The following is a 72089-nucleotide window of genomic DNA, read 5'->3' as shown; positions in this document are numbered from 1 at the left end:
GGGATTCCTTATAGGAGATCAATATTGTTTTTTCCCTTTTTCAGAAAAAAAGTGAGTCAATTGACATAAGTTCTTCAAATAATATCTAAATAAAAGTTATCAATGCGTATTACAAAATACCAAAGAATATACATATTTATATAAAAAAACTCATATCTATTTTACACACTATTAATTCACATAACGAAAGGAATGATTACCAAACAACTTATTCAACAGCAAACAATTAATAGATCACAATCCAGTACTCCCCAAAAGAACCCTAGGAAGTTATTTACATATCCTTCTCTCCATTAGTACCCTGTTCGCAGTGTGTAAATACCAAGTGATTATCAAACTCTTGATATTGAACAAGCTGGGAAGTACTCCATTGGTCAGCTTCCAAATTATTATCTTGAAGATGGTCTGTTCCACAGAATTTCATAATTCCCATGCTATGATCATCACTCCCATTGCAGCTTATCTTGCTTGGTGGGAAGAAACCGTCCCTGATCTCATCATCATGGTTTCCAGCTTCCAAGGATATTATTCTCTTTAATGGGTTAAGAAAGTTATTGCTGGAAGAAGAAACGTCGAAATACTGCGATTCCTTTACAATATTTGTATCATCTTCAAGGAAGCTGGAAGGGCAGGATGTCCCATTAATGCTGCGACTTGGGAAGCTTATGCAGCTTGAGGAGGTTGTATTATGCATGGAATTGGAAGGAATCGCCTGAGAGGCAAAGATGTATGGCAGCATCGGACAATCGTTGTATAAATAATTTCTGACTGCGGCAAACAGATTAGGGTTCATGTTCATAGAGCGTGGCTCTTCCAGTACTGGTTGAAAGTAGGGCGCTGTTGCAGGTTCATAACTTGGAGTAGCATTTCTATGGTCTTCCATAGTGTTCCTCAGCATCCCGCTCTTTTTCCTAACTCGGCATAGAACCCAATCATCTAGCTGTATAAATTAAGAACAATTAAAATGTTTTAACATAATGAAACCTTAAATTTCCTTGCTATCATGGATTAAAACTCCGAACATAACTAAGAGATAAGAAATACTGTGAGGCATACTTCGTGTTTCATTCTGTTTTTTTGTTTAAACTACTTACTCTCATTGACCCTTTTCGCTTGGCAGTCCAAGTCATGGAATCGTGCAATCTATACTCATGCATGATCCAATCTGTCTTAACTCCTTTGGGAGGACGACCTTTGTAGAAAACAAGTGCTTTCTTGACACCAATACTCTTTGTCCCGCACGAAGTAAGTATGGGTTTGTCTGTCCCTGTAGCCTTCCAATAACCTGAACCTGCTGCTCTATTAGGTCTCACTCCATTTGGATACTTCCTTTCTCTTGGTGTAAAGAAATACCATTCATCCTCTCCAAACAAAGCTTTCTCTGTCAAAAAGCAGAAAAAAAAAAATGGCATCCTTTATAAGTAACTTAGCATAAAACAAGCAAAGAAGAAAGTAAAAAGGAATACGATCAGATATATATCAGTGGTACTGCAAATAATACAGACTTGGAAGCTCCCATGGATTATACTTGTACAGATCTATTTCAGCTATGATAGAAGCTGGGATTGGGCTTGAAGTTACTTTGTTTCTCAAGTAGTGATGGATGAGCTCCTCATCAGAAGGGTGGAATCTGAATCCAGGAGGAAGCTGAATGTCTGAATGGGGGGGTTTCTCCTCCATGATGAATTAGGAGAAGTTGGTCGATCTTTGGAGATGGAGAAACCTAGGGGAATCAATGAACTTCCGGTATTATCGATCAAAATGGTTTGTAAGTTATAGAGCAGCACTGTGCATTGTTTATATATACGGTTAATATCTCTCTTCAGCCAGAAAGGGACATGAATAAATTATATGGTAATAAGATAGGATTGGATCTGCTAGCTGCTGGTAATTATTACATTAGGCGTGGTAAATGTTGGAAAAGCAACCTATACATGGGGTGGATTGGATCAGGGCAGTAATTATATTAGCTAGGCTAGCTGGGTTAAATGCATGAGATTTAGATCTCTTAAGAGTTTCTATTCGAGTTTTAAAATTTAGAGTGGAAGAGAGATAAACACATCAATAATTATTTGAATATTTAATTATGAATTTTTCTAAAAGTTATAAATGTCTTAAGATTCATTTTATATGTCTATCTCTCGTTCACTTTAAATCTTAAAATTCGGATAAAAGCTAAGGGGATCCAAATCCGATTGAATGAACGAGGGAAAGCAACCCATTTGTCTCATGTTGTAACTTTTTGGAGCCACACACAATGATCTTCAAGGAGCCGATCAGACAAGCAAAAACAGCAATTTCAGTTAAGAGGCAATATTATCTATGCATGCAGCATATATTGACTTCATATTCTATACTACTTAAATAGTTCATATTTAGCCTAGCAAAGAGTCATTCAAATCATGATAATACAATAATTTAAAGAAATAATAATCTTAAATTATAAAATTTTGAAAAAACTAAAATCAATGGCTTCCCAAATTTAACAAATCAAACGTATTATGGACTCTATAATATTAAAACAATCATCAAGATTTGTGTAGCTCGGAGAAAATTAAAATTGAAAATAAAGAATAAAACTTCTAAGTTATATATATATATATATATATATATATATATATATTAAGAAATGTAAAATAAAAAAGAGAAAGAAACACCATGATCATTACAATACACTCAAAAGCATATATATATAACTAACGTCTCCTCCTTAATTAATTGTTATAACCCCTGTCGATTATATTATATAATATAAAAGCCTGATTTTGACTGCATGGGGTCAAGCTTCTTTCATTTTTAGTTAAATATGTACGTGTGTATTAAGAATGCTTTTTTAATGGACATGAAATATTCCTCCCGCTAAGAGTATTGGTAATCAATGTTTTGAATATCGTACCGGACGTCGTACTGGTGAAGGCACTGGAACGAAATATTTCGATACCGGTATCATTTCGAAATAACGTTTCGGGATAGTTGATATATAAATAAATTATATATATAAATATATATAAAAATTATATTCCAAAATAATAGTCTATATATAAATAAATTATATATAAATACATATATATATAAATTATAAATAGTTTAGTCTGAATTTGGGGTTAAAAAATAAGCTTGTAGTTTGAAAAAACGAAAAAAAAATATAGGCCGAAATATAGGCCGGTACAGGCCGAAATTGAGGCCGGTACCGGCCGGTATTTTGGCCGGTACGGAACATGTATAGTACCTGTATCGGCCAGACGGCTAAACGAAAAATTTCAACCGTACCGGCCGATACGGTACGAAATTTAAAACACTGTTGGTAATGGCTTATAATGCATCTTCATATTTGTATAATATCTCTTCAAATTGATCTGCATTAGATTATGCATCTTTAAAATTTTGCATAACTATAAACAGTATTTTTTCAAATTGCAACCAAAACAAAGAAGCCAAAGAAGACCAAACGGGATTGATAATTGCTTATTTGAAGCATATCAAGAAAAAATCATTTGATAATTGTTTATTTGAAACATATCAAGAAAAAATAATTTTAAGAATAAAAATAAAAATAAAAATAAAAATTAATATTTAGTTCAAAGATGTATAATTAGAGTTTTTCTTGATATATAAAATCAATATCTAAAAGATATGATTTTGCACATACATATAGAAAAATCAATACTAGTACTCTAAGTACGTACCTTTCTTCAGGAATAAGTACCTAGCTTGTACAAACAAATTAATTAAGAGGCTCCTCTTTTGTAAATAGTGTATTTCATCCATTGTGGCAATATTCATAATTAGCGTTATTTTAGTGTGGAAAAAATATATATTTTTAAATAATAAAAAAAACTTTTAACAATAATTTTTGTTTTTTTGTTTCTTCAGCTTAAAAAGATTTTATAAGAGAAATAATAGTCGAGAGAGGCCGTGGTTATGGTTATGGTGTGGTGACCCGATCTCAGCCATAACTGTAGCACTGCATCATGGTTAGTTGGCTGTTCCAATAATGTGAAGAACCTTTTTCCATATGAATAATATTAATTTTTAGGGACGCAAAAAAACTCTTAATTATTAATATTTTTATTAAAAGAATGCTATGCATCAATCAATACTGTTCATTCCCACACTCTAGATCTATAGTTTTTTTTATAAAATGTGTGAGTATTTTTTATAAGGTGTGAGCATGTTTTTCATAAGGTGTGGCCGGGATCGTGAATAGTAGTTGATGATAAAAAATTTTCTTATTATTATTATTATGGATATATACTGATAGGCACAAGAATTATAATTTATGTAGACCCAAATTATAGTAGATCTCGAAATCAGTATATATCCATAATAATAATAATAACAAAAACTCAATCTTATATTATATAGTTTGTAGGAGAAGCGTACTTGGGTATATAAACGTCTATTCTTATCAACTTTTTTAAATTATCATGCCTCATTTGAATATATATATATATATATATATATGCGCAGACACACACACATGATACATATATACCATGTCTTCATCATGAAATGCTGCATAAACTCCAAAAAAAAGAACATGAAAAAACAAGGGAGATCAGGATGGGGGTGGGGGACACAATAAGGCCAACATGCTACCCAGGATTCCGCTGCATGTCGTTTACTCCTTGGAATGTCTTCTTTGACATCCTTCTTTGTCTCAGGGTACCATTTCAATACAACTCGACACGAGTGTATGCATTTTCCTAGATTTCCATATCCTCCAATTCCCAGCTGGTACGTACCATGTCATTTACAAGTAGTACGTACTTACTGCTTATCTCATACCACTGTGCTCAAAAAATTATAAGTTGTATATATATCCTATTTGTAGAAGATGATCAGTACTTCTGTTCCATGTAAATTGGGGTGTGAACATAGTACTTGTTGTAAATCCATTAGAACTATAATTATAATTAAAAAAAATTAGAAATTGTATTACATTCTACACGTGCGCGCGCTCGCACACACATATATGTGTGTGTGTATATATATATATATATATATATATATATATATATATATATATATATACACTATTTCTGTTTACTAAGACTGAAAAAGAAACAAATTAACTACTAGATGAAGGTAGATCAATCTTGTTCAAACCGAGGCTTCTGCTTCGTCTGGAATAGGGTAATGACTTCAAATCCAAGGAGGTTTTTTTGTTCTTTGTACAGACACAAACACAGAAAGAAACAAAGGGCTTCGTGTTAAGACATCCCATAATCTTATTAAAAACTTAAAACCAGCGATCGAGTTAATTCTTTGGAGCTAATTACAATGTCATATAAATTGCAAAGCTTCTTTTTGTCACCACTATTCGATTGTGTATGGGACTTAATTGACAACTTAACCAACCATAATCTTTCAACAAATCTTCCTCTCCATATATATGTATATATGTTGATATTTTACAATATCAAATCGAGGTGCTGCATGCACTCCCAATGGTCTTTCCTTTTAAAAGAACCCATTTCGTTAAGAATTTAAGCATTGAATAATCATATTTGAAAATCTTTATGCCACATAATATTTACATCACATAATTTGATTTGAAAGGTAAATTATAAAATTTGAATCTTACAAATCAAATTATGTCACGTGGATAGTGTGTGGTGTACGTAAAGATTTTTAAAGTACCACTCATCTAAAATAAGAAAAAAAATACAAATGAAAACCTTGAAAGAAACAATTTTTCTTTTACTTTGCATCACAATCAAAAAAAGTTTCAATAATTTACACTCTAAACTACAAATATATATATATATATATATAGATATATTCTAATTTGCACCAACAATTAAGATTTAGCCAATACGATAAACATGAAAATATTTGTTACAAATCCCAACCATTAATAAATTTGAATGAAGCTAGCTAGGATATATGCCAATTGAAGCTAGCCTAATAATGGTAGTTAAGAGTTCAAATCATAAGTACTTTTTTATAGTCTATTGGGTGCATGTATAGAAAAAGGGCTGATAGCTTTGTGAATCGAAGTTAATTTCCGAGAAGAAAATTACTATTTGGAAGGGATCTCCCCAGCTCATAGTGCGGTCGCCAAAATCAATCGAATAATATTGGTGCTATCTTGCCCCTACTACGCCATCCATTGAGGCCGTGACCGTGCATGCAGAGTGCGGGAAGTTCCCCCTAGTGTTCTCCCCACGTGGATGATATGTAGAAAGGTAAAGGGGTGAAAAAATAAATCGGTAAATCGGATCAGAACTAATGGGTTTGGTCTAGTACCAGGTTTGGTCTGGTACCTGTTTCATTTTTTTTAAAAATCGGTCAAAATCAGTCCGGTTCCCATTTTTTTTCGTAACACCGGATCAGTTTATATATATTTAAATTTTTATACTGTATAAAATATGTTTTATATGATTTTTTTATATTATATATAATTTATATATAATTATATATAAAATAATTTTGTATTATATGACAAATTACTCATTAATATAATATTAAATTTTAAAATCCTACATAAATAACTATATATTATCACTATATTATTATATACTCTAATATATATACTATATTATATATACTAAATAACAGACCGGAAAAACTAGACCAGAACCGGTAAAATTGAAAGTACCGTTAAGGATGTAACTCGTGCGATATCGGTTCTTCAAATCTCAAAACTGGTATATATCAGTTCGGTTTTAAAATATGTCAAAAAGGGGACCGAACTGGATTGGTTACACCCAGAGGAAGGTGATGTCTCCCTCGCCCTCTTGGCTCACTCTACTGAAGCCGCATGGGGAGATCCCCTGCCCAAAGCAGCCAAATGGCCGCCATTCTTGAAATAGTAGCTAGTTGAGATTTTGTCCATTCTGTCTGGTCGTGTTTGTATTCGTGACGTGTCAAGTTATGAAAATTTGATTATATGGGTCAACCCAAACCTGAGCGGTTAAGTTAAACATGTCAAACCCTAACCTAACTCATTTAAATAATGAGTCGTGTCGTGTCACCTATTTTGACCTATTTAATAATTAATTAGAAATAGATTAACAAGACACAACTTATTTCAACTCGTTTCATGTAAACATGTTGAACTAACATACATAACCTATCTCGCATGAGTAACATAATTTAACATAAAAATTAAAATCTATATTTATTATTAGTTACAATATCTAAAAAAATAATAAAACTACTTACTAACAAAGAATGTCAATATTTTTCAAGTTTTAACCTATAATAAAACTAATATTACAAACCCTACAATAACAAATGTGAGTATAGGTCAAGAATTATAATTTCAACAATAAAAACATAAGCATATTGAGAAATAATACCAATATTATAATCCAACAATAATAAAATTGTAATTTTGAAATAAAATCTAAACGGGTTATTGTGGGTTGATTCCGAGTTGAGTGGGTTGATCTAACCCAAATTCATTTATATCAAACTCAAACCCGTTAATTTCATTTCGTGTTCGTGTTGGATTCGTAAGTCGTATCACATATCGCCACCGCTAATCCCGGCTATTATCTTGTTTTATTTTTTATTTTAGTTAAAAATAAATTATTTTTGTTTTCTTTTTAAATTACCTTTATATATATATATATATACACACACATATATAGCTGTGTATTAGTACTGGTATATGACATTTTTTCTTCAAGTGAATTTGTAAAAATATATAGCAGATTTTGCAAGAACTAAGATGTAGCTAGTAAATTATCATGTATGTATTCCCAAAAAAGGAGTTAGCCCAATCTAATCAAACTGAGAACTGAACATTAATAATTTTAAAACACATGAGTATATATAAGAATATGCAGGAACGTTAATCTTTTCATCTGGATAGAATGAAACCATGCATGCATATTACTATCTAGCTGATAATTAATATTCAGGATCCTGAGGAACACTAGGAATCTGCATATATGCATGTGCCGACCGACAGCTCCAAGCCAATTTGTGGCCATGGCCAAGTTCAATATTAATTTTATATTAATAATATATATTAAAAGAAGGTAAAGTACTGTCACAATACTACTAGATGGTCTTTCCTACATTAATTAGATCGAGAGCATTTCTTCGTGGAAATAAATGATTTCTCACTAGGCTTGCTTCGTGGAAATAAACTACTAGAAATAGTCCCATAATAATGTCTAGTACTTAGTGGTCAGTTGCATCAAATAATAAGGTAGCCGACGACATCCAATGTAGTATTACTGCTGTTGTGCTACTCTTGTTGATGTAGCTTTATGCCGCGTACGTAGTCATTTATTTCAACGGGTAGTTCTAGTACTTCTTGATCATCTCCACAAGCTCCATTTGATTTAGATCAGATAAGAAGAATCGGAGCAATCAAAACACATTGGGCAACCGTCGGGGTTGGGTTTGCAAACTTTTGTAGCAGTTGAAGGCCATAAATGGTGGTTGCTGGATTTGGCAGAGTAGAGGCGGCCAATGAGTTGGACGGTACTGATCATGTGGTACTTACTGGCTTGTTGTCGACATTGAATTAAGGTGTTGGGATGTGATAATAGTACGGCCTGCTCAAACTCACATCCCTAGCTGTACATTTTTAACATGGTTATGTGTATTTTCATGTTGTTTTTTATTATCTAAGATTCATTCAAGGCATGTTTGCGTACTTAAAACCCCTCTAAGTCACGAGGGGCAGAGATTTTTCTGTCAAAGCTCATGTATTTATTCCCAAGCACACAGACATTTTCCACTATATAAACAATGATTTTCTAATTATTAATACTAAACATAGGGAACAAAACTCTTATCTCTAATTTTGAACTTTTTTATTAATAAACATGTACCATATATATTCCCAATACAAAAAATCCGAGATTTAGGAACGAAACTTTTTTGGGACAAAAAAAAAATACATATATATATATCATTCCAAAAAATGATTTTTTGGACAAAATTTAAATTTCTTCCAAAAAAATTCAATAGTTAAAATACTATTCGAACAATTATTTATCGTTCGCATGGTAATATTTAGAGACGAACGAAATAATTCGTCTCTAAAGAGTTTGCTCCAAAAGAAAATACGGGAATGGTTCTGTTTTTTTTTTTTTTTTGTTCGAACAAAAAATTGAATGCTTTCGAACTTAATTTTAGTGGTTCGAACAAAAAAACTACAACAGTTCTTGTTATTTTTTTCTCCAAAAATAATCATTCATATTATTGAGAGATTTGGTCGAAAATTTTATTTACGGTGATAAAAATCGTTTTCACAAAATAAAAATTAAAAAATAAAGCTTAGCACACATATATATCAAATTTGCACATGCCCGCCCAAAGACTAGCCATTCCCAAACCCTAAAATAAAACTTAACCTTATATTGATGAAGAATAGAGCAAAGTTAAAGGAGATAGTGATAGATGAGATGAGCTTCAAGCAACAAGACTGGAGATCATGCTATCAATTCGGTGAATTTGAATGTCTCATATTGACTACTTAATTAGCAGTAGTTGTATGGCCATTAGAAGTAGCTAGATGGTCAATCCTTGCATGAATATAAGAATCATTGGAATTTTAAATTTATTTCTTTGTTTTTATTTAATATACAACTTTATAGCTTTGTTTTTAGATTAATAATATTGGGACAATGGGCTTTTTACTAATATGAAAAAATATCTTATTGTCAATGATGGAATGAAAGAAATTACATTTGAACTTAAAAAATAAGCCATATGAATATTGTCTAAAACAACCGATCGAACGAAAAACATTTGTTCAAATGGTATTGTTATTGTTCAACTACGTATTAGGGACAAAAACTTCATCCAAAAAAATCCGTTCAAACACTTTACGGTTTTGACAAATTTCTTCCCAAAAACTTTTGGTACAAATCTCTTGGGACGAACTGAGGACGGAATTTTTCATTCCAAGATAAAATGGAAACTTTTTGGGATGAAAAATTTCATCCCTAAAAGGCAATTTTGTTGTATTATCCTAAATTGATATGTTGATCTTGAATTTTGTTTATAATGATAGTTGTATTAAATATAAAATAAATAATATAAATTACGAAAATAATATAATTAATAACACTATAATAGAAACCTTCTTTTGGGACGAAATTCTTCATCCCCAAAGATTAGGATTTCGTCCAAGAAGACAATTTGGAACGAAAATTTTTTGTCACAAATTCATCCCAAAAGAGTTGTCATGAAAGACATTCTCGAATGACAAAAAAAATTCATCCCACAAAATATCTTTTGGTATAAAATTTGTCCGACCAGTTAAAAAAATTCAAGACGAAAGCATTTCGTCCTTAAAAACCATTCGAACGATCATCTTTCATTCAAACACAGAATATTGTTCGAACTGTTATGATATGAAGGTGTAATTCGAACACTTTAGTCACGTTCGAATGGGTTGAGAAATGTTTGAAGGGGATGGTAGGTTGTTAGAATATTAAAGACATGCCCGAATAAGATTGGTTTGTGTTCGAATGTTGAGACTATATAAGGTTCAAAGGTATGCAGTTGTTGTTCAAGTTGGAATTTGATTTGTTTGAATAAGAAAGTTCTTAATTTGAATGAGGTTCGAATAAGGGTGATGGAACGTTCGAGTGATGTGAGCAAAAATGGTTTGGACATTTTACCTTTTCTTTCGAACATAAAAGGGTAACAATATTGCTGTTCAAATCAGAGTGATTAGCATTCGAATGCTTTGTTATACCCGTTTGGATGTGCATTCGAAGATATATGCGATTCGTTCAAATTCTGAAACCTTGTATGGTTCGAATAATTTATGTCACGGTTTGAACACTATTGTTGTCAAAATCCTCATCTTCGAATATAAGTGGGTTTGTCCAAATAAAACGTGTACATGTTTTTTGTTTGAATGATATGATGTTTAAATGACTTTTAATGATATTCTGGTTGAACACTGAATTATCTGTTCAAATGAAAACTAGTGTGAATAAATACTCGAATCCTTCCCTCCTCTCATACACATTGTTCAAACTTGAAATCCCTCTTTCTCACACCCATTTGAATACCAAACCGCCATTCACCATCGTCTTAGCCACCATCACTATCACTCAGCTTCCTAGCTGCCAAAATGTATGTTTTTCACCATTGTATTTAATATACCTTGTTTTTCAATGGGGTTCGAGTCCCGTCTGTGGATCCGAAATAAATGCATTATTGTCCAGCCACCATACATAGTGGATGGCTGTGTGAATGAGGGAGTGAGTTCACAAACTCACTGCCCTAAATATTTAGGAGAGAAAACCAATCAATCTTTAAGATTATCTTTAAGATTGACGGGTTTTAGTCTTGGGAACGAGTTGACTCAACAATTGATGTCTTCTTGAGTCCCTCGTTCAAATGTCTCCTCTAAACATTCAAACTCTTAGGCTATGTTTGGTTAGTGTGGTGATATCAGATCACCTCAGACTACCTCACTACTATTTATTATTTTTTTACTACTATTCACAGATCATCTGATATCACCTCAACATTCAAATGTGGCCTTATAGTTTTCAAACACTATTACTTAATGATCGAACACTAAATAGTAGAGTTCAAACTATTACTTAAGGTTGAAAATACGTTCGAATGTATGCTCTGTCCATTTGAACCATATATGTTCGTTCGGACCACATCATTCCCCACTATGGCTAATTATATTGTTCGAACGAGGTCATGTTTCGTTCAAACACCAACCCGAATACGTGTTCAAGAAGAACTTTTGTTCACATAGTGCTTGTTGTTCGAACGAAGAGTACATTAGTTCGAATAGAAACCCGAATAACTGTTCAAGTTATGTCTTGGTTTACATACTACTTGTTGTTTGAATAATGTTTAAGTTAGTTCGAACATCAACCCAAATATGTGTTTAACTTTTCCCTTTTTCACATACTACTTGTTGTTCGAATGAAGACTATATTTGTTCAAATAGATACTCAAATAAGTGTTCAAGTTACGTTTTGTTTACATGGTGTTTGTTGCTTGAAAACTAACCCAAATATGTGTTCAACTACGCACTTTTTCACATATTAATTGTTGTTCAAACAACATTTACATTCTTTCAAACAACAACTAGAATACCTAGTTTAAGTTACTTCTGGTTTACATATTACTTGTTCTAACGAAGTATATATTAGTTCGAACACGAACTCGAGTTTCAAGTTTAATACAGTTCGACTTATGCCTATTGTTCAAATGACATTCTTTTATGTTCGAACACAAATAAGAATACAAAATCTATTTAAAATTCCAATGTATCAAAATGCTTAGACTATTTATTGATCTTAACGACCTTTTTTTTTTAATTTGTAGATTTTATACATCATGTCTACTTCTGAATCGAAGTGTGCTAGTTCATCAGAGGGAATATCGTTGACTGCACTAAGAGGGCTATTAAGCTCAATGACTTAAACGACATCATTTGGGAGGGCAAGACCATTGAATCTATATTCACTGATAAGGAATGGGGTCCTATCTATAACCAGTTGGGGGTTGCCTATTCAGACCTGTAGTACGAGTTCCATAAGGGAGTTAGTGGGATAGGTGCCACAGATAAGGCATTCACCTCCACTATACGTCGGGTGATTATTACATTCTCAATTGAGTTCGGTGCATATCTTGCATTGGAAGCGGTTTAATAAAAGGATGGAACTGAGGAACTCATGGAGCAAATTGTCCCAGAGGACAAGTTTCCAATGAAGAGGTACGTCGATTTATGGTCGAGGTTACAACTTCTCCTTATCATGGCGACAAGCTCATCAAACAGGTTTTTGCACAACATCCTTTCAGATGTTGGCACTAATCTAGAGGAAGCATACGACGAATCTTAGCATCGATCGAACTAGATTCACATTGCGATTGGCGATAGGCTATCCCATTTATCTCCTCCTATATTACCTGTCCTGGATCAGAGATGAGTCTAAGTAATTGTCCACAAGTAGTCTACCATTTGCGCTGATGATTTCTAGACTACTTCTATCTGTGGGAGTGGGGGTCATTTCGTTTGAGTACTGGCAATCACAAATTGGCCCGATATATATTGTCACATTGGGAAAAAGCGCCGGCCACTTCCGTACTAGCCAGCAGTCAGAGACATACTACTACCACCACAATAGTTGGACATACAGATGAGATCGCCGATATTTTGTTCATAGAGGCCCGTGAGGCATTTACTAATATTGTGCTGACAGAGATTATGAAGCCCAGCCCAAAAACTATGCCCATAAGCCCAGCCCATCAAGCCCTAGGGTTAGGCCTTCTTCATTTTTCCTCTTTTATTCTTCTCTTCCTCTATTTGGAAGACCAAACCTACGCCCCCCTCTCTTCTTTGTCCCTCATGCTGTTGCCGCTCACCTCATCGGACATTAAGTAGCTCCGTGCGCCGCCAAAATTTGTTCTTCCATCGTCAGCAAGCTCTACAACCTCGTCCCCATTCGATTTCTCTCTCTCTCACACTCTCCTTCACCATGTCTGTCATCGATCTAGCAAGCTGTGGTCGTCGTCCACCACGCCTTGACCTCCACACCCCGTCGGTAAGCATCTACCGACTCCCTCTCCTTCACTACTCATTCGTATCTCACACTCTCTCCAAACACGAAAACCCACTTGGGAATGAAAACCCTAGTTGCATGCTACCACCCCGTCGTGTCACGCCCTTTCAACACCAGTGACGGTGAGCATTTCCCTATGAGCTCGCAGTTGCTGGTAAGTCATCCATCGTTATCTCTGTTCCTCAGTCCCTCCTTTAATTTTGCTTTCTCTCTAGCGATTTTCCCTCTGTTTCTCTCATAGCTCCTCCACTACCGATTGCCCACCGCCCAATGGTAGCCATGGCGGGCTCCCGATCTTGACCTTTATCCCTCAGTTCTCTTTTTTCTCTCTCTCAGATTCTCTCTACTCTCGTTCTGTCTCTTTCCTAGTGTTCCGCCATAGTCCACCGCTCTCAAGAGCTCATTGGTGGTCGTTCGACCCCCCTCCCCCAACCCCCACCCTTCTACTTAGCCTCTTCCCCCATCTCAAATCCACCCAACCTTAGCCAAGATCCCTATTCCACTTAGGGTTGCGCCACCTCCAGCCACCAAGCATCTCCCTTCCTCAACCCTTTATTCACGTCGGACCTATTACCCTTAAGTTTTTCCCATTAGTAGGTTCCCATTAATTTGTCCAGATCTGCCTTCGCCACTGTCGTTGCCATACTCTGCCCCTCCTAACGCGACCACTATAAGCCGTGTGTTAACTCTGTTTATATGTTAATGTTTAGATAGCGTTTAGAATTGACTAATTGTTTTTCCCTTTCACAGCGGCATGCGCATGCACACACTCACGGAATACCTTAGGCAGCATCATTCTTGATCATCCAAAAAATTTTCATTTCGCATTGTAAGTAAAATTTCGAATTGACCTTGGAAATACTTACAATGTAAATATTGGCCTTGTGTTTGCTGCAGTGTGAATGTAATGGTTAAGTGGCTGGGGGCCTAAGAAGTGTTGGGAAACAAAACTATAGTTGGTGTGGATTGCTGACTTAGGGCTAAGTGGAGCGTTGAGAATCGCGTGTAGTTGTGGAAAACCTAATTCTTTGAAACTATAAAAAATTGTGAAATCTGTGTGTTGTTTGTTGTATTGTATGATGCCATGTTATCAAATAATTGTCTTCTGCATAATTGCATGTTTATTATTTTATCTGTCATATTATTGTGCTCTATGGTACTAGTGTCGTGAATTGGAAAACTGAGTTTTTGTGTCAAAGGATTAAAGGTTGTAATTTTTGCAGGTGTGTGCGTATCACGACTCCAAACCAAGATGAAGCATTATCTCGGTAGAGCTCTTCTGGTCACAATAGGCTCAATTGAGATGGTAACGCTCTCGGTACGACTCCATGGCTTCTCTGCTAGCGGAGGTTAGAGGATGTCTGGTCACGTACACGCTAGACGTGGAGTTAGGCATCGTTCGTTATGAAGTCACACGCACGGTCGTTACCTGTGGTATGACGAAGGGAGACAGAGTGTGCGGATGGTCCCTAGGGGAGATCATGGTGCGTACCATAATAAAATGAATGCTTTCTAAATAGAAATGTGATTTTGGCGTTAGTGGTTTCTCTGTAAAATTTTTGGGTAATGAAAAATAGAACTTTTGTAAAATCCCTTTCATGTTGGCTATGTGTTTGTATATTTGTCTATGTTAGTATTTTTGGATGTCAATTATGTGATTTTCTTGCTGAGATTGTGAAATCTCACTCTAGCGTTTCCACCTACAGTTCCGTTTCACAAGACCGTAAACTTTATTATAGAGTACGAATATGGTTATGGAGGACCGACCCACCTAAGGAGTGACGACATGGGAATTTTTCCTTTGAAGTTTGATTAGACTTTATGTTATTTATCTAGCCGGATGACTGTATTAACTATATGGAGGATTTCTTTGTTGGGATTGTATATAATTTTTTGGTACTTAGCTTTTGGACTGTCTTTTTTTATTTCCGCTGCTTTTATAACTGCACAAATTTATTGCATGCATGCACAATTGCACAATGCGTTGGGGATGGGTGACCCGATTGGCCAGCACTCTGGCGTCGCAACTCTTGCTAGATCACGCGTGGGGGTCGATGGTGCCATAGAGATACGTGTTGTTATTGCTGATATTCTATCAATGTGGCAATTTCGGTTGTAAGTTCGAATGGAATCTATGAGTTCGACAATATGTTCGCATTCGAACAATATTATTTACATTCGAACGACAAAATTCCTGTTCAAACAGTTCAATACTTTACACCCAAAATATATGCAATTCTCCTGCAAAAATGTCCATTCGTATTATTATTATACATTCGAATAGGAATTTATGTTAGTTCGAACGGTCGACCATCAGTAACAATAAATTTGTTTGGGGACGATAGATTTTCATATCAAATTCTTCCATTTGAACGTCATGTCTCTTGTTCGAACGATAATCAGACTGCTAGGACATTCTAGGATGAACGAAGAATTTCATCCCTAAAAGTGACATTTTGGATGAAATTAAATTCATCCTAAATTTCTTTCACTCCAAAAGGTCAAATTTATTGTAGCGTAATTTATTTATTACACATTCACCACCTGAATCAGTCTGTTGTTGATCATGTCGATCTTGCTGACATGACATTAATTCTCTCTTCTCTATTTCACAATTCACAATCCTATCTCATTCATATCGTGTGATTAAAAAAAATTTGTCATGGGCACAGTTGGAATTCACATATGAATATACATCCATAAATAATTTATTTAATATATATATATATGCCTATATATATAGTTTGAAGATCTAAATAACATGAAAAAAATTAATTTAGCATTAAATTTTTTTAATCATCAATCAAATCATGCAATTCAATACTCTTTTGTTAAATAATTCCGTGCAAGACCAATTAAGCAATTGACATAATAAACAAAGAGGATCGATGTGCCTTCTAGGGTTTTGATCTCTATGTCTATCGGGGAGGCAGATCATGGGAATGATCTTCAACTCCATGAATGGATCGATGCAAAGGATGTCCTTATCTGGTCGGACATACACATATATAATATATATAATAAAGTAGATCATCATTCTCTTTCCGCACTAGCTGAGAATTAAGGTAATTTTGATCTATGGAACTAACACTTGGGGTTTCGTGCATGTATTTATTGTAAGCTTGGGTGCACATGTTTGTGTAATAGAGATAGCTAGCATTGGATACTGAATTGGGATGAGGAAGCATCAATTGCTTGGTGGGAAGCTCCGAGTGCATGGAGCCAAAACAGTTGAATTATCTAATTATACGTAATTATAATATTTTATTTCCTTGTACATATATAGTTTCATCAATTATATATTGTGTTGATCATGAGAGCAAAAGCTAACTAGCTATCTATAGCTAGCAGATCATCTGCAAGCTCAAAGTCAGCTAGTTGGATATAGACATGGATCGTGCATGGTAAATAATAATTAATGAGACATTACACGTTGCTCCCTTCTAATTGCATGCAGCATGCATGAAAAATGCGAGAATGTCATATGCATATAAGATTGTGCGTATTTTTGTGTCCTGTCTTTGTCTCTCTCTCTCTCTATAGGATGGCAACAAGATGATTGTAAAGAAGTTTTTATGAGTGCTTTTGGGTATGCATGCATGCAGCAGGACAAGATGATGCAGCTAGGCATGGTTCATGACTTGCCCCCGACTCTTTAGACTCATGTTTACATAAACACCATATATATCCATGTTGTTCAGAGATTAATAAATAGAAAAGAATGCAGGCCAGGCATAGATTAGCTAATAAAATAGCATATATATATATCATTACAAGAAAATTGCTTATTTGCGATTAGTTATTTCCAGCGAAATGACTATTTTCAATTAAAATGAGTCTGTTTTCGTCGTAAAAAAATGATCACCAATACCATTTTTCTTGTAGTGTATATATATATATATATATATATATATATCATATATAGAACATTGTAGTATTAGGGTGCTACATGGCCGCTCCAATAATGTAGATATATATATATATATCTATAAATTGTTGTCTTGATTAATTGATAATTAGTCTTTTTACAAGTCCACATATTGATAGCCAATTCTAGGCTATTATTTCAATTACTATTTTTTTTTCTTATCAATTGCTAACTAAAGATTGGGTTTTTATTTTTGGCGTATTTGAGAACTGATCTTTAGTATAAGGGAAAACCTTCAAATCGGTCGGGTGTGTATTTTGCTTTTACACCCACCAATGAAAACCCAACACGTAGTATATCCAAGGTAATTACGGAGGGTCGGCATATGAAGTAACCCTCTCCCTTTTCCCTTCTCCCCTCTCTCTTTCCTCTTCTCCCCCCCCCCCCCCCCCCCCCCACGCCCTGCCCGGGCGGCACCTGAGGGCCCTTTCTTCTCCCCTGAAGTGATTTTTGTCTTCTCTCCTGAAGCTCTTCTTCTCCCCTGAAGCCATTTTCGTCTTAGTATCTCTCCACTTATCTCTCGAAGTCTTTTTCTCTCTGATTCAAAGCCCTTCTTCTCTGATTCGAATGCCTATTAAACCCATCTTCATTGTTGCAGGTAGTAGCAAAAGGCCTTCTCTGAGTCGTATTTGCTTCCCCATCCTTGGCGTAACCAACATACCCTATTGCCAATCACTTGTCCTTTCATAGTTGGTGAACCCTGAAAATATACTTTCATTCGTAACATAAAACTTTCTGTACCATGAGCATGTTGATCTATATATTAGACTAACGCCAAAAGTTAAAGGTCTGTGTAAGAGTTATTCTATTTGCCAAAAACCAGTATATGTATAAGACAAGTAGTGAAAGGATCCTAAATATCAATTTAGACAGTATATTGATGAGGGAGAGAGTAGGTCACGGGGTGGGAGAGAGGTTGAGAGGAAAGATGGAGAGAAAGAGAGCGACGAAGGATAGGGGACGAGTAGAATTGTAGAAGAAACATAATCACATGTGTATGAGTCTATATTGTAATTTGTTGCATTTCCTACGTGGCAACTTGTGATTTGTTGGTGTAAATTGAAGCAAATCACCCGACCGGCCTCAAGTAGCTCTCTTAGTACAAATATTGCATGGCTAGAAATCTCTGTTGTGCATTAATGCAATTTCCCGCTCCATCAACCAGTAGTCAAAGAAATGCAATAATAGAAGTAGAGCTTGAGCATGCTGCATGCATGTACCGGGCCAGGTGGATCACTTGCAATCTCACCAAATGCATGCACCAATATTATTTGTACATAAGCACGTGACCACTTTTTTCCAAGTTGAAACAACTCAAAATTGTAAAAGAAAATATAGCTTATAATTTTAAGGTTTATGGTTTAAGTAATAAGTTTTACTGTTAAAAATTTATTTATTGTTTGGTAATCATATATTTAAATTAAGTGTTTTCAAACAGTTATGTTTCTTTGTAAACAAATTAAAAAAATATTTTCTGAGATAGAAATGATGGTTATTTGATTTTTTAAAGAGTATGACGATATCCATGAAAGTTTAAAAGTTGTATAGATATTTTCGCTCATTGACAATTAAAAAATACTTTAATATGTAATACTCAATTAATAATTTAAATGTTTCATTAAAGTGTTTTTAAGGCTATTTATGCCATTGTTATGACTCCTAACGCAATTCCAAACAGATATTAAGCTGGCCTGTATCCCAGTACAACAATAATATTGAAGGTAAAGTATTGATTAGGGATACCGATGCGGCCTAATGTAAGTGGGTTAATTTCATGATTGGAATTTGTGTTGTAGATATATTTCACAAAAACACTTTCCTCCTTTTCCTTTGATCAATTAATTGGAAATTAAGACATGCAAGGCTTCGATTTTGTTGCCAATGCATGTTTGCTGATAAATTAAAATAAATTGATCACATGGGAGATATATTAATTTGTACTAATTCCATTAACCATACTATATATATATATATAAAAATATATATAATGATCGAAAGCATGCATGCTAATTATTTATTTGGTCCAAAGGTTTGCTTAATTTGTTAAATATATATGAAGTACTACGCGTACTGACATATAAGTACTGCACCTGTTCCTTGAATTTAGAACAAAAAATATTGGGGACCTACAAATAAAAAATCAAAATTTATACTCTTTTATAAGTACTGCGTAATCACGTGGGGATCCCACTTTATATACTACTGTAGCATGCAGTATCATGCATATTTTAGACAGACCATTAATTATTTTAAAAATTATCTTTAAAAAAATATTTTAAAAATTAAAAAGGAACCTGTTTTCTATTCATGGTTGGATTGTTTTTGTCCGTTGGCCCTTTTGCTTTGGATTTTAAAATGTTGCTGATTAATTCATGAATAATCAGTTACCATTAATTTTTTTTATTGTGATTTTTTCGAATTTTTCTGTCCAAATTAAAGACTTATAATTATAAGTCCTATCTTCTTCAATTGGACGAAAGTGCTTGGATGCCAAAATCTATTTGCAGCGCAATTTTGTGCTTTTGCGGCGATAAACTGCTATATGTGTAGTGATGTGATAAGTCTTTTTTTTTTTTTTTTTTATTTGCAGTTCGTAATTAAATTACAATTTACATTGAAGATCATAACACAATGAATAATTATATAATTCATCTCAATTTATAATTTAAGAATATTGCTATCGATCAAGGTTTTAAATAATTTTCAACTTTAATACTTTCTATAATTGGAAAGAGTACTGGTATTTTAAAATCTGATCTATATCACATGCATAATATTGTTTATGTGGTATAATTTAATTTTAAAGATAAATTTTAGAATTTGAATTTTATAAAATAAATATTATTATTTAAATGATGTAAATAGTATGTTCTAGACACCAAACTAAGAATAGAATATATAACCAATTCAAAAAGATTTAGATATAATATGTAAATAGCCTGGTACCGATATATAATTTTCAGATCGAAAAATGATATTTACAGTAATGGAGTGCGTAATTAAGCATCATATAATTTTTATGAAAAAAGTTATTAAATATGAGATACACATTAAAAAAATATAATAGACCGATAAACTCATTTTCAAAACGAGTGTATCACTTATACACTCCAAAATACTCTTTTGGGACCATGCTATAATTTAGAAATAGATCTGTGCATATAGACTGTGTTGCCTGTTGAAGACATATGAAAGCGTAACATCTCTTATCCGGCCATGTGGTCCAGGCTCCAAAGTACTCCAATGAGTCCAGACACGAAACAAGCTTACAGATCAGGAGCAGTAGAGTCCAGACACTACTAGCCATGAGCCATCCGATCGATGGTGTTCTAATTAACAAATACGTGTATATACAAAATCGTATAACCATCATTGCAATGGAGATGTATCACTGCCACAAACGTACTCATACTTTTGTGGGATGATGATCAATGGTGGGTGGTGCTGCATGCAGAAACAGTCTTATTTTGGGTCCCACCTGAGTCGACAGAGGTATCACGGACGGTCCTATCGATACTACTGTCTCGTGAAACACAACTCAGCTTCCTCTCACTGTGTCTGTTGCTGCTGCTTCTGCTCTCTCTCTCTCTTTCTCTCTCACCCTCCTTGGACCTCTAGCTAGCTGATCCACAACATGCTAAATAGGAAGGCAGAACTTTAATTATGGCTAAATCATTTGTGCCCGATCGAAGGTTGTAAAGGCAATTGTCTTTACCATTTTTCACCAATATTTTCTTATTGTCCAGCCTGTTAATAAAACCATCCCTTCGTTTAGTCTTTTTTACATGCACAAACCCTCGGTCTCTGTTTTCCTTTTCTATAAAATAATGTTATCGATGCTTGCAGATATTCGATGGACTGTTTTTATAAACATAATTATTGGAGTATGAGCTAAAAAATGCTACAAAAAGACACAAAATCCTACACATTCTAGCAGAAAAGAGCTACCTCACTGTCTTGCACACACTTCTACAACAGAGAGAGAGAGAGAGTGTTTGTGTGGTGGCCCATCTAAACCTGTGGCTGACCGACTTTGAGGATACGAGCAGATAAAAGAGAGACTATGCATAAGAGAGACTACGACTGCGAAGATAGTGAACCGAGATAGAATATAAGATGAGATATTCTCTTTAGCCATCATGGTATTTGGTGTTTTCTATTCGAGATCAAACAAACAAAGCAAGTAATCCAGATCTCTTTCAGAAGAGTCCGCGGGGCTGTAGCATTTTTTTCTCCTTTTTTGTGGAGGCCAGGTTGTTAGATTCAAGCTTAAGTTGGGATTTCTTTTTCTTGTCTTTTGGCAGAATCCGAGCGTCAAAGGATTTGAGTATTGCCAAAGATTTCTTTCTATGTTCGGGAAACCCTTAATGTTTTCTTGTCCAGTACTGCAAGCGAGGTCTTAAGCAGTTTAGCTTTAGAAAGCTAGTTTTTTTGCTTTAACTAATTTCCATATAAGCCGTAGAATTCACACCCAAATGATGTCTGGTGACTCTTTTTCATTACCCTCTGCAATCGGAGCGTTTGCTCAAGAACAAACCACAAACCCTAACCCTAAACCCGATCCTAATAATCCAGCTGTCAAGAAGAAGAGAAATCTACCAGGAACACCTGGTAAGGCATGCTTATAATGTTTTCTTTCTCTTTTATTGACTTTCTTCTGTTGTTATTATTATTATTATTGATTAAATATTAGAGTTCATTTATAGTTTTACTTTTCTTCTTAACAGATCCAGATGCCGAGGTTATAGCTCTTTCACCGAAGACTCTCATGGCAACGAACAGATTCATCTGCGAAATATGCAATAAAGGCTTCCAGAGGGATCAGAATCTACAACTTCACCGAAGGGGTCACAACCTTCCATGGAAGCTCAAGCAAAGGACCAACAAAGAGCTCCGGAAGAAGGTTTATATTTGTCCGGTAAAGGCCTGCGTCCACCACGATCCTTTGAGAGCTCTCGGGGACCTCACCGGCATAAAGAAACATTACAGCAGGAAACATGGCGAAAAAAAATGGAAGTGTGAGAAGTGTTCCAAGAAATACGCAGTTCAATCAGACTGGAAAGCTCATTCGAAGACCTGTGGAACTAGGGAGTACAAGTGCGACTGTGGAACCCTTTTTTCCAGGTATTCTTCACCATTCTCTCGTTTTCTTCCTTTCTTTCTGACTCTTGAATAATGGATATGTTGTAGTAGAAATAAATGCTCACGTAGAGTATTTCATGACTTTGGGAACAAATTAAATGCAAACTGACTAGAAAAAAGAAAAAAATCGATCGAATTTAATACGACCCTATGATAATTAGGTAATGATGAATGGTGGGGTTTGCTTTGATTTGAACAGGAAGGATAGCTTCATCACCCACAGAGCATTTTGTGATGCCTTAGCTGATGAGAGTGCAAGGTTTACTTCACTTTCTGCTACCAATTTGAATTTCAGAAATGATTCACTGAATGAGATTGCGGTAGATCCTCAACGGGGTTTGCCTCATGGATTGTCGGTCAGTGGAGTTCAAGATGGTGGTGGAATGGCCCCCTTTTTCCCGGGGTTTCCACCAAGTTTCAACAGCATGGCCATTGGCAGCTCTCTTGGCATGGATCATCAGAAGCCCAGATTATCACTTTGGCTTAACCAGGCAAATTCTCAGTTTAATCCTAATGAAATGTTGGCTAATCCTCATCTATACGCATCCTCAAGTAATTCTACTGGTTTTCCTGAAATAGTGCAAGCGACGTCGGCCAATCTCTTTGGTTCATCTTCAATGGCAAACTTCGGAAACTTCAGTCAGTTTCAAGGGACGTTTGACAAGAGTGTTCCGAGTTCAGCGAACGCAACACTTTCTTTAACAGCACCACCTCAAGAAATGAAAGAGGAGGGAGGGAACAAAGGAAATTTGGTGGAAACCCTATCCCCACTTTACTCAGATAGCCTAAATAAACAATCAAAGCCGGCTTCACCCTTGTCCGCCACTGCACTTTTGCAGAAGGCAGCGCAGATGGGTTCTACAAGAAGCAACCCATCACTCTTTTGCAGCAGCTTTGGAGTTATGAGTTCCTCTTCTTCCAGCACAACGAGCTTCAATACTCTCAACCAAAACAGAAATGAGCTGCACCAGGTCTTTCAAAATGCAAAGCAGCCAGAGAATTTCACAGAAACTGGTACTGTGCCAATGGCTGATGGAATACTGGGTAGAAGTTCAAATTCGATATCGTTAACAAGTCCATCAAACAGTTTTGAACATCTCATGATGCAAAGTTCTAGTAGTGGAACACAAAATGAGGCAGTTCCATTAAAGAATCGTCGAGGCTCAAAAGGTATTGATCAAAACAGTCTAACTAGAGACTTTCTCGGCATGGGAGCAGGGAGAGAATCTCAACGGCCCTTCTTAGCACAGGAGCTAGCAAAGTTTGCTTCATTGGGCTCAGCTATGGGTCTGAGCCAATTCACTGGCAACCGCTGAATTCACTTATCAGTCAAGGAGGAGGACATGTTGTTGTATCGAAAAACCTTCGCTGGAAATAAAAATCGGTGGGGACGGACTTAGACTCGAGTGGAAAGCACTAAATTCAAACTCAAAGAGAAAGCAGACGCAGTCCTCAGTGAATGTGTGTGTGCATGTGAGAAAAAGTTGCTTGTGAATGGTCAGAATTGGAGGTTGGGGCCCAGTGCATGTCTGAAATGACTGAACGGAGAGAGAACTCTGAGTCATGGGTTTACTACGTTTTTGCTGTTGTTCGTCTTTGTTTTTCTGCACTGTATGTAACTTTCTCTCTTCCTATCATTTTTTTCTTGAAAAAGGAAAAGAAAATGAGAAGACTGCACCGAAAAAAGAAAACTACTTTATGTAGTTGACCGTCCGTCAAAGTAATCCGGCCGCAGCCTCGTCAACTTTGGTGGGTTTAGACTTTAGATGAACTTCTCTATTTACTTATATATATACTAAAGCTAGGCTTCAATTTGTTCAAGGATTAGTGGCACCGTTGTCTCTAGCTTATCTTATTAATTAATTACTTTAGTATTAAGAGTTGAGCCCAAGAGGTTAGGCTACATACGTTTCGTAAGCCTTTTGGATTTGACCAAGCTTAGTGCAGTAACTGTTTAACTAGCTGGAAGCTATAGGGACTGTGTGTATAATGGCAAAGTTTTAGCTGTTGATTATGGCCATTGGAAGCTAAGGTAAGAAGAAGTTTTGGATATATCGAATATACTTGAATTGCAGTACCCTTTTTTGTTTGGTTTTCCGGTCTGTAAAATTTCACAAAAGCAAAGCTCAGAAACTGACATGCAGTGATTTATTATCGTACATCATATTATTGAAATAGATATAACGTGTGATATTTAGTCATTTTAGTTTCATGAACAATAATTCATTTTGTAAACTTAACACTTCTCTTTAAAAATATGGATGACTATATACAATTAAAATAGCATGGTCGGTCATAAGATTACTAGCTATGCTAAGTTGACTCCACATCCTCATACCTTCTATGCATCATTGTTGCCAATATGGAGGATAAAGGGATATCATTTCCTATGAGAAATATTATAACCACAAAAGAATTACACAAAATTTCTAATCTCGCAAATTGATATGGTTTTGTGTGATTCGTTAGATTGTAAGATTATTTTTATTGTAAAGTAGATCTAATGGATCATATGAAACTATGTCAATTTGTAGAATTACTTTTGTATAATCTCTTTGTGGTTGCATTTGTGGTTGCAACACTCCTCATTTCCTATTAGTACCGTATCTTGTGACACTTGATTGTTATGAAATCTTGGACAACAAAATGAGATAAGCCACATGAGGATACTATTCTCACTCTATATACATATCATAAAATTTTTATATCCATAACATTAAAATTATGTTATATATCATATGTTTTTAATAACAAGACACATTATATTTATTAAGAGTATCGTTCATGCTATCAACTACAAAAAAAACTTTAGGCAAAGTGTAGTCTTTCAGAAGGTTTGTTTGTAGAGAGTTATAAAAGTTAAGACCATATTAGTCACAAAAAAATTTGTATACTAGTGGAGCCCCAACCGTAAGTAGTTGATTTGTAATATGGGATTTTTCCTGTATGTATCAGGTCACAACTGTAACTTCGCTTTTATCATAAATGAATTATAAAGTCTATTTCCTATCTCAAAAAAGACTATAAAAAAAATAATATATAGTAAATTAGGGAAAAATATCATCCTAAAACAGTAACTGTAAACTGTTTGATTCAAATAATAATTTAAAAAATGATATATTTTCCAAATCAATAACTTTTTTTTCTTTGAAAAGTTTCTTAGGATACCCCATAAAAGTTGGTTTGACCTCTTGATCTTCGGTTGCAGCCACTATAAAAGTTTTTTCTCAATCATCTGTTTTTGTTATTTGCTTGAAAAAGTAGAAACACATCTACGAAAAAACAAAAGAAAAAAAGATAGAAAAAGTAGAAACAGAAGATAAGGTAACAAGATCGAAACGAAGACAGAATGTTTAGGGTTCCAAAGCGATCCTAGGAAACTGCAAGAACGCCGTTTATGTTTCAAATATGTTTACATAACTAGTTTTCCATGCATGATCTACCATGAAAAGAAAATCCAGGAAAACAGATATATACATGATACAGCTAGCTAGGTTTTGCTTGACAGTGTCAAGGGGAACCGTATTCTTTGGATAAAGGCCTTGCATTCTAGCTAGGTGAACCTAGTCTGCTGTCCCTTCCAAATAGTTTCTAAGCACTGTAATATATATATATATATATGTAAGAATCTTGAGTCCCAATAGCCTTCTGTTAGTCAGCTTTGGAAGCCTCCATGCAGGAAGATGGATTAATGGAAGAGTGCCCATGAAAGAAAGAGTATTTTAAGAGCTTCAAAAGAACTGAAACTTTATGGTAATGAGTTTCACCTTTTTATTGGTACTTGGCACGACCAGCTTTTTTGAGAACTGGGTCGGACTAGTTATATATATACAGCTTTGAAGTTTGAATTCTTGATATATATATTGTAACCATTCTATGACTTGCTGATGCAGACTACAGTCTATATATAAGAAGACTCTTACCGTACAGATTCGCCTAGCCTAGCCTAGCCTCTGTGGCGCCATTCATCGTGAAAAGAGGCAGGAGATGATCAAAAGCTAGCTAGGTCTGAGAAATTAATATTTTTTTACACTTTTATAAGTAGGAAAGTGTAAAACAAAAGAATAAATTTATTTATAAGTTTTTTCTATTAACGTACTGTATACGATTGATTTAAAAATCTGTCTTATCAAATATATAATCCGCCTCATTGTTTTTTTCATTTTTAATTTTTTATAAGAAGAATCATAACATTAATAACTAGAGTTTTACAAATAATTATCAAGCCAAATTGCTTGAAAAATAAAATCTGAAAAACCATCATACCACATCAAATTAGATTCTACAATCCAAGTATGTCGGGCTAAACCATGAACAGCTTCATTTCCCAATCTACTCACATATTGAATATGATAATCATCAAAAGCAGCTAGTAGCTTCTTGGTTTGCTTGAAGATCTCTTATCATTAAAAGACAATCACTCTCAATCACCAGCTTTTTAATGCCCATAGAAATACATAATTGTAGATCTCAGGTACTGCAAGCAATTCAATATCCTCAGTGCAGAAACCTCAGCTTCAGCTTTGCTAGTGGCCATGACAACTTTCCCATTCTCATCTTTGAGTATTGCACCAATCTCAGTTTTATGTTGATCACTAAACATAACCCCATCAACATTTAACTTCAAGAAACCAACATGAGGTAGTTTCGAGCTACATAACTTCTTAATCACTATACTAGGACTCTGTTTTGTAGCTGAGAACGTCCCTTGAAGAGAAATAGCATGCTCCACCACCTGCCTCGGCTCAAGTACCACTTGGTCATACAACTTCTTATTCCTCCTATACCAAAATCCCCAAACTATAGAGAAAAAACTAGTCAAAGCCTCAGTATTACCTATTGCTTTAATCTGCAAAGCAATCTGAAAAAATGAAACAGTTTTCTCCACATTCTGCATGATAGGCAAAAATACATCCCATTGATTTTTAATGGAAGGATAACTGATCAAAGCATGAACCAAATATTCACAAAATTCATTACAAAAACAGCACACCTCCTTACTAATGATTTTCCTCTTTTTCAAATTACTTTGTTTAGGCAGACCATCCTTACAAGCCCTCCAAGCAAAAATTTTTATCTTATTAGAAACTTGCATCTTCCATATTGTCTTCCACAAAGCTTGTTGTAGACTTGCACTCGAGCATTCCCCCACAGATTTCTGAACACCCTGCCTTATTGGTCTATATGCACTTCTCACACTAAAAAGACCATTTTTCTCAAGAAACCACAACCATTTATCTGGGTAAGTACCAGAGTAGATTATAATCTTCAAATTTTCAGAAGCAGCATTTGGATTGAATAAAGCACTTGGTCTTGCTACATCCCATCAGTTACTATCCCTATCAAGTAAGGAATCCACAATATCCTCCTCATTTAATACATCAGCCTTTAAAATAGCCAAATAAGCATCACTAAAGCCAGGAATCCAAGGCTCCTTCCAAACTTTTGCAATCTTCCCATTAGGAGTGGGTAGAGGGGCCCCGCACCCCGCTGACCCGCCCAGTTCGCCCCTCCCCAGCCGATACGGGGCGGGAGTTTCGTCCCGCTCAAGCGGAGTGTGGGGGGTCCCGCCCGCACCCCAGGACTCTTACGGAGGCAGGGGACGGAAGGGGCGAAGCCCCACTCTGCTTTTCCCCTGCTCCACTTAATATATGTATAATTAAAATTATATATATATATAAAAAAAAAAAAAAAACCCATAAGTAAGTGAAATAGCAGGTGCCATTTCACTTTTAGACTTTAGTTAAGGTTCCCCCCTGCGTCCTCCTCCTTCTTTCACTCTCAGACTCACTCTCTCTCTGTCTCAATCTCTCTCGTGCTCTCTCAGTCTCTCTTGCTTGATCTATTCTCTTTCTCCGTCTCGCACGACTGCACGAGCAGCACCACCGGGACTCTAGTCACTCCACTGTCGTTGACTCGTGCGAACTTATTTTGAAACTTCACATTCGCCACCACTCAAAGGTAAGAAATCCGAAACCCTAGATTTTATTTTTTTAGTTTTGGATTGGAGATTGAGGAAGGATGGGTTGAATCGGAGATGGAGGATGGGAATAATTGTGGATTTGTGTGCTATGGAGAAATTTGTGCATGTGTTTGATTCGCTATGTGTTTTTTTTTTTTTTTTTTTTTTTTTTTTTTGTAGTATGTATTTCACTATTTTTAGCCTCTGGGTGTTCAGATTTGGAACCCTAAATCAATTTAGAGGTTCAATTTGATACCCTAAATTGAGTTAGGGGTTTTCAATTGAAACCCCTAGAAATTTTAGGGGTTTCAATTGAAACCCCTAACTCAATTTAGGGTTTTGGATTGAACCCCTAAATTTAAAATTAAGGGGTTCAATCCGAAACCCCTAAATTGTGTTGACTTTGCACTTTACCTTTTTTTTTTATGTGTAGTGTATTATTATGATTTTCTTATGTCGTGTGTTGATTGTTTTTATAATTTTCTTTTTAAAAGATATTAAAAAGATGTACTGGAAATATAAAGATGTTTTAAGGGGCTGATTGGCGGGTTTGGTAGTTTGTCACACTACCGATACTTGGACTTCTGTCCAAAATTTTAATTATATGTATTCGACTGTTCATTTAATTGATTCTGATTGGATTCTTCATAAAATATTATTAAGTTTTGTCAAATAATTGATCACAAGGGTGAGACGACTTGGAAGGCCTTAGAGGCCTCAATAAAAAAGTGGGGGTTGACACGGGTTTTGACAGTTTCTGTTGACAATGCCTCGTCTAATGATGTCTCCTTGAGATATCTGAAGACTTACCTTAGAGAGGCAAATAAGACTTTCTTAGGTGGTGAATATTTGCATGTTAAATGTTCTGCACATATCTTGAATCTAATTGTGACTGAGGGGTTGAAAGATGTCGATGAATCGGTTGCATGAATTAGACTAGCTGTGAAATTTGTGAGGTATTCTCCTTCTAGATTGGAGAAATTTAAGATTGCTGTGAAGACTGTAGGCATAACATCAAAGAAGGGTCTTTGTACTGATGTTCCTACCAAATGGAACTCAACCTTCTTGATGTTGGAGGCGGCCCAAGAATATAAGGCCGTCCTTCAATTATTGGGTGATGAAGATATTCAATATGTCAAATACTTTGATGAGCACGGGAGTTTAGGAAAGCCTAATGATGATGATTGGGAGGTAGTTGCTACTTTTGTTTATTTTCTTGGGATTTTTTGCGATGTCACGTTGAAATTATTTGCTTCTTTGCACCCTACATCCCATGAATTTTGTCAACAAATATATAGGGTGAAAGAAGAATTAGACGACATGTGTAGGGGTTCCAATCTAAGGATGAGGGGGATGACATTGACCATGAGGTTCAAATATGACAAGTATTGGAGAGATTTGACTAGACTAAATATTTTATTATATGTGGCTGTTATTCTTGATCCGGTCTAAAAAGTTCAGGCATGTTATATGGTTTGAGACTTGCGCATGATCAGGTATGGATTGATCTTATTAGTGAGATGACCCAAGATACTCTTTATAAATTTTATGATATGTTTAATGCAATTAAGGATGATACTGCATCTACTACACTTACACCTACCCCAAGACCTTCTCTAGACACCAGAGCAACAAAGAACCGTAGATTAACATGGACTAAGACCCTCGCATATAATCCCACACTAGTCCATCAATTTACGGAGGTGGTTTCAGAGTTTGACAATTATTTGTCAGGGGATCTTATTCAAGATGATGATGATTTTGACATATTAGGATGGTGAAAGATAGCATCAAAGAAATATCTCATTCTTTCTGAGATTGCCTGTTGTATGTTGGCCATTCCTATTAGCACTATTGCCTCAGAGTCTGCCTTTAGTATCGGAGGGCGCATATTGGATCCTTTCCGTAGTTCATTGTCTACTACAATTGTGGAGACATTGATATGCACATAGAGTTGGACGATGGGAAATGATATTTATGTTCCGGATGTTTTAGATTTTAAAGAGACCGACGAAGAGGGTGGTGATCAGTCTGGATCTGGACCATCTGGTAATTGTTATTTTTATTTTATTATTTTTATTTATTTATATTCATTTCAATTTCATCAGTATTAATTTTAGTATTGATTGTTGTAGCAACATATGAGACGACTCAGACGATGTCTACCTCCACTACAATATGAATATGTGCTCAAGCCTCAAAAGACTACCTATCCAGCCGCCCCAAATGTCACAATCAAAGACTCAAATAGCTCGCCTATTTTTTAGATTATTAATTTATTAGATTATTGAAATTTGAATCAGTTGTACGTATTATGTATTTGATTTATAATTTTGTAATGTTGATACGATATCCCTTGGACATTTTTTTCTTTGTAATTTTGTAATTTTTTAGACTTTCCATTTTATTTTTGTAATAGCTTTGTTATTATTATTATTTATTAGGTAGTAGATTTGTAGTCTATAGTAGTACTTCATTAGAGTCTTAATTATATAAAATTGTGTATGTATATATTATTTTTATTCATGTCACTTTTTTTTCTTTTTTAAACTCTTTTTTTTTTTGAAAAATAAAAAACTTCTATTTTTATGGGCCCAAAATGGCCCATAAGCTGTTTTGGGCCATTTTAGGCCCCCCCAGCACCCCATTATCCGGGACAGGGTCCCTGCCCTCGCACTCCGGGGGCAGGGTAGCCCCACATGGCAGAGTCAAAAATCGCCACCCCGTCCATGTGGGGGCTACCTCGTCCTGTAAGTGGCGGTTAGCACCCGTACTTCCCATCACGAATTCTCCATCTACAGCCTTTGAATAGTCTTCGTTTGGGTACTGAGAGTACTTGAGGTACTCTTAAATACTCTCACTATTATTCCTTATTTTACTACTACTTTTCACTTATTTTTTACTACTATTAATTACTTTTTACTACTATTCAATATTCTATTATTATTTTTTCATTAATTTTTAACTACTATTCACAACATTCTCAAACATTTTCAAATAGATTAACTTTTTAACTACTTTCACTATCCAAAGTATTAGCATCCCAAATTCCTCTCATGTATAGGAAGGGTTACTTCCCAATTTAGAATCAGAGAAGCTATTTTAAGGAAAATATCGAGCCTTATACATTTGGTGTAGTAGAGAATTTTGAGCATTAAGAAATCTCCATCCCTGTTTAGCAAGTAATGCTAGATTAAAGGATTTGAAATCTTTAAAACCCAGCCCTCTTTTAGCTTTAGACTCAGACATTTTCCCCCAGCTAACCCAATGAATTTTCCTCTCTTCATTTTTCTAACCCCACCAAAATCTAGCCATAATGGATTCCAATTCTGAGTATAGTGTAGAAGGTAATAGAAAACAACTCATGGAGTATGTCGGGACAGATAAAGCTACAACTTTAATCCTTCTTGGATTTTTATTTTATTAATATCACATTTGTTTGAATTAATTATTGGATGCATATATAAAAAACTTACTGTGAAATTTGAACCAGAAAATTTGTCTCAGGTCCACATTATTGATTCAAATTAGTACTTGACGTTAGGAAAATACCACGACAAAATCACTAAATCAAACGATATCAGATCATGGAGGGAGCGAAGGAAATATTCCACTTAAATACAACCAACCTCTATACAATAAGAAAGGAATTCCCTTTACAAGATCTTCAACAAAAGGAGTAAAAATCGATGCAAAAAATTCTATAAATGTTTCTATAGCATAGAGACAAAAAGAGGAAGCGACACCAAAATCCCAAAACACCCAACGAAAATGACAACCAAGAAAATAAATCAATTTGCACATAAAAGAAAGCGTGTAAAAAATGAAGCATGAGAATGGAAAAAGAAAAGAAAAAAAAAAAAAAACCCTCAGCAAGGAATCTTGATCCAAAAGAACAAGCAGAAACAATTAAAGGCAAGTTCGGCTCTCAAATTCATGCCCCTCACAGTTGCTATGAATCTCAAACAGCCTTTTCAATTTATAAGTAAATAATCTGAGCAAAACATCTATACGTTGGCATCCATACATCTACCCTCGGCAGGAGTAGAGTTTTCCAAATCCAAAACAAAGCATGCTGAGTAGAATCAAGAAAAGGAAATAACTGGCAGATCAATTGAGCCGTGCGAAATGGAACATGAAAATACAACAAACAACCAAACCAGAACAAATAATCAGCTCACGACTTGGATCCAAATTCTCTTTTCAATAACTGCAACAAAATAAATAAAATTCTCTAGGACCAAATCTAACAAATTTTTCTTTCAAAGAGGGATAGAGAAATAGGGGTAGCAATATGTGACACGACCCGTTAATCCAACATGAACACGACACGATAAAAGCGGGTTAGGATTTAGCCTTAACAAGTTCGGGTCAAAACGGATTGACCCGTTAAGACACGATAGCTTAACGGGTTGATAACGGGTCAACCCGTTATAACTCGTTAAGAAAGTTAAAGTTATAATTATACCTTTATACCTAAAAAATAAAATTTTTGAGATTTTAATTTCGATATTTTTATTGTTTGGATTGTAATTTTGGACTTGTAGTTAGTTTTATATTTTTTATAGATATTATGATTTTAACATTTATATAAAATTATGCTAAACTTAACTAGATCAAGGGGGTTAATTTTGGGTCTGTTCAATCTATTTACATAAACGGGTCAAAACGGGTTGACACGACACGACCCGTTATGTTAATAGATCGTGTTAGGGTTTGAGATATTGATATGATAAGTTTAATGGGTCGGGTTAGGGTTGACCTATATAGTATAATATACATGTCTTGACACGACACGAACACGACCCGTTAACACGATTTAACACCTTTATAGAGAAAGATAGCAATACCAAAGAGCCAAAACAGTCGACGAGAAACACAATGAAGAAGACGAAACAACTGGCAGATCCAATCGAGTCTTGCGAAATGAAACATGAAAATACAACAAGCAATAAAAACCAACAAACGATTCAGATCCACAACAAATCAAATCCAAACAAGCAACAAAATGAGAACAAATAACCAACAGAAGATTCAGATCCAAAACCAAACAAAATACAAGCAATAAAATGAGAAACAGACGGAAGGGAAGAGAATGGGCGGGGTGGTGTTGGCCACGTCGACGTGTGGCGGTGCACTGGAGGGGACGAAGAAATAGACTGGCCGTAGCTTGGATTCCCTCGTGGCAGTTAACGACTGTACGAGAGAGGCTGAGATTGGAAGGGGAGGGACGTCGGTCGGAAGGGAAGAGAATGGGCGGGGTGGTGTTGGCCACGCCGGCGTGCAGCAACGCATTGCAGGAGTCGAAGAAACGGACGGAAGAGAGGGGAGGAGACCAGGGGCAAAATGGGAAGAAGATTAGGGGCAAAACATAAATTTAAAAATAGAAGCAAGGGTAAAATGGAAAAAAAAGTATTAGACGAAAATACTGTTCCTCTGGGATTCGCACTTATATATATATAATAGATATAAGTGGGTCGGGAGGAATGGATTGAGGTCGAAAATGATCCCTTATTCTCATCGATAAAAGCTATCTATTATTTTTTTAATGGTTAAGAAATTATTTTTTAATAAGTTTGTAATTTTTTTAAATATTTAAAAAAATTTAACAAAAATTTAAAAAATAGAATCTACACGTTCGATACCCCATCTCGATAGCTATAGCATGATCCAAATAATAAAACACGAGAAAAGACCCTTCTTTTCCGGAGGATGAACACGTACTTGATAATGATGATGATGCGGAAAAGAATTTCCAATGTTTGATTGCATTGAAAATTACGATAGAATTATATGACTTCAAGTCTTGATATATTATAATTTTCATTCCTTATATTAATATAATTTATAAATATAGAAAATCTAATATTAAATATTACTATTATTCGCACTAATTAAACTTTTTCAATAAAAAAATTCGGAGTAATAACCCTTTGTGGTACGAGTTTATTAGAAGTAGAATAATCCATTAATTTTTTCTTCTAGCTATCACTAAAACACAGCCAATTACCAAGTACATATCGCCTCTTTTTAATTTAATCCAATTTTATATATAAAAAAAACTAATTAAATATTTTTTAAGAAATAAATTATGATCAGACCACGTGTATTATTTGAATAGAAAATGGCATCTTTCTTTTGCCTAACTAGTAGAACGCGTGAAGTAAAAGGGTGGAAAATGACTTGCCATTAGGAAATGGGTAAGGCATTTTCCTACCCAGACACGTGATTTTTTTCTATTAAAAATATTATTAAAAGAAACCTTTAAAAATATGTGGAGAATATGGTAAAAAGCGAATTTTTTTAAAGTAATATTACATGTAATTATAAAGTACGTAAATATCATATAATTATTTTAAAAAAATGTGTAGTTTATTATTAAAAAATTAATTTTTTTTATGTGAGTTCTGTATTGATTCATTTTTTTAAAAATGATTATACAATACTTGCACACTCATAACTGTAACTATTATTTCTCTTTTATCTCTATTTTCTTGCCTTTCCAAATAGAGCAAGAGATAGAAAATATTTTCCTCCAAACAAACACAGCCTAAGGCTCAGTTAAAAAATAAAATATAAACTAATGCAGTTATTCGGTTGGCAGTTTCTTGGGCCTGGGCCGTGCCGGGTCTGTTAGTTAAAAAAATTGTATTGCAATTGGGCGTGTTTATGAGGTGGCAACATCCAATTGGATCAGAATTTGACAGGTGTCCACCAGACACTCGCGAGCACACGGCATAAAATCCACGCGTATGATCACTATTGGTTACATCAACGTGGAAGGTGACATAGATCTTCGCAAGCGTCCCTTCTACCGATAAACATCGGAGTCTTACATAAAACACAACACGATTATGTGACATGTTCTATTTTGTTAGTTGGTTTATCAAGACAATAATATTGGTGTTTGCTGAAACAGCCATTCACTATGAATCTCATGGGATTCTCGACGGCCATGGATGGGTTAGCATGGAGAGGATTGGTGTACACGGTATTTATACTCCATTTTGTGTTTGCTTGCCAGCTCCTCCTTCTCCAACCGCTCGTTTCTGCCATAGGTTTGCCATTCTCGCTCTTCGATCTGTTTACTCGGACTTGTTATTTTTTATGTTGTTGGAATCAGCATGCTCCTTGATCTACTTTCGCTGTTACAATTTCTATTTGATTTACAATTTTCACGTTAATTGCGGTTCTTTTGCTTTTGGTTATCGGAAAATCAATGGTTGGAGCTCTCCCCCCGACCCCAAGGAAATTGTTTTGTTATTGTTTCTTATTCTTCTGTTCTGAAGTAAATTTTTGACTGAACAATGCCCAGTTATAAATATACCTGCTTGTTTCTGCCCTTGTGCTCTAAACCGCAAATCGTGGAAACATTTACAGCTAAAAGGTGTCCCAAGATGCGCATTTTGGGCTCCAACCACATTGCATTATGTTAACTATAAAATATGCGGGACCGAAATCCTTAGTCTCTACATGGTGCCTGATGTAAAAAACTCTGTTCTATGCTGGTTGTGGTTGATGTAGATTAATGATTTTGATATAGTTGGTAAGAATAAGAAATTGTGTTAGTTTTGTGATTCTTCTTTTCTATATCCAATTGTTAGATCCCAGCGTGTTTGGCTGACGAAGAAACAGAATTGTATTCAGAATTATAAGTCGTTCATAAAAAAGCAAACGTCAATATTCTTTCTTCTTTACACCCCCCAAGTAGCCAATTCTCCTACTTACATAAACAGATACACCAATTTAAGACTTATAACCACATACCTATCCCACTAACATACCAACTAGCCATTACTTGTTCGTGAATGTGCTTTGGATTGACCATAACTATGAATCATTCTCACATATGAGTTCCTTTGAAAGAGAATAAATGCACTACTTGGTTGAATACTTGAGCCACTTGGTTGAATCATCCCCTGTATTGTGCGGAAAATCCATTTTAATATAGGATGATGCCCATTGTAATCCATGAATCTTCTATTTTGTGTGAACCTTTGGATGAGTCCCATTTTTGTAGAAGTTGGGACTAGACTGTTCATTTTGCTCTCGTGGTTGCTCTTGTATCATTATACTTGGGTTATGCCTATAAATATCATCAATAAATTCTTGTTTACTGATTGAAAGAAAGTTTGCCCCTGTGAGATCGCAAGTACTTTGGTGATCTTCTTCAAGGGCCCATCCATTCATTGCATGCGGTCATTAAAAGGATAGCATCCATTTCCAATTGATGGATACCCGCTCGCATCTCAATTATATCAGTCTCCAATATTTCAATGCATTTCTTGTTGGTGGCCACGGCACGGCTACGGCTATTAGGTACAAGCTTGTTGGGCTAATAAAGAGAAAACACTGTTGTATTAACAAGATAATCTCCACTTCAGGTAGGATTCACCACAATACAAGCAAAAATATATTTTTCTTCATGCCCCTCACTAATCAACTCTCCTGTGTTTATAAACAAACGCACTAACTTAAGACTTCTAACCTCATCCTACAACATCTTCCCACAGATCATTACAAGTTCATGCATGCACTTCGAATTGACCTAGAACTACCTACCCTGTCACACACTACACACGTACTCCACAGTGTAACTAACTTCTTCATTTGCGTGCCACTTGCACAGCATATTGCTCTCTACTAGCCACAGCACTTAACATTTCCAAATGCTCCTGTTTTTCACGATTGAAGCAGAGTGATTTCATGGATGTTATGTGGTCTGTTGCTATTGCTACCCTGCCATCATGAACTAAAGAAATAGAACAAGAAGTTGTCTTATATCCAAATGATGTTGGCATTGATGGTGTATATTCTTGTGAGAAATTATCCACTGCTACCTAGTGATAATTTTCTCATCAAATTAGAATTTTATCCATATCATTATATATATTTTTTGTATCGGTATCCATATCATTATATACTTGTTCTATCATCGAAGTAGAAAGACTAGGCTAAAAAACCAATAAAGGCAGTTGTGTTCATGTGTATAATTATGACATCTAAGGAGTTAACCCTTCTTGTTTGTAATTGGAAGTTTGACTGTCTTGTGTTAATGAGATCTTAAGCGTGTGATCTGGGTGCGCGCACAGATGGAAAACCTGGTAATGCTGCTGACTTACTTGAGAGGGTTTCACAAAGTATAAAAGTGAAACGATATAGTGAGGCACTTGATGATCTTAATGCTGCTATAGAGGCAGATCCAACACTTTCAGAAGCATATTTTCGTCGTGCATCCATTCTTCGTCAGCTTTGCAGGTTCTTTCCATGTTGAAATTTTTGTTAGCTTCTCTAGTATCTTCTATTTCTAGTTTCATTTGGAATAGCAAATCCACTGATAATTTTCCTGCAATTCACCAGTTTTTCTATACCTTCTATAATTACTGATGAATGCTAATACATAGTTGGAAGTGCTGAGAATTTCAACTTAGTTGGATCTATCCAACCTAATGGGGATGAATGGGTTCTCTAATATACGTTAACGATTTTGTACACTTTCCTGCAAGCTGTCAATGTTTTCTCATATGTTCAATCAACCAATGAGTAAACATACATGATTCAATGTGATTAACCTCTTTCATGTGCAAAATATATGTTCCAATCATCATATGATGATCATGACCTATACAATATGTTCTCAGTTAGTATAATCAATACCAATAATCATATAGAGCAAATAATAAAAACCCATCAAACTCATAAAGTTGTGAACGGGGTTTTTTACTTGAAAACCTAACTGAAAAATCACTGAAGATAAGTCAACCAAAATTGTTGTCACTAATAAATGAAACAACTAAAAAACTTGAAGAACCTGCATGATTTAATGTCGTAGTTGATTCTGCTCCTGTACCGTTCATATTTGTCATCAATTGATATCATAACCTAGCGATTCTTGCTCTTTCATCAGCTGACATAAGCGTCGACATCTCAAATCATTTTTTTTTTCTTCTTCTTTGTTAATAAATCCAAGCAGATTCCCCTTTCATGCTTTCTACTTAATGTCTTCAGATGTTGCACTTTGGACTTTACACCAGTGTTGAAGAAATGTTCCCAAGACGAGTGATTTTTATATCACAGTTTAAAGAATTCTCTCTAGATATGTAATGGTAATGGCTAGAGATCTATCAAATACTTAAGGTTCAACCCTCACTCAAAGGCTCATCCTTCTGTGCAATCTAGCCAGTTTTCGTCCTTCCAAGAAATCTCCAGTATCCTCTTTTTAAAGTTTCTACAGTTCTCTAAAAATATAGAGGAGTCGGTTCTAGTTATGAGAAAAATTTATATTAAAATTCCCATGAAAACACTAAAAAAGGGGTCTTATTACTAGATTTGCGTTGCACCATTCAAATGGGAAACCTGGTGTTTGACTGTGGTTGGTTATGAAATGGTTGGTTATGAAATAAGATTCTCATGTTGTAACAATTTTGATGGTCAACTACAACACTCTTTGCTTAAGTGTAACTTGTCTATCATGATGTAGTGAGTCTTAAGTTGACATGAATGTCAAAGCTTTCTTTATCAGGGCATCTCCCTTTTCCTTGATGGTCTCAAGCAATTTTACGAAGTTAATATTTTTCTTTTTCGGTTACCTATAAAAAGAAAAATTTTTCTTTAAGTTGTAAGTAGGGGTGCTACCCGCACCCCTCGGACGGGGCCCCCTTATCCCTCCCCCTCCCCTGAATTGGGGGGGAGTTTGATCCCAGGGCACCGGCCTCACCCCACAGGGAGCGGATTGGCTCCCAGGGCTGTCCGCCTACCGGCCATAAACACACTGACTCATTGAGAGAGAGAGAGAGAGAGAGAGAGAGAGAGATAGATACCTGGGCCGAGTGGGGGGAAGTCGCAATGGTGAGATGGAGATAGTTTGAGAGACCGGCGACGACAGAGGGGAAAGAGAGGGAAAGGGGGAAAAGAGAGAGGGTAAGAGGAAAAAAGAGAGGAAAGAATCGGTGTCGGGGGTGGGGGGGTTAAACAACACTTGGTAGGAAATGATGTCATTTTATTTAAGAGAAAAAAACAAAACGTAAGCTAAAACAAAGGCGTTTTGGGGATAACTCCCCAAATCCCCCAAAACGACATCGTTTTATTAAAGATTTTTTTTTTTTATTAATATAGATGTGTGTGTGTATATATATATATATATATGGGTTGGGCCGGGGAAAACCCTGGGCGGGCTTGGGCCTAGCCTGGGCCCCACACTCGGCTCCTAGCTACTTGCTTGTGGATGCCCGCACACCCCCTGTCTGTGGACGGGGCGGGATGGGGCTGTGGGTGGTGGTGCCTCACCACCGAGACCTAGTTGTAAGCTTTTTATAATCAATTAATCTCATGCATTTTAAATGCCTTGGTTATTTCCTAAATGACTAGACTCTACGTTGTTAATATGATCGTTAGTTTTTTTTTTTTTTTAAATTGAACCGATTTGGCTCATTTGGGATGTGAGATGAGATGATAATTCCATGAATAGTAGTGAAATTATTTGAGTTAAGATGTTTTATTGGGTTTTGGGAAATGGGAGAGAATTTTGAATATAAATATGATAAAGTTAAAATATTGTTAGAATATAATTTATTTAATATTATTTTTGTTTTAAAATTAAAAAAAGTAGTATTGTTTTTTGTATTTTTTTTGGAAGTTTGAGAAAGTTGTAATGATTAGATGAAAAAGTTGAATATTTGAAATTGAAAAAGTATTTGTGTTTGAGTGATGTTTTTAAAGGAAATTATGAGAAGTTTTGAGATGAGATGAGATCTCACCTCCCAAACAAGTAGACTCAACTATAGACCCCAACCTTGACTTGTAATGATAGTAAGTGCCATATAGTGCTCGTGTTCTTCACCAAATGAAGACTCACTTCATCTATCACATATATTTTCATCCGAAATGATAGTTGACATCTTTCCTTTGCCCTTCATCTACTTGCTAGGACACTTAGGGATGCTTGGGGAATGAGATGAGATGAGAATTTTGTGAATAATAGTAAAATGATTTGTGAATAGTAGTGAGATAGTTTGAGTTAAGTATTTATTGGATTTTGAGAAAGGAAAGAGAAAAAGTTGAATAAACAATATTATAAAGTTAAAATATTATTAGAATATAAATTTTTAATATAATTTTTATTTTGAGATTTGAAAAAGTTGAAGTATTTTTTGTTTTTTATTCGGGAAAGTTGTAATGATTAGTTTGAAAAAGTTGTAATGATTAGTTTGAAAATGTTTGTGTTTGAATGATGTTTGGGAAGGAAATGAAATAAGATAAGATGAGATGGGATGAGACGAAAATTGTTTCCAAATAACCCCTTAGCCGTTTGGTCATAACCTTGGTATTTATAACACCAAATATTCTGAAGTTGTTTAATTTCAATATCTTGATCTTGCGACATATCTCTGTCATTTGTCAACCAAAACACTTAAGTAACACCCTCTTAGTAATATTGTCTTGTGGTTGATATGACAGCACTTTATTCTAGACTGTCTATGAACTTTATTCTAAACAGTTCTTTAGCTCTATGCATCATTTCTTTCTTCCTTGGGGGATCTTATCTTTTTTGCTGTTGTGCCTGTCCTCTTTTATCCATTGATTGCTGTCATTGTACTGTGGCTGCTAATGCAGTCTCACACCTGAGCGTATTTAGTATGGTTCTGAGCCACGCAGACTCTAGGCTTGTGAGGTGAATCTTCATAGAAGGAGTTTGTTACTGCTTTAGGCACTTTCTAATCATGGTCAATTCTATTACTTCATGGGAGCAATACATCAATTGGTTATTTTCCGTCATCCTTTCATCATCCTCATTGGTACAAAGTTGTTGCTGGCTATGTGAATTAATCACCAGAGTTGTTTTGTAACACTAAGTGAGAATCAACACAACTACAGTAAAGTTGAGATCGATATTTATGCAAAGGAAAGAGACAAACATTGGTACAACATCGATATAAGAGTATTAGAAAGGATTATAGGATCCCCCATCCTCTCTCTCCCCCTTCAATTTCTAATTGAAATATTATATGATTCAGGCCATTTTTGGCTGATGTAGATATGAGGAATCTGAGAAGAGCTACCAAAAATTTCTGGAGTTGAAACCTGGAAATTCAGCTGTAGAAAAGGAGCTTTCTCAATTGCATCAGGCTCAGAGTGCTCTAGATACAGCTAGGGTTCTCTTTGATTCAGGCGGCTTTACAAAATCTTTGGAATACATTGATAAAGTTGTACTTGTTTTTTCTCCAGCCTGCTCAAAGGTAACACCATCTGATAGTTCTTTTCTTTGTCGTTAAATAACTTTCATTCATTTTGTTTCCCTTTATTTTGTTACTAACTCATTTTATTACTAACGCAAGTAACCTTTAACCTGACCTGGTTTAGAAGAGATTCAAGTCTTTTATAAGTTGAGTTTGTATGAAGCCATTAATCCTCATAGATTGCCCGACGCAGGCCAAACTTCTCAAAGTGAAGTTGCTATTAGCAGAGAAAGACTATTCCAGTGCCATATCTGAGAGTGGATTTATTCTCAAGGAAGATGAAAACAATCTAGAGGCTTTATTGTTACGTGGTCGTGGCTACTATTATCTAGCAGATCATGATGTTGCATTAAGGTTTGGACAACAAGTACTATTATTATGATTTGGTGATTTGTCTACATCAAGCATATAAAATACATGTACATATGTTTTCTTCAGGCATTACCAGAAAGGTCTCCGTCTGGATCCAGAACACAGTGAACTTAAAAAAGCATATTTTGGATTGAAAAATCTTCTCAAGAAGAGTAAAAGCGTAAGCCCAGACAATTGCTTGGAATTCTTCTTTTTCCGTTTTCTTTTTCTCTTTCTATTTGGATGGGGGCTTAGTTGGTGAGGGGATTGCCGGATTGTCATGGACCCTAATTCATTGGTCAACCTTCTCTAGGGTCATTGCAGTGCTAATCATTTGTGGTGGTAACCCTTTTTTTTTTTTTTTTTTACAGGCAGAAGATAACGTAAAGAAGGGCAAGCTTAGGCTTGCAGTGGAGGATTTCAAGGCAGCCCTTGCGTTGGACCCTAATCATCTTGCTCATAATGTCCATCTTCATCTGGGCTTGTGTGAAGTCTTGGTCAAACTTGGTAGGGGAAAGGATGCTATAACCAGTTGCAATGAAGCACTTGACATTGATGGGGAACTTATTGATGCGTTAGTTCAGGTGTGTTTGCATCCTCTTTCTTGTTGGTTCAAACTGTTCACATAATTGTTGTGTTAATTTAACATTTTAGCTTTATCGTTCTGTAGGATGACCAATTTGTTCTCTATCATATCTTGTGTTGTGACTCGTCCTTACATCTGTATGTGGTTTTTCAGAGGGGTGAAGCTAAACTTTTAACGGAAGACTGGGAGGGAGCTGTTGAAGATCTGAAATCAGCGGCTCAAAAATCACCTCAGGTGAGTGATAATATTGAATGTTCTCTGAGATGTGTCCTGATTCTACTATATGCTCTTGCAAGACCATTGCAGGCTGCTAATTTAGAGCTATAATCAGTAATTTGCTGCCTAGAAAACTACTGACTGAGCAATGATTATTCTCTAATTTAAGATTACTAATAACTATAGACAAATTTTCTGGGTCCTGGTTTTGTGGTCAGCAATATTAATTATAATACAAGTAGGTGAATGAAATTTAGAAAATGCCGATAACTTAATCGCTTATTTTACTTATTTCTGCCTGTTAAATTCTTTCTCGGGTTGAATAATTTCAGCAAAAGTCAGGGTTTTGCCTTTGTTGACTTAAAGGCTGAGGATTTTGCATTTTCTGCCAAGTTAAAAACTTCAGAGGTTGGCAGGGTTGTTAAGAAATCAGAGGAAAACCATAAGGATAAAATTCTGTAGTATGAATTGTGAAGTTAGATTGAAATATTTCTGTTTCACTTTTGCAGTCGCATTGTCAAACCAGTTAATCATTGGCTTTTCCTTTTCTTTTTATCAAATCGTTGCCTTTGAGCTGCTCTCTTTTGTAGTTTTATTACAAGCTTCATAAATAGATTTCCTTTCAACTTAAATAATTTTTAAGAGTAATAATTTGCCAATTGTTCAGGATATGAATATACGGGAAGCATTCATGAGGGCTGAGAAAGCTTTAAAGATGAGCAAACGCAAGGACTGGTACAAGATTTTAGGAGTTTCAAGGATGGCATCTATATCAGATATCAAGCGTGCATACAAAAAGCTTGCTTTGCAGTGGCACCCAGATAAGAATGTTGAGAATAGAGAAGAAGCAGAGGCCAAGTTTCGAGAAATTGCAGCTGCATATGAGGTCTGATTCATTAATTTGTTATTTTATACTTCCCCTTGCTGCTGCAAATGGCTTTATCTCATATTTATGTGGTGCTTTATAGGTTCTCAGCAACGAAGAAAAACGTACGAGATATGATAGAGGGGAAGACATTGAAGACATGGGTATGGGCGGTGGCGGTGGCGGTGGCGGCTTCAACTTTGGTGGCGGGGGACAGCAGTTTACATTTTCTTTCGAGGGAGGCTTCCCTGGTGGATTTGGAGGAGGCTTCCCTGGTGGTGGTGGTTTTGAATTCCAATTTTAATTTCTATGCTTCACAAAGAAAGTTAGGAAACTGCAAATTGTTTAATTTTTTTTCCTACAAGTAAGGAAAATTGTTTTATTTAGGAGCCCCCAAAACAAGGTTACTGACTAATTGTTGAGTCGTACGTGGTGGTGGGAAGTAAGTAGTACATAGGGCAATCCAGAGAGGCTTCTTACATAGAAATCGTATCCCTTTGAGAAAAGTGAAAGTTTTGCTCCAAGTCAGGAATTTGTATTTTTTCTTGGATTAAAGGAAATTGATGAGCCCCTGAATTACTTTAGTATGTTGCACCTGTCTTTACATAATGGTTCTTTTGGAATCCAATCAGCCATGCATTTTTATCTAGTTACCAACACCCTTTGATATGATATATTATCGTGAAAAATTCTTCTTATCGATTACTATTTACTAGCTCATATTTCACATTCAATGAAACACACCTTCAAATCTTATGAAAAAGTTATATGTGTGAGAGTAAATAGTGATTGATGCACAATATTTCTCGTATTATCAATAGTTTTATTTGTCAATTATTTAAATATAATCACTTAAAATATATTATACTAATATGCAGAATTTTATAAAAAAAATTGATAAAATTTAAGACGAAAGGATAGATTGAAACTAGTTGTCCAGTCTGGTGGATCTTGCACCGTGGAAACCAATCGCATTTGTCTCTTTTGTATTCAGAGGTGAGATGAATTGAAATTAAAATTAAATAATTAAATAAAATATTATTAAAATATATATTTTTAATATTATTTTTATTTTAAAATTAAAAAAATTGAATTATTTATTTTATTTTGTATGAAAATTTGAAAAAATTATAATAATTAGATTAGATAATATGAGTTGAAAAGTTTTCTGAAAACAAACGATGCTTTAAAATGGAAAAGAACATCCAATCCTATCTTTCAATCTTGTAGTTTATATACCCAACCAAAAGATGACATGTTAAATATTGTTATATGGGTCCATTTAATAAGAAAGATCTTAATAAATGTCATCTATTATTTATTATTTTTAAAATATTTTACTATTATTTATTATTTTATTATCTATTATTTAATATTTTATTATTATTATTATTATTATTATTATTTCATTACCATTTACAAAATATCTGAGATTAATTTCCTATCCAAACACAACCGAAATCTCTATACAGGGGAGGAGAGTTGAGGAAACTTTATTCCTTTCACTGGCCTCATTGGCAACTAATTATATGCTAAGAAGGAGATTATTTCAAAATAAAATAAAATAAAATAAAATAAATGATTTTATTTTGTTGAAATCGAAACAGCGGTAAAACACAAGAAAGATCTCATCAATCATAAAACCAGAAGAAAAAGAAAAATCATAGCAAAAAAGAAAACAAGGAACCCACTACAGACGATATTGCTGTCATTGCTTGCCGGTTTGGACCAAATGCACCCGAAGACTCCGAAGTAGTAGCAGCGTCTTCAGTACTGGGTCTCTTCTTCTCAGGCTTAGATGCTGTAGGTGAAGCAGCTGCCCCAAAAATTTCCAGTGGAAGGAGCACCTCCCCCACCTGGTAAACAGCAAGATGTTCGTCTGTATATATTGTCTTTTCCACCGTTGTACTGACCGCCCCTGTTGTTATGTTCACTTCTTTTCCTGTCGCGGCCGTTACATTCAATTGGAAATGGCCGGCGTTGCTATCACCAGCCAGAGTATGCACTGGGTTTGTAGCGGTTTGGAGCTGCAATTCTGAGTAGAAATCAGGAAGGATATGGAATTGCACCAACTGAAGCTCTTGTTTATCGGTAAGCGCATTCAGTGTGCCCAACTTGAGGCTGGAGAATGAGCTGTCGGTCGGTACAAAGAGGGTGCGGCCCAGGTTAGATTTTTTAAGCTGTCCGTTGAGTTGTTCACCCATGTCTGTGTTTCTTAGCAGCCGGATGAAAGTAGCGAAATGGCCGGCCTTCTTGAGGATTGCGATGATATCAACAGGGCCCGATGGTGCCGGAGACTCTGCAGGGGACTGAGCTGAGGACGTGGTGCAATGGAGGATCAAGAAGACCAAGAAAAGAAGAAATGGAAAGAAGAGAACCTGCTTCATCATAAAGATGGATCTTAATTGTATGTAGTAATGTGTGGCCAAACTTGTTTTGTTGTTACAAGTTGTGTTATTGGTGAGAATCCACATGCAGATTGCAGGGTTATATATTGAAGGGTGGGTGTGTGAGGGAGGAAGATGGGAGTCAGGTGAAAGGGTGCAATTTAAGGTGGTAAGAGAACCTCAATTTAAGGTGGCAAAGGGTGAGATGTTCTCTGATGATGATGTTATGGAGGAACCAATGAATTTGTCCTACTTTTGTGTCCAATGTGTATAGAATTATGCAGTTTTGGCCATATTTTGATGATGTTCTCTTGAAATCAACCCCTCTTTAAGGTCCTGTTGTGCACCCAAAGTGAAAAGTGCTACTTGTTTGCCAATGGAAAAGAAGTTTGAACCATCCCTATTTTTCTATCTTTTTGAAGCTGGGGCCTTCATTGTTTGGTATAGTGCTCAATCTTGCACCATACTAAGTCATGTATGCTGAAATAAATGCACAGCTCCATCACCAACTTCATGGCCTCAATTTGTATTGTGCACCATACATGACTTGGAACACAACAAAATCCTCTCAGTTCTGCTTCTCTCCATTGGTCTGCCGTACCATCACCACTGATCGGCTGCCACTTTTGATACCTCCAAACTTCTTCCGGCGAGTGGATCGAGTACCGGTTTGCATCCAATATTCTATTATCATTTCTGTCTGATTCTTCTATTCTTGCATTAATTTGAAATCAAGGTAATAGTTTCAGTTTCTCCTAGTTTCTTGATTTGGAATTTGAATACTAGAACGGTGACTCTATTTTGAAAACTGAACATGATTTATAATGGTAACTCTTTTACTACTTAGATTTTGCTTGAAGGTTTAGTAGTTGTTTCTTTTTTATTTGATTTATGTGTATATTTGCGGGTCATTAAGATGGATGCAGATTGCTTTTAGGAGAAAGATGATTGTAATTAAAGAATTTTCAAGCAAAGCGGTGATGATGAAACAATTTGGTAGCAAACCATTTGAGTCGGCCTCGTTTGTTTTCACAACTCATCTCAATTCATCTTATCTAATCATTATAACTTTCTTAATTTCCACGCAACAAAATAAATAATTCAACCTTTTCAAATCCAAAAAAAAAAAAATAATAATAATAAAAAAATATATTCTAACAGTATTTTATTTAATTTTTTCAACCTTTTCAAATCCAAAAAAAAAAAATAATAATAATAACAAAATATATTCTAACAGTATTTTATTTAATTTTTTAACTTTAATTTTAACTCATCTCATCTCATCTCATCTGTGAAAACAAACGAGGCCATGCAACATATCAATTGGTGTGAGTTGAGACGACAACATACATAATGAAGAACAAAATTTTTCAAAATATTATTGCCTAGTAGTATTTGTTAGGAGAATTATGCTAAGGCCCTAACAAAATTAAACAAGCAGTTCAGTATTAATTTAATCAGAAGTTCTGGGAAAGTTTTTTGAGTTAAAAGTTTTCAAGTTAAAAGTTAGTAATTTTTTAACCAAAATACTCTTACACCTCAACTCACGTGTTTCTCAATTATAACACTTAACTGATCTTTGATCTCATCTTCATAAAATATAAAAAAATGATTCATGATTCAAAGAAAATAAAGGAAAAAAAATTACCATCGAGTTATTTCATGTCGTATATGATAATAACAATCGTTCCCACAAGATTTCATAATCATTAACTAACTAACAAAATTATAACAGAAAACAAAATGCAGCACTAACTGCAACTCCAATGGATATTGCTGCAGTTGCTGGGTGGTTTGGAGCTGTTGCCCCCGAAGTATCAACCGAGGCATCATCTGAAGAACCTGAAGGAGCATCTGAACCTGAAATTCTCTTTTCAGGCTTACTGCTAGATGGTGCTGGAGCAGGTGCGGCAGTTGGTGTCCCAAAAATTGCCAATGGACGGAGCACCTGGTCCACCTGATAAACAGCAAGCTGGCTATTAGTATATATAGTATTCGCTACTGTTGCATCGACAACCCCTGTTGTTACATTCACTTGATTTCCTGATGTCGTTACATTCAGTGGGAATTGGCCGTTGTCGCTATTACCAGCCTGTGTGCGCAAAGGATTGCTCACAGTTTGGAATTGTGATATAGAAAAGAAAGAGGGTAGGATATGGAATTGCACAAGCTGAACTTTTTGTTCATCTGTGAGAGAGTTTAGTGTGCCAGATTTCAGGTTGGAGAAAGCATTGTCTGTTGGTGCAAAGATGGTGAGGCCTTGGTTGGAGTTGTTAAGCTGTGTATTGATTTGGTCAGCCTCCTGGGTACTTCTCAGAAGCCGAATGAAGGTGGTGAACTGGCCGGCCTTCTCGAGGATTCCGGTAATGTTGACGGGGCCTGATGGTGCTGGTGCCTGGGACTGAGCAGGTGTTGTGGTGCAATGGAGGAAGAAGATGAATAAAAGAAGAGAAGGGAATTGAACTTGCTTCATCATTCAAGTAGACCTCAATCGTAATGTGTGGTTAAACAAAAATGGAATAATGGTGAAGAATTCTGCTAAGGTGGTAGGATGGGACAAGGGAGTCACTTACATATATATGCATGTACTGAAGAGGTGAGATGGTAAACGAGTCCAAAGAATTAGGTGAAATGGTGCAATTTAAGGTGAAAAGAGAACCTCAAGTCATCATCTTTGTTGTTAAGAGAGAGAGAGAGAGGGAGGGAGGGAGTTTTGCTTGGCGACACAGGAAGAACTGCAGAACAGTTGATTGAATTTGTGAGTGGGGGATACTGTTTGAAAATGATACAAAAGTACTTGCTTCTTGGCGTGGCAAACTTTTTAAGAAAGAAACTTGCAATTAAAGTTCAATACCAGCAGTTGTTGAAGTGGCTGAAAATGATGCTGATGTTATGGTGCCAACAAATTTGATCAACCCATTGAATGCCTCTCTCTTTTTTGACCAATTTGTGAAAGTCGGCAATGCATTATATATGGGCATTTTGTGATCTTGTCTTGTGTTCCCTTTCAAGAATGGATTTCCCTTATAATGGACGGAGAAGCCTAATACTAGCCTTTGTTTGGGGTTCTAGAAAATGCACTTTTTCTGGGAAAAAAAAAAAAAAAGTTAAGTTGAACTTAATACTTCATGCAGACAAACTGGTACTCCTAAGTGTGCTTCTTTAATGCATTTGATCAAGTGAAAAAGAGAAGTGGGAATTAAGTCCCAATTTTTCTTCTCTCAATAATTGAATGTGGTCTTTAGGATTTTTATAACCATACTACTTATTCCATTATGGGCTTTTCAGTGGTTGACTGTGAGGCCTAAAGCGTGAATTGCAAGTTGCAATTAAATAACTGTATGTTTGAGGTTGCGGTAGGAAATATAACTGATGACTTTAGGACTTATAACTTATAACTTACTTAATAAGTTATATTATTAAAAAGTTATTTACTGTTTGATAGCTATATGTTTAAATCACATTTAAACATGTTACATTTGTTTGAAAATAAATTTAAAAAATATTTTTTTATGTAGAAATTACGATTATTTAAATTTTTAAAAATTATGACCATACCTTTAAAAATTTGAAAGTTATAATTATCTGAAAATTATATGAGTATTTTTCAATTTTTTTAAAATTTGAATTACGTTTTGTATTATTCGAAAAAGCATGTTTAAAGAAAAGTAACAAAATGATGATTTTCTCAAACGTATTTTTTAACTTATTTATTATTAAAAGTATTTTAATATATAATATTTGAATAACTTAATTTTTTTATTAACAAACTTTTAAGACTATTTAAACCATTACCGCAACCCAGGCCCTAAATCTCATAACTCATTTGTCTATTAAGGGCTTGGTTGGTGTTATTGGGTTGTATCACGAACGGTTTTGGAGATGGCTGTCACCAAAATCCGTACCCTTCTCTCATTTTATTTTGTTTTTTTAACGGAAAAGTACCCATTTCAATTTAACATGGTTTTCTATTTTATGATAAAAAAAAATATGGTTTTCTATTTTACATCTTAACTATCAACAATAATATATTGCACCCTTTAATTTTAATTAGTTAAAAAAATTGAAAAATAAACTGCTATTCCTAATTCTAATGGTTAAAATGGATAAAAAAAACTGTTGACGTAACACAATCTTGACTGTTAAATTTTTGTATAGTAGAATATATATATTATAATAGAAACAATATTTTTAATCGTGGAGTGTACAAGGCCGCACAATCTTTTTGTAAAAAGTAAGTAAATACGAAACTCACATGAAAAAAAATTATTTTTTAATAGTGGACTCTACTTTTTTTCAAAATCATTGTACAGCACTTGCACACTCCACGACTATACGAAGTATTACTCTTATTAATATCTTCTCTTCCAAACCCCTTTTATAGGCAAAGTGCTAACTCACCAAAGTAAAACTCACAACTTGATATTTTTATGAAATTTGTTTGTGAACTAAATATTTACATTCATTCTAAAATTGATTTACAATAATATTTATATTATTTATAGATAACACTTAATATTTAATATTATGATCTACCTCTTTTAAACTTTAAATATAGTAGTCCTCATCGATCTTAATCATTTTATCAAGTGTTTGAAGTGGTTTCTTATATCAATCATTTAAATAAAAGAATTATTTAAAATTAGATAAATTGGTATACAAATGACAAAATCTAAATTGAAGGATAACATTAATCTTCTAGAAAATATTTAGATAAAAGAATTATACAGAATCCTCTAAAACCAAACCAAAGGCAAGAGAGGATATTTTGTGTAGGGTTGTAATAAAGAAAACTGTAAAGATCTCGTAAAGATTTCTTCAAAGAGTTCTTGTATGCAGAACTCAAATAAGGAAATATGATAAGAAATATTCACGGACAGAACCAAACAAGATGCAACAAATCCAAAACTCCCTTTACAGAATAAAAAACATCAAGAAATCAAGCAATAACAAAAACAATAATCAATGAAATAAAGAATAAAGAAAATAAAGAATCAACACAACTGATTTACGTAGTTCGACCCTAATGGTCTACGTCTACGGCAAGAATGGCCTCAGAGCTTTATTGATGATCAATGTCCTTCACAGATAAGCCTCATAATCACATGTATATACAAAGCCCTCACTCTCTCTCAGAAAATCGCAGTGATTTTCTCCTCCAAGTGAAAACCCTAACAAACCCTAGATCCCCCCCTCTCTGTTCTCCCTCTATGTATCGAAGCCGCCTCAAAACAACAGAAAACCCAAATGAGAATAAGCTAGGGTTTACAACACGGAAGCTACAAATATATAGGATAAAACAGATGTTGACATGTGTAATGATCCAGTGGCATCAAAACCATAATACGACAGCTTCAAGCACGGGCACCTCACGTGAGAACAGCTTCAGCTTTATTAACTTCAAGGGTCCTAATTTTGCCACTTGTCTCTCATCCATTCACTCATGTAAGAGAAACATATTAGAACAGAAAATTAAAAGGCAACAAGAAAATGTATTGACACATTATTACAAAAACTACTCAATAGTCCCTCATGTTCAGCTCAATTATCTTATTAAATGAGTCAATTTATAGATGACAGAATTAAAAAAATCTTTGAAACCAAACAAACCAAAGGGAAAGAGATGATATTTTGTGTAGGGTTGCTCAATAAGCCACTCGAGTTTGCTTTAATTACTATTTAACGAGTCATTCATGAATATATATAATTTTGATAAATTACAAAAAAATAAAATTTATATAAAGTTGGAGTCGACTAGTATAAGCTTAAACTTTAATAATACTGTATTACTTTATTTTTATATTATTATTTTAACTTTATAACGAGATCATATTAAATATTTAAGAATATAAGAGGAATCATGTTTCTAGTGTTATTTGAATCCTTATGGATATAATTATTGGCATATGTATATTTATAAAGATATTTATAAAAAAACAAAAATTTATTTGTCAAAATTCTTTGATAAAATAATAAGATATAATATAAATAATCTAATTTGTAAAGATTAGGCCATGTTTGGTTATTAAAAATGTTTAGGAATATTTGAGAATTTTGAAAATTTGTTTGAGATTAGGTTTTAGGAAATAAGACGAATAAAAATATATTTTTCTAAATATGGATTGTATTGGAGTTGTAAAATTGGATAGATAAAGTTGAAAAGTTGTTTAATTATAATTTTTAAGATTATTTTTTGTTTTAGAGTTTATAAAAGTTGTATTGATTTTTATATTTGAGTAATGATTAGAAGAAATTTTAAATAGAATTTTTTTATTTTTTTTTTGAGTAATGTTTGAAAATAAAGAAATGAGAAAGTTTAGAAATGTTAAAAAATTTGGAAATGAAGTAACTTGTAAACAAGATTGAATTCATTAAAAAAATAAATGAGATATTCATGAATATATATATAACTCGATAATAAACCCGAACTCGACTACTGTTCAAGTAAAAATTAAATGAACAGAGTTTGAAAAAAGAGAAAAGATATTTACAACCGTGAATTGTGTAACCGCCGCGTAGTTATTTTGAAAAATATTAATAAAATATGAGATCCACATGAAAAAAATTAATTTTTTAATAGTGAACCCCACTCTTTTTTAAAGCGATTATACGATATTTATACACTTCACGATTGTATGTAGAATTACTCTATTAATAAATATGGTCGAATCGGTTGACTTGTAGTTTAATTGGTATGTCCCCTCTTTAGTAACAAATGGATGATGAGGTCATGAGTTCTAACCCATACAAAGACGTTGGTAATACAATCACCATGGATAATGGGTACGTGCTGCAGAAAGACAATTTGTGAGAGAAAAGAGAACGTATGCCTTTAAGAGCACTCACATTGGGTTTCTTATAAAATTTCCTATAATTTAGTTAAAAAGTACATTTTCTAAAATTTTTTCTTAAATTTTACTCATCTTTCAAAAACCATATATATCTCATTCCCTATCCATTCATTATTCTATTAAAATAATATTTCTTTATTATTTCTTTATTATTTTTTTTCTCTCACTTCCATTTACAAATTTAACTACTCAATTTTTTTTCTTATGTTTTGAACTATTACTCTAGCGAATATTTTAAATAAAAATTTAAATTATTTTTAAAATTATTTTTTTTATATTTTCGTAGTTATTTAAATTATTTTTAAAACTATTATTTAAAACTATAACAAATATGAGTATGAGAGAAAATGTAGATGATTGGAAGAAGAATTAATTTAATTGAAATGAATAAAATATTGATAAAAGTGATTTGGGAAACCACTATTCATCCCTTAAATCTTTTCCCTAAAATAGAGATCCGGATGGAGGGAGGTTTTGAGAGCATTTCTTAAATTTTTTCTCAAATTATAAGAAAAAAGAAGTTATAAGGAACCCAATGGAAATGCTCTAATAGAGGTACAAACGGAGGGCAATTGACCAAATGGTACAAGTATTATTTTTAAATTTTTCTAATAAAAAATGATAAGATATTAATTTATGAAATGCCAACAAAATCTATGATAGTCCCTAAATTTGGACTTTATTTATACTTTAATTTTAATTTTATCTTCATATTTTAGATGTCATTGTATTTGTATATCATATGTTCATTGTTATATTTAGAATCGCCTAGAATATCTTTTCTATTAACAAAAAGGTGATTTCGTCAAGTGTTTTGCTATTGTTCAACGAGTGACCTAAACAGTTGTGATTAAAGGCCATAGTTGGAGCACTCCAAGCAATCATTCTAACTAAGGGTGCTACCCGCACCCTACAGGATGGGGTTGACCCCATCTCGCCCCCCGCCCCTCCCCCGCATGGGTGGGGGGTGGGGTTTGCCCCCTCATCTGTGTGCTGGGGCGGGGTTGGACCCCTCATCCGTCCGCCCCTCGTCCACTGCCACTCACGGATGTGAGTTGTCCCAGCCAGAAACAAAATATACATAAAAAAAATTTAAGTCCACAATAAATTTACAAAACCATCTCAAATCCACAACAATACACATAAAAAATCAAAAGTAGAAACCAAATTAAACAAAAAATAGGCATAAATTTAAGGATCTGAGAAAAGATGAAAAGAAAAAAAAAAATAAACGCCGTCCATGGGTCCACACCACCAGAAGAGAAAGAGAGAGGGGGAGGAAGAGAGAAGATGGAGATGTGGGTCGTGCCACCGCGGAGATTGCGAGATGGAGAGAGGGCAATGGCACACGGCAGAGAACAGCTCAAAACGACGCATAGAGAAAAAAGGAAAAATAGAGAGAGAGAGAGAGAGAGAGAGAGAGAGAGAGACGTGAGGAGGGGGAAGTGGACCCTAACCCCCTACCCCCCCCCCCTCCTAACAAAAAAAATGACGCCTTTTTGGCGTTTGTTTTTTTTTTTAAATGATTTTGTTACCAAAATGACATTGTTTTGGTAACGAAATCTTTATATACATATATATATATATATAAATGTTATATTTATATATATAGGATTTGCACTAGGCTTAGGCCTAGCTTGGGGGGCGGCGTGCAGACAGGGGTGGGGTTAGGTCCAGCCCGCTACCTCACCCTCGCCCTTTTTTCCCCTATGGGGCAGGGGGCCCTGCCCCCCACATGGGCTGATAAGGTTGCCCGTGCCCCTCAGGCAGGGGCTGGGCAAATGGGGGCGGAGCCCAGACGCCCACCCCTAATTCTAACACTTTTGTTGGATATTTTCACTTCTAGTACCTTTATATCTATATACGTATAAAGTATAAATATAGTAAGATATCTAGAGTCGAAATGATAGGATGGTTGACGGTTCATCTATGACTCAAGATACTATACCGGCTTGTGAGAGATATGCACTGGCGGTGGAGGTGGTAGCAAAGGTTATTCTTAAAGATTCGGTGTTGAGGAGTTTAATGTTATAGTGCATGTACTTACTGTTTACACGCGTGGATGCATAGTGGCACATGAGGCACAATGTGGCTTTGGTCGATGCATGTGGCTCATACACTATTCCGTTTTGGAACACCCTTAAGCAAGTTATAGATCAAATTGATCAATGACCTCTGAATTTTCTAGTATGGTGCATATATCACTTTGGTGGTTGAAAGGCTATAGATTTAACATACCCTAACCCCCCCCCCCCCCCCCCCCCCGCGTCCAACAAAAAAAATGACGCCTTTTTGGCTTTTGTTTTTTTTTTAAATGATTTTGTTACCAAAATGACATTGTTTTGGTAACGAAATCTATATATATATATATATATATATATATAAATGTTATATTTATATATTTAGGATTTGGACTGGGCTTAGGCCTAGCTTGGGGGGCGGCGTGCAGACAGGGGTGGGGTTAGGTCCAACCCGCCACCTTGCCCTCGCCCTTTTTTCCCCTGTGGGGCAGGGGGCCCTGCCCCCCCACATGGGCTGACGAGGTTGCCCACGCTGCCCAGGCAAGGGCTGGGCAGACGCCCACCCCTAATTCTAACACTTTTGCTAGAGATTTTCACTTCTAATACATCTATATCTTTATACGTATAAAGTACAAATATAGTAAAATATCTAGAGTCGAAATGATAGGATGGTTGACAGTTCATCTATGACTTACGATACTATATCGGCTTGTGAGAGATATGCACTGGCGGTGGAGGGGGTAGCAAAGATTATTTTTAAAGATTCGATGTTGAGGAGTTTAATGTTACAATGCATGTACTTACTGTTTACACGCGTGGATGCATAGTGGCACGTGAGGCACAATGTGGCTTTGGTCGACGCATGTGGCTCATACACTATTCCGTTTGGAACACCCTTGAGCAAGTTGTAGATCAAATTGATCAATGACCTCTGAATTTTCTAGTATGGTGCATATATCACTTCGGTGGTTGAAAGGCTATAGATTTAACATTTTCAACATAAAAAAAGACTCAGAATAAAGAATAAGCAAAAAAGAAGAATATCTTTATATTATAATAGAAGAGGAGTGTCGAAGAGGGAGGAGTTGAGATTCTCCTCCCCCTCTATTGTTGCTTTTCTTGGTTTTATAGAGGGAGGCGAGAGAGTTTTTTTAGAGAGGAGAGAGAGGAGTAAGGCCTTGTTTGAATAATTAGATGATATGAGATTGTCTATGAATAGTAGTGAGACTTGCAATCCAAACGAGGCCTAATCTTTGTGGAGAATTTTTTTTTTTTTTAAAGAGGGATTTATTTTTATATGGGTCTTTAAATATAATTATTCTTTTTAGTACATACTTTGTGTAAGTTGTAGTGCAGTAGGGTGACCCTTTTATAGATTATCTTGATAATACAAGTCTCACACTTGAGCAATGTGGGACTCTTGTATTGCCAATGCAATCTATAAAAGAGTCACCCTACTACACTACAACTTATACAAAGTATTAAGTAAAAATTCTATTTAATACATATTACTATTACTATATTTATATATAGTAAAAATAATAAATATGTATAAAATATATATGTATAAATACATATTTATATAAAAAAAATTAAATATGCGGGGCAGGGGAAGGGTGGGGCCCCGCTGCCCACCCCTAGGGATACATCTTTAATATACTGTGCTGTTTGACAATTGTTTTTTTTTTTTAAAAGGAAGGACACATATTTTAACCACAAAAATATTACATAAAATAAATTCATAAATTGACATGGTTTAACGAGCATTAGATTATAAAATTAATTTTTTAAAATTAAATCTAATATATCTTATAAAAGGCTTCGTTTGTTTTCGCAGATGAGATGAGTTGAGATAAAAGTTAAAAATTGAATAAAATATTATTAGAATATATATTTTTTAATATTATTTTTGTTTTGAGATTTGAAAAAGTTGAATTGTTTATTTTATTTTATGTGAAAATTTGAAAAAGTTGTAATAATGAGATGAGATGAGATAAAAAGTTTTGTAAAAGTGAACGAGACCAGTCTCAATTATTTTGCTCAAAGGAAACTTCAAGTTAAAAGGCTTCAGTCCTCTCTTCTCTGAAGGGTGAGGTTCTCTCATTTCTTAGGTGAGGTGATCTGCTTTGTCTTCAACAAAGCTGGTGTCTTATAGGTCTTTGAGTCTGGTGAGCTTGGCATGATGACAGAAGATATTACACGTTGCTGGGAAACCTTAAAACTAATTGAAGATGAGCAAGAGGAAATTGTCCTATCCAACGAGGCAGTTCTATTAGCAAGCATCAAAGGGCATCAATGTCTCCTTGCCATGATCTTCAACGACAAAACTGTTAATAGGGAAGCTTTCAAGTTGACCATGACAAAGGTATGGAACTCAGAAGGCTGGATCACATTTCTTCAAGGAATTTGGCACAAACAAATTTCTCTTGGAGTTCCAGCTAAACTTAGATAAGGAAAAGATGATGCAAGGAAGACCATAGTCTTTTGATCAACATTTGATATGCTTTAGTGAGTTTGACGGTGCCCTATCTTTCTCAGAGAAGTAGTTCCAATTTGAACCTTTCTGGATTCAAATACATAACCTCCCTTTCACAAGGATGAATACAGATATTGGGAGCTTGATTTCTTCTGGCCTAGGGAAAGTACTTGAGATTGAGGTTGACATTGAAGGTTTTGGGTGGGGCAGTTTCTTAAGAACTCGAGTTGAAGTTAATATCACTAAGCCTCTTCCAAGAGGTCGGTTTCTTAAGATTGGTGCTCACCAATACTGACTAGCATTTAAGTATGAGCGTCTTCCAACAATATGTTTCAAATGTGGTCTCTTGATGCATGGAAGAGGAAGTTGTCTAGCGTTGACACAACACTCTCAGGCCAAGGAACAGAACAGACAGTGGTTACGTGTACAACCCTCCATGTATAAAGGTACTTCTCCTAAAAAATACGGTGGTTCAACTAAGCAGGATCACCATGGTTCCTCCTGGAGATGAAACCATGAGGAGGAGGATGACAAAAGCACCAAATGTGGCAACTCTTCATCTCTGGTGGAAAAAAAGGGCTCATGTCTTGAGCAACTCAATAGATTTTCATGGTGTCACCTCCTTTAGTGATAAGGGTGTGTTACTCAAGGAAGGTCAGGCTAAGTCTACTGATCACATTCCTTTTAAATGCAAAAGACCAGGATAGCCTTTCCATAGAGCCTGCACTCTTTCCATCCCTACCAAACCAGTGAAAGGCAACTCTTGAAAAAGAAAAGCTAGAGGCCCTGCCATTGTCCTCTCAGATTTGACCAATAGCCTTCGAACACCCTCGCTGGTAACTCATACCAAAATAACTTTCATGGACATGGTTACCACACTTGCTAGTAGCACGAGCAAAAAGCTCAAACATAAGCTCAATCTTGATATGAGTAAAACTAAGGAAAATTTAGTGGAGACTGCAATGCAGTCCCACCAAACCCAATGAACTGCTTGAGCTAGAACTATCGAGGGCTTGGAAATCCTCGAACAGTTTAGGAGCTTCACCAATTGGTGAGATCTAAGCAACCCAACTTGGTTTTTCTAATTGAAACTAAGTGTAACGGAGACAAAATGGAAAAAAGTTAGATTGAAATTGAAATTTGATAACTGTTTTTGTGTAGCCAACAGAGGGAGGAGTGGGGGGTTGGCCTTATTATGGATTTCCTCTTCAGATGTAGAAGTCCTGAACTACACCACATGGCACATTTATACATTAATTAAACTTCCCTCAAAGAATGTAACTTGGCAGATAACTGGGTTTTATGGTCACCCCATGATTTCTAAAAGACATGAAAGCTGGAGCTTATTGAAAGCCTTAAAGCCTGTTAACAACATCCCATGGCTTTGTTTTGGTGATTTTAATGAGATAACTAGCCAAAGAGAGAAGTATGGGGCATCCCACAGATCATACAGACAGATGGCAACCTTCAGAGATACACTAACTGATTGTGGTCTCTTCGATCTGGGGTTCATAGGTGACAGATTCACTTGGTCAAATAATAGAGAAGGAATTCATTTCACCAAGGAAAGACTAGACAAGGCCTGTGGAAACACCTCATGGATCAACACCTTTGAGATAGTCACTCAGTGTCTCACTTAGCCAGTACTCAATCTGACCACAGACTCCTCTTAGTTCAGACCAAGGTTTAGAACCAATTCAGACTAAGAAGAGGACATTCACATTTGAGTTTGCTTTGACCAAGCAAAAGGATTGTGCAGACCTCATAAAAAATGCATGGGGCTCTTCCGCTAGGCAACCTAACTCTTTACAAAGGACCCTACAAGGCATTAATTAATGTAAAAGGAATTGAAATCTTGGAGCAGATCCAAGTATAAGGACCAAGGAAAGCTCCTCAAAGAAAAATTTGAGCTCCTCCACTACCTGCAAGACCAGAACGAGGGCAACTTAACTGAAGATATCAGAAGGGTGCAGCAAGAGGTCAACTTAATGATGAATTATGAGAATTTAAAATGGCAACGGAGGGCAAAATAGGCCTGGCTGAAGGATGGGGATCGAAATACTGCATATTTTCACAAGTGTGCAAGTCAAATAAGAAGTCCAACACTATTAACAAGATCTTATCCAGCTCAGGCCAAGAGACAAAGGACCCTCAAGCAATATGTCATGTGTTCCAAATGTTCTTTAAGGACATGTTCTTTACCTCCTGTCCAACTAGAATTGAGGAATGTCTAGCTCCAATGACCCAAGTTGTAACAGTGAAAATAAATGCCTCTCTTTTCTGAGCCTTCACAAATGAATAGGTCAAGGATGCCATCCAAAGCATGAACCCCTTAGACTCACCTGGGCCTGATGGCTTTCCAACACTGTTTTTTTAGGAGTACTGGAACATAGTGGGGCCTCGAGTATGTGAGGCAATTTTGGCAATTCTAAATGGGGGTCAATGGGATAGCAAACTTAATGAAACTCTCATAGCCTTTATCCCTAAGAAGCACAACCCATCTCAGGTCATTGACTTTAGACCAAAAAGCCTATGCAATGTCTTCTACAAAATCATTGCAAAAGCATTGGCTAATAGGTTGAAAACCATATTGCCTGACATTATATCCCTCACACAAACTACCTTTGTCCTAGGTAGACTCATAACAGATAATGTTATAGTGGCCTTTGAATCCTTACACACCATGAAGTCTAGACTGAAAGGTAGGGATGGTTACATGGCTTTGAAGTTCGATATGAGCAAAGCTTATGATCAACTTGAATGGAAATTTTTGGAATCTGTTATGAAGAAAATGAGGTTTGCAGCTTCTTGGATTGAACTAGTAATGAAGTGTGTCTCTTCTGTATCATATTCTCTGATCATTAATGGGGTGTCACAACCACCTTTATGTCCCACACGAGGTATTAGGCAAGGGGACCCCATTTCCCGTTATCTATTTATTTTGTGCACTGAAGCTCTAAGTTGCCTCCTTAACAATGCATAAACCTTGGGTCTCATTACAGGTCTCCCTATTAGAAAGAATCATTTCCACATTAACCATTTATTCTTTGCAAATGACTCTCTACTGTTTTGTAAGGCCAACTCAATTTAATGGAGTCAACTTTATCACCTGCTAGACTCTTATGAGAAATCATCAGGGCAAAGGCTGAATAAAGACAAGACCTCCATATTTTTTAACAGTAACACAAGAGAAGAAATAAGGGATATTGTCACCAGTATTGCTCGAATTAGAGGTATGAACTCTTGTGAGAAATACCTGGGTCCACCAGCTCTAATAGGTAGATCAAGGTGCCATTCTTTCAAAGGTGTCCTGGACAAAGTACAGACCAAAATCAGCAGCTGGAAGACTAAACTATTGTCACAAGCAGGGAAGGAGACCCTAATCAAAGCAGTCATACAATCCATTCCAACCTACAACCGGGGGATTTTCAAACTACCCAAACAGCTGCTACATGAACTTAGCAAATTGGTCAGGTCCTTTTGGTGGGGTGAGCAGGCTCAAGAACACAAGATCCATTGGGTAGCTTGGAAGCAAATGAGCAAGTCAAAGAAATATGGAGGATTAGGTCTGAGGGATTTCGAGAACTTCAACTGTGCTCTTTTGGCTAAGCATTGCTGGAGAATCATCTCCTCTCCAACTACCCTTGCGGCTAGGGTACTAAAAGAAAAATACTTTAAAAGAGACACTCTCTTATAAGCAAAAACTGGCCACAACCCCTCCTTCCTCTGGCAAAACTTTGTCTCTACCATACCTTTGCTTGAGAAATGCTTGATTTTTGGTGATGGAGAATCTACAAGGATCTGGATGGACAAGTGGATCCCCCAACAATCCACTTTCAAGCCTCAAAGTTCAATTATTTTCTTACCTGCAAACTCAATAGTTGCATTGCTTATTGACAGGCACACAAACCAGTGGAACCAATCACTGGTTGAATATATTTTCAATAGGGAAGAAGCTGTTATCATTAAGAGAATCCCTCTCAGTTCTTACCCCAAACCAGATAGGTTGATCTGGAGATGCACTACCTCAGGTGAATTCACTGTCAAGAGTGCCTATCACCTAAAGTTTGAAGTGGCTAACTGGAACCTAGGTCAATCCTCTAAGCCTATAAGGGAGGTTAGATCATGGATAAAGCTGTGGTATCTACAAATCCCTCCTATTGCTAAGACATTTATGTGGAGGGCCTGTCTAGATGCCCTACCTACTAAAGCCAAGCTATTCTAGAGAATGACTAATGAAGAGGAGTCATGCCTAATCTGCATGCTTCAACCAGAAATAATTGAACATGCCCTCTGGACTTGTCCATCTACCCAAGATGTTTGGAGTCATAGCGTGAGGAAGTTTTAGAAATCCAACCTGCATTCTCAAACCTTCAACAGTCTGGTGGACACCTTAATTGAGACACTAGAGGCAGAGGAAATGATTGTCTTTGCAATTACAACATGGGAAGTCTGGAAAATGAGGAATGAGCTTGTCTTCAAGCAAGTCTTCCAGCATCCAAACTCCCTTATCCAACAAATAAAGCTCATGATGGAGGACCTTACCCAGCTTCAACAATCTACCAATAAGACCCCAAAGGTCTAGAGTGCACCTCCTCAATGGGAAGCCCCTCCTCGAGATAAACTAAAACTTAACTGGGATGTTGCACTCTATAAGATTCACTGCAAGGTAGGAGTTGGAGCTGTGATCCGAGACTGGGAAGGCCAGGTGAAATAAATCGTGAGATTGAACCGTGACCTCTTCCCTAACCCTTTACTAGCATAAGCATTTGCAGCTCTTCAAGCATCCTTGTTCTGTAAGTCTCTAGGCGGGCAGGATCTAATCATGGAAGGTGATTCTTTGCAAGTGGTTAACTGCCTACAAGCTAATACAGACTCTGATTCTTATGTTGGTACACTGATAAGGGACACCAAAGCAACTCTTAATTCCTTTACATTATGGATTGTTAGGCATACTGTGAGAGCTAGCAACATTATAGCTCATGCCTTAAGTCGAGATGCTCTTAGCATTAGTGATAGTGTCTTTTCTACAGATGCTATTCCTCATTGTATCGAAACCTTGATATAAATTTAATCAGTAAAGGTTATTTTGAAAATAAAATAAAATAAATAAACACTTCAAACAAACAAACAAAACCTCATTTTCCGGTTCAATCCATCTCAACCAAATCCATTCCCAGTACTTTATTTCCATCTTTCAGGCTACACGCTGCTTTGACACTCTTCCTCTCTCTATCAATCCAGAGACAGACAGATTGTCGAAGCTCGTTATCCCCACCGTTTATTGCGTACACTCAAGCACTCACAAAAAGTCAACTCTCCCACCCATTATTTTTCCTACTAAAAATTACCCTTTGATCCGGAAGCCATTGAAGACCCGGAATGGAAAAAACATTAGTTAAAAGGGAGAACTCCAGGCATTGAATTTGAAAGCCCTTCCAGTGTCATGATCACATGCTCCCGGACCTACCATAAACAACCTCATGATGAATTCCGCCAACGGCATGATGTCAGCATCGTCTTCATCGGCCACCGCACAATCACCGGCCCTCAAGACCTATTTCAAAACTCCAGATGGCCGATACAAGCTCCACTACGAGAAGACCCACCCCTCCGGTCTCCTTCATTACGCCCATGGAAAAACCGTCACTCAGGTACTTTAATTTCTCAGTTTTATAGTCCCAACTCATACTTGTAAGTAATTTTTGGGACGTTCTTCAATACCCATTTCGTGGAATGGAAGTTCTGCGAGCGATTTCTTTGTTGTTGGTTGATTTCTATGGTTTTTAAAAGCAATGATCAGTACCCGTTTGTTATGATTACACCCTTTGAAGATATGTTTGGTTAATTTTCATATTATGTTTATTTTTTGGTGCTGTGTTCATCTTAAAACCGTTTTTCTAAAGAAATTTTGGTTGATGTTAGTATGCCTGGGTGCATTTGATAGCTAATAGAGAATTAAATTTTTTTTATAGTTCGTTAATTTTTTTTTTTTCCCTGATAATCTAACCTTGAGAGCATTGTTGGTGGAATTTTATTATAATAGGCAACTCTAGCACATCTGAAGGACAAGCCGACCCCATCTACCCCAGCAGCCGCGCCTTCAAGCTTCAGTGCTAGCAGTGGGGTGCGATCGGCTGCAGCAAGGTTGTTGGGCGGAAGCAATGGGAGCCGCAGCTTTGTCGGAGGGAATGGTGGCAGTAAGAGTGTTAGTGGGAATGGTAGGGTTGGGTCATTGGGGTCTTCAAGTTCTAGTAACTCAATGGCTACTACAAACTTCGATGGGAAAGGGGCTTACTTGGTCTTCAACGTGGGGGATGCCATCTTTATAAGTGATCTGAATTCTCAAGATAAGGTGCTTTGGTATTTTGTTATTTGGGCTAGAGTGGCTTTTGGGGTTTCTTGGTTGGTCTATGACAGATAAATCTTTGAATGTAGGATCCGATAAAGTCAATCCATTTCAGTAATTCGAATCCTGTGAGTCACGCATTTGATCAGGATGCTAAGGATGGACATGACTTGCTTATCGGCTTACATTCTGGGGATGGTAAAGTTTAGAATGAAAATTTTAATTTGTAATTTTGTTTGGAAGTCCAAACTTTACAAATTTATATGTCATGTGTGTATTATTGTAGTGTACTCTGTGTCACTGAGACAGCAATTACAGGATGTAGGAAAGAAGCTTGTTGGGGCTCAGCATTATAACAAAGATGGTTCTGTTAATAACAGGCAAGGATTAACTTAGTTTTAGTACCTTCCCACGCGTTACATAACACTACTTATTTCTTCCATAAATTTTATGCTTTGTTATTATCAGGCCCATCAAATGTTACACTTGGCATCTAGTTTGTGAAGATCTTATGGAATTTCATTTTGCATGTTTATTAGTCAAGCCATGAAAGTTGGGTAAAGTGCTAAAAGACTTGCAAAGTCTCAGATGATGGTTCTTTCTTGCCCGCAAAGCAATTGAATAGGTCTTCTTCCATTAGAAAATCTTATAGGATTGTTATCGTGATTTTATAGGAGATTGAAGATTAGATGGCAAAGAATGGGAAATAAACAGCACCTTTAATGTCCATTGGCTAATACTGAGGTGAATACCTTTCTTATCGAAAAACAAAGTGGAGTCTAAAATGTTGCTTGATCTTGTCAAAATGAGGATAAAAGCGAAAACAGAAAAGAAAATTAGTCTTAATTTTTTTTTTTAATTTAAGGCTCTGATTTATTTATGTTTATTTACTGTTCCATTTGTTAATTTGGTCAATATGCAAACTCTAATTTTTGATAATTTAATTTGAACCATCAACTTGTCCTTTCACTCAGGAGGTCTTAAGTTGTTTTGTCTTATAGGGTTTCCAAGTGGATACATCTTTTTTATAAGTACAAGAGAAAGAAACTGGATACTTACTATTGCCTTTGCTTTATAGTGGAATAGACAATTGTTAGGAGATCATTAAGACCATTAGATGCATTATTTTTTTTAAAAAAAAATTGGTGAGTGTCTTTAAGCTTCTGAAATTTTCTTAATAACTTTGGGTTTGCTTTTTATTTACCCACATATAAAAAAAACACTTTGGGGTTGCTTGGATTAGCCCCTCCTTCTTAGGCTAGTTAGGGTCGCGGTGACCAAAGTAATTTAACTAGCATCATCCAGCTGCTAGTTAGTGGGTGAATTTCTTTTTCCTCTTTCTTGCAATAGCAAATATTATTTTTTCCCTGCACCATTTCCAAAGGATAATGATAGGCTTACTATCTACAATAACGCAAAAGCTCGCTGTTGTTTGGATGATCTTTTTTGTCAGAATCATTCCTATCTACATGGTTTCTAAAGCTCCTATGCTGCTTCAAACTGATTATCCAAGAAATTTATGCGAAATTCTCTTTTGCATTACACGTACATGGCCAGAGTACTCTTATGAGCATATATGATCAATGGGTGTGGGATGTGTCTAATAAACTGTAGCGCTTCCTAATCAGAAGGGTGTCTGGCGGAGCACATTGTTTGTTCCATAGAATTTTGCTGATAGTTGACTACTTTTTAATTAGTTACTCGAATTCAACAGAATAATTCACGTCCTATGTTGGAGATACTCGGGTAGACACTCCCTTTTACCTAGAAATTAATTAAAAAAAAAAAGGAATTGGCACTGTAACTATGTCTTCATGTTGTATGATAAGGGGTTGGATTCTGAAGAGACAATCATAGCGAACAGCATACCTACTCCATGTAGTATGGACTGGTTGGTGACACTTTTATGGATGTTGACTTCTAATTTCTCTTCAACTTTTCCTCTGTTGGAGTATGAAACTTGGTGAGTGATATATATCTTCATGAGTGTTTTTTTTTTTTTGCTGGTTGACCCTATCTGTGGTATTGCTTCATGTACAAGTGCATGCATGTGAGGACAGGAACAAATGTTTCAATTTGGACCCAGAAAAGGAAAATGATCTTTTTTTTTTTTTTTTCCTGAATAAGAGAGATACAATAGATATTTGGGAACTAGGGTGGGTCAAATTGGACGGGGGGAGTAGACATGGTGGGGGAGTCTCGGAATGGGATTGCTTCCTATTATATCATGGAAGTGGCCCAACTAGGAAGGTTGTGTGCAGTGAAGTTTGCACTTATGTGAACCTTTTGCCCTGACCAAGAGAGATTCTGCTGAGTCTGGCTGCAATTTCCTTGTTTTTTGGACAATTCTCCAGTCTGTTGTGTATTGAAGGAAAAGTGTCTTCGATTGTATTGTGTATAATTTATGAATATAAAATCATCTGCATCAAATTTCAATTTAGTTGGATATATTGCAGGGAAGTGTTTGGGGGATATACCTGTAAAAGAAAAAAAAAAAAGGAAGTGTTTGAGGTTAACCATGCCTTGGTAAAAATTCTATATGCAATCTATATTATGGATTCTTCTATGTATTTCATGCACTGATTTTTATTCTAGGTGATATAGTTGGTAGATTCCACTGAATTATTGAAACTCACCTCAGGATATATCCCAAGACGATAATTATTTACTTCCACAGGCAGTATTTGTTTAGTCTAGTTCTTGGATGCACAGTTGTTTCTTTTTTATATATTTATTTATTTTTTGAGTATATACACCCTTTTCTGATCTGGTTGAGATAATATGCAGTTCTTCACCCTGCTTCAAGTTCTCACAAGGATGCCTTTACACAGGGGTTTTAATATTTTATACTCCAAGAAAAATATTCTTACCCTATCTCTAAAATAACTGCTTGATTTTGTGTGGGTATGCAAATTAGTCTGTCAAAATTTACATACATACATACACATACATGCATACGTAGTTACATATATAGAACATCTTTCAACTAGTCAATTCTGGATGTAGGCTACATATACTAGGTAAAGCGTAAGTCTGAAACCTTTCTTCACACCACTGTCACAGCCCTTGACATTGTGGGTTGGAAAAATGAAGTATTTGGTAACTGATAGCTTGCACACACGCATGACCTTTTGTTGTCACTATTTTTATTCAAGTAGTCTAAATGTCTGGTCCGATTAACCTTGTCTCTTTTCAACAGTCGTTGCACTAGTGTTGCATGGGTACCTGGAGGCGATGGTGCTTTTGTTGTAGCTCATACTGATGGAAATTTGTATGTGTATGAAAAGGCAAGCCTTGGACTTTCATGATTCAGTGTGTTGTAGATAGTGAGTTAAGTATGTTTTAACCATTTTTGTTCTCTTTCTTTTTTCTCCAGAGCAAAGATGGTGCAGGAGATACTTCATTCCCTGTTGTTAGAGATCAGATGCAATTTTCTGTTGCACATGCACGTTACAGTAAGGTGCTGGATTTGACAGTTATTTGCTATTAAGCTGTTTTGGATGTTTTTTCATAGTTGTATCAGTTCTTTCTAATTTTGTGATTCTGTCTTTTAAATATGTTTTTTAATGTTTGTTTAGATGAATTATAAATTCTCAAGCAATCAATCACCAGGAAATATATATAGCACGTAGTTGTTATTAAGCTTAAGGTTTTTCAAATTATTTTTTTAATCAGTATAAGGTTTTCAAAATTATGCAGTTAAAATTTAGATAACACCTGAAAATGTGCAGCGTTTTTTAGAAGGTCATCCACATTGTACCTATCAAAGAAAGTCATCCACATTGTATCTGAAAATTGTATGTTTTCTGATGTTTTCAACCGTTCCATGAGTCAAGAGTTACAATATCTCTAAAAGATTGCACTCGGATCTTATTTAATTGTGACATAGTCTCAAATTGACCTTGATTGGGGAGCTGCACATGTAATTAAATCTTCATTCTCTCAGGCTGGGTCATATCCTGTAATCGTCTCGTTTCATCAATCATTGGTCTGTATTTTTGTGTTGATTTTTTTGCACATATGTTTTAGATGGGCAGCAGTGGGTTCAACATACACTACAGAATTATTGCACACTAGCCAGGCAAAGAAAAATGCTTACTATTACAACATGCTTACTAAAATATGCTTGCTTCTCCAATATAGTTCTAAGGCTTGGGTTTTTAGTAAGTTATTATATTGTTATTTGAATTTTGAGCATAAATACTTTTTTCACATTTCAAAGGTTTTATGCACGGGGATATTTTGACATCCTTGCTGTGACTTGGATGAGTACGCACTTCTCTATCAACTGTTTTGTTGGTCTATCTCTATCTATTGTTTCACTGGCCTGTCTAAACTTATATAAGGGATGCATCTGAAGCATTGATTATTTGCATGCAGAGTAACCCAGTTGCCAGATGGCATATATGCCAAGGTTCAATTAATAGCATTGCTTTCTCAACTGATGGTACCTATCTAGCAACTGTGGGAAGAGATGGTATAATTCTGGTACCAACTGCATGTTTTTGGTCGTGTTTGTTTATTTTGTATATAAACGAGCTCAATTAAATACTAAACACAGGTTATCTACGAGTTTTTGACTATTCAAAAGAGCTCATCATATGTGGTGGCAAAAGTTATTATGGCGGTCTATTATGTTGTGCTTGGAGGTTGGTAACTTTACTGGTTTCCCAGTCCTAGCTTATTGCTGTTAGTTTCAAAAATATTTCTTCCATTCTCCTTGACTTTTCCTTCTTAATCTATACTGTTGTGTATATGGTCATTTTCCTGTTTAAATTATATCATGTCTTCAAGTAAATAGTTAGTATAATTGACAACAAATCCTTACTAAACAGTATGGATGGAAAATATATTCTTACGGGAGGAGAAGACGATTTGGTTCAAGTTTGGAGCATGGAAGATCGGAAAGTGGTAGCATGGGGTGAGGGGCATAGTTCATGGGTACGCTTCACATAAAATAATGATGGCTAATTATGGTTCTCACATGATTATAACCACCTTGCTTATTGTTTACTGCATCATGCTGACAGGTCAGTGGGGTGGCTTTTGATTCATATTGGTCATCACCAAATTCGGAAGGCACTGGGGAAACTATCATGTACCGGTTTGGTTCTGTTGGTCAGGTACTGAGAAATATAGTTGGCTATGATAATTTCCTTTTACAAGTGATGACTTTATGTTGATTTTCTGGATACAACTTCACCTTCTTAACTTAGAAAGCCTAGCTCTTTTTTCAAACTGGTTCCTAATCAATCCAAATTAGGTCTTTTACCTTATTTGAATTTGCCACCAAAATAATTCCTAGAATTGGCCAGTTATAACATAATGTCTAGAACCTACTCACTTCAGGACGGACACCAAATTGGAACTGTTAATAAAGGGTATCTAAATTTGGCCTACCTGGAGAGTACTGGTAAACTTTTTTTTTTTTTTTTTTTTGATAAATAGTATTGGTATACTTTATGTCAGTAACTTTAGGAAAGCTTTGACCAAAGGGGTTCCAAAATAACTTTAGTAGTAGAAACTGGGACTATTTGAGGATATTTGGCTAGAAATTTTGGAACGGAGAAAGTGGAGCAGTGCTATGGGCCAACTGGGGAGTATTTGAGGATCTACGACTAGAAGTTTTCAGACAGAGAAAGTGGAGCAGTGCCGTGGGCCATATTTCACAATGCAAATGTTTGTGTTTCCAACAACCAAAATATATGAAACTAATAATGCTACGGCCTGGAGGTAAGATCATTTATTGGCTACTGGAGAGACTAGAATTTGGAATGATTATGTTTTTAGAGAAGCATCTTCATACTTGGCCTTTGGACTAACGTTTTTTCTGATTATTCTAATAGAATTTAATTCAGGATAAGGAACATTGCGAGTTAGCTAATAATAGTGATGCAAATTAAAGCAATGACCAGTGGTAAGGAGAGAAATATTGTTTGAGCTGAAAGTGACTGTAAGAATAGCCTTTGATCTGTGTAATATTACTTATATGTTTTTTTGGCAAAACTTGACTAGTTGTATCACTTTTATTCTTCATAGATTACATATTTCAACAGCTTGATCTGATTGTGGGCAGGACACGCAATTGCTTCTGTGGGATCTTGAAATGGACGAGATTGTCGTGCCATTGCGGCGGTGCCCTCCTGGTGGATCACCCTCATACAGTGCAGGAAACCAGTCGTCCCATTGGGACAATGTTTGTCCAGTGGGCACCCTGCAGCCTGCTCCAAGCATGCGAGATATTCCAAAGATCACCCCGCTTGTTGCTCATCGTGTGCACAACGAACCCCTTTCTGGCTTGATATATACCCAGGAGTCTGTGCTTACGGTATGTCGAGATGGGCACATAAAGAGTTGGATGAGACCGGGGATGGCAGAAAGCCAGTCAAACAACACTGAAACCATCTCAAGTAGCAGCTTGAAGGAGAAACCTTTATTCTCGAGCAAGATTGTCAGTTCTAGTTACAAACTATGATACAAACTATCATCAGAAAGAAAAAATCGAGCCTTTTTTTTATATTCCCCCCCACACACCCCCCCCCCCCCCCCCCCCCCCCCCCCCCCCCCCCCCCCCCCCCCCCCCCCCCCTTTTTTTTTTTGTTTATATGGCAGACGTCTCTTCTTCCAGTTGGCTCCAATATATGTAAACTAAAGCATGATTCAGAGCGAGAATAACCAATTGGTGAATTCTCAGTTATAACTTATAAGCATTCGGCACCCTGTCCCCTAATACTTTAGGAAAAGAAAAAGAAAAACCTTATCTTTCTCACCAAAAGTTTAACCCCTTTTTAACTCCAAAAAGCTCTATATTAACCACATTTAAAAAATAAAAATAAAATTGTAACCGGCAGAAAAAGCCACCCAATATATCCCAAAGTCCCTCGTACTAATCTGTTGAGATATTGAGTTGAGTTGAGATAAGTTGAGTTCTTTATTAATAGTAGTAAGTTGAGATTATAGAGTGAATTTTATAGAATCCATTTAAAATGAGTTTAGATGTATTTATAAGAAGTTGAAAAAAGTTGTGGGTCTTGCGTGTAAAGAAGTGTTGAATTGAAAAAGTTTGTGAGTTTTATGTGTAAAGAGTTTTTGAGTTGAGATGAGTTTAGTGATTTGAGAGTTGAGTATTTGAATGTTAGATTTAGCTTAAAATTAGATTAAATTGAGTTAATTTCAGTTTAGTCTAAGTTTCAAACGGACCTAAAGGTTGGATAGACATCAAGCGGTAGGTATCACACTTTTAAATTCCTTTCTATTATGGTGTATGGTAACTTTTTATTTTTTTGATGGAATGGTGTGGAGTAACTTGTATACCATATCCATATTCCTCGTTCCAATTCCAATCTGCATTCTGATTCGAAATGTCTTAGTGTTAGCTTTGTAATCTTTTGGCATTTTCGTAAATTTAAATCTATTTGGCATTTCTGTAGTTTTAAAATTTGAATGGCATTTCCATAATCTTATAAAATACTTTAAACATGTTCATCATTCAAACTCTTTTTTTTTTTTTTTTCCTCTCTTTGCTTTTTTGAATTTTATAATATTATATTTTAACACCAATATCTCCATCTTCCCTTTTTATGAGTCTCAACGTATGGTCATTTATAAAAGGTCGATTCTTACACACAAAATACATAAATATACATGTATTGTTTTTTAAGTTATCAAGTATTATATAAAAAAAAATATATAGACAATCTCATAATTTAAAAAATGTAAATTTGAAGATTACCAAACCCCCCCCGCCCCCTCTTTATTTTTCTCTTAATTTAAGCTAAAAAATCACTTTCTCTATATTAATTATCCACTTTTTTATTTATCTAGTTGATTTAAATATTATTTCTTTTTTACAATCTTTCTAATACTTTTTTTTAACCGTCCTATTGAAAAATAGGGTTGGGTAGTGGGGTCTCATGACCTGGCCCGCCTGCCCTAGGTGTGGGTGCAGGTATGCAACTTACCAAGAAATTCACAAGTCAGCGGGAGATGGGCGAGTACTCCACCCACTTGTATAATATAATGTTCTTTTAAGAAAAAAAAAAAAAAAAAAAAACTATATAAACTTAAAAACCACAATGTTTCCCTATCCTCTCTCACTTTCTAGTTGCCCACCTCTCCTCTCTCCCTTCTCTTCTCTTCTTGTCCTTCCTCTCACGCCAATGCCTCTATCATCTTCTCCTCCTCCTTTTCTTTTCTTTTT

General features: G+C 35.6%; 6 protein-coding genes across 6 annotated transcripts; 3 read left to right on the top strand and 3 right to left on the bottom strand.

Moving 5' to 3' along the window:
* Positions 1 to 64: 64 nt before the first annotated feature.
* LOC121264131 (NAC domain-containing protein 2-like) lies at positions 65 to 1909 on the bottom strand. The gene is made up of 3 exons (XM_041167203.1): positions 1506 to 1909; positions 1095 to 1381; positions 65 to 940 (listed from the first exon to the last, which is right to left on the bottom strand). Exons 1-3 carry the CDS (start codon positions 1678 to 1680, stop codon positions 275 to 277), a joined length of 1128 nt encoding a protein of 375 aa, XP_041023137.1. The 5' UTR covers positions 1681 to 1909; the 3' UTR covers positions 65 to 274.
* Positions 1910 to 21518: 19609 nt separating this feature from the next.
* LOC121264122 (zinc finger protein JACKDAW) lies at positions 21519 to 24411 on the top strand. Its single transcript, XM_041167192.1, has 3 exons — positions 21519 to 22059; positions 22176 to 22572; positions 22790 to 24411. The coding sequence occupies exons 1-3, from the start codon at positions 21924 to 21926 to the stop codon at positions 23904 to 23906; spliced, it is 1650 nt and encodes a 549-aa protein (XP_041023126.1). The 5' UTR covers positions 21519 to 21923; the 3' UTR covers positions 23907 to 24411.
* Positions 24412 to 35386: 10975 nt separating this feature from the next.
* Positions 35387 to 44389, top strand: LOC121264126 (dnaJ protein P58IPK homolog). Its single transcript, XM_041167195.1, has 9 exons — positions 35387 to 35610; positions 37645 to 37810; positions 41586 to 41787; positions 41981 to 42141; positions 42226 to 42319; positions 42510 to 42722; positions 42878 to 42958; positions 43608 to 43826; positions 43909 to 44389. Exons 1-9 carry the CDS (start codon positions 35481 to 35483, stop codon positions 44107 to 44109), a joined length of 1467 nt encoding a protein of 488 aa, XP_041023129.1. The 5' UTR covers positions 35387 to 35480; the 3' UTR covers positions 44110 to 44389.
* A 982-nt stretch (positions 44390 to 45371) lies between these two features.
* LOC121264133 (fasciclin-like arabinogalactan protein 11) lies at positions 45372 to 47158 on the bottom strand. Its single transcript, XM_041167205.1, has one exon. It carries the CDS (start codon positions 46277 to 46279, stop codon positions 45467 to 45469), a length of 813 nt encoding a protein of 270 aa, XP_041023139.1. The 5' UTR covers positions 46280 to 47158; the 3' UTR covers positions 45372 to 45466.
* Positions 47159 to 47822: 664 nt separating this feature from the next.
* Positions 47823 to 48764, bottom strand: LOC121264135 (fasciclin-like arabinogalactan protein 11). Its single transcript, XM_041167208.1, has one exon. The coding sequence runs from the start codon at positions 48666 to 48668 to the stop codon at positions 47919 to 47921; it is 750 nt and encodes a 249-aa protein (XP_041023142.1). The 5' UTR covers positions 48669 to 48764; the 3' UTR covers positions 47823 to 47918.
* A 13897-nt stretch (positions 48765 to 62661) lies between these two features.
* On the top strand, positions 62662 to 70538 carry LOC121264123 (WD repeat-containing protein 20 homolog). The gene is made up of 12 exons (XM_041167193.1): positions 62662 to 63194; positions 63587 to 63895; positions 63979 to 64087; positions 64176 to 64269; positions 67089 to 67176; positions 67266 to 67349; positions 68270 to 68366; positions 68451 to 68538; positions 68725 to 68830; positions 68920 to 69012; positions 69966 to 70410; positions 70470 to 70538. Exons 1-11 carry the CDS (start codon positions 63024 to 63026, stop codon positions 70362 to 70364), a joined length of 1638 nt encoding a protein of 545 aa, XP_041023127.1. The 5' UTR covers positions 62662 to 63023; the 3' UTR covers positions 70365 to 70410; positions 70470 to 70538.
* The last annotated feature ends 1551 nt before the right edge of the window (positions 70539 to 72089 follow it).

This window comes from Juglans microcarpa x Juglans regia, chromosome 5D (assembly GCF_004785595.1).
Source record: "Juglans microcarpa x Juglans regia isolate MS1-56 chromosome 5D, Jm3101_v1.0, whole genome shotgun sequence".
Taxonomy (NCBI): Eukaryota; Viridiplantae; Streptophyta; class Magnoliopsida; order Fagales; family Juglandaceae; genus Juglans; species Juglans microcarpa x Juglans regia.
Note: the sequence above shows the minus strand (reverse complement) of the source record. Positions and strands in the feature narration are given on the sequence as shown.

Excerpts from the sequence above, each read along its gene's own strand:
- LOC121264131 (XM_041167203.1), bottom strand. The coding sequence starts at position 1,680 with ATGGAGGAGAAACCCCCCCATTCAGACATTCAGCTTCCTCCTGGATTC. Across the intron at positions 1,382-1,505 it reads TAATCCATGGGAGCTTCCAA|AGAAAGCTTTGTTTGGAGAG; the intron begins GTCTGTATTATT and ends GCTTTTTGACAG. Across the intron at positions 941-1,094 it reads AGCGAAAAGGGTCAATGAGA|CTAGATGATTGGGTTCTATG; the intron begins GTAAGTAGTTTA and ends TAATTTATACAG.
- LOC121264122 (XM_041167192.1), top strand. The coding sequence starts at position 21,924 with ATGATGTCTGGTGACTCTTTTTCATTACCCTCTGCAATCGGAGCGTTT. Across the intron at positions 22,060-22,175 it reads AAATCTACCAGGAACACCTG|ATCCAGATGCCGAGGTTATA; the intron begins GTAAGGCATGCT and ends TCTTCTTAACAG. Across the intron at positions 22,573-22,789 it reads TGTGGAACCCTTTTTTCCAG|GAAGGATAGCTTCATCACCC; the intron begins GTATTCTTCACC and ends TGATTTGAACAG.
- LOC121264126 (XM_041167195.1), top strand. The coding sequence starts at position 35,481 with ATGAATCTCATGGGATTCTCGACGGCCATGGATGGGTTAGCATGGAGA. Across the intron at positions 35,611-37,644 it reads ACCGCTCGTTTCTGCCATAG|ATGGAAAACCTGGTAATGCT; the intron begins GTTTGCCATTCT and ends GTGCGCGCACAG. Across the intron at positions 43,827-43,908 it reads AAATTGCAGCTGCATATGAG|GTTCTCAGCAACGAAGAAAA; the intron begins GTCTGATTCATT and ends GGTGCTTTATAG.
- LOC121264133 (XM_041167205.1), bottom strand. The coding sequence starts at position 46,279 with ATGTGGATTCTCACCAATAACACAACTTGTAACAACAAAACAAGTTTG.
- LOC121264135 (XM_041167208.1), bottom strand. The coding sequence starts at position 48,668 with ATGATGAAGCAAGTTCAATTCCCTTCTCTTCTTTTATTCATCTTCTTC.
- LOC121264123 (XM_041167193.1), top strand. The coding sequence starts at position 63,024 with ATGATGAATTCCGCCAACGGCATGATGTCAGCATCGTCTTCATCGGCC. Across the intron at positions 68,367-68,450 it reads AGCAACTGTGGGAAGAGATG|GTTATCTACGAGTTTTTGAC; the intron begins GTATAATTCTGG and ends TACTAAACACAG. Across the intron at positions 68,539-68,724 it reads CTATTATGTTGTGCTTGGAG|TATGGATGGAAAATATATTC; the intron begins GTTGGTAACTTT and ends CTTACTAAACAG.